This window comes from Scyliorhinus torazame, chromosome 9, assembly GCF_047496885.1.
Source record: "Scyliorhinus torazame isolate Kashiwa2021f chromosome 9, sScyTor2.1, whole genome shotgun sequence".
NCBI lineage: Eukaryota > Metazoa > Chordata > Chondrichthyes > Carcharhiniformes > Scyliorhinidae > Scyliorhinus > Scyliorhinus torazame.
This window is the reverse complement of record NC_092715.1, coordinates 192,903,441-192,975,529: the sequence shown is the minus strand read 5'-3', so window position 1 is coordinate 192,975,529 and position 72,089 is coordinate 192,903,441.

The following is a 72,089-nucleotide window of genomic DNA, read 5'->3' as shown; positions in this document are numbered from 1 at the left end:
CCTGCTCTAATTCAACTTAAGTATTGTGTTGCTCTAGAGAAACCCTGGGCTGGATTCTCTGATTATGAGGCTATGTCAATAGGCCTGCGTGAGAACAGTGGCGTTTTACGACCAGAAATTCAGAGAAAAACGGCCACCGACCCGCCGTTTGCCTGGCGGCTAGCAGCCGAGCAGCGTAGAGCACCTGGCTCTAGCCGCTGATATGGCCGGAGAATTGCCGGGTCCGTGGCCATCATGCGCACGGCGGTGGTCTGCAGCCATGCATCATGTCAGCAGCCATTCGCGGGCCCGTCCTGCTAAATAGTGCCCTCCCTTTGGCCGGCCGGCGAGTCCCGGACCATCCCCAAACAGTGCCCCCAGCCCCTGAAAAAGTCCTTCCTGCCCACGGATCGGCCCTCCCCCGACTGTGGCGGCGCTGGACTCAGTCCGCAGCCGGAATGCCGAGTTCCCAACAGATGATACCACACGCGACCAATGCCGTCGGGAACTCGGACGGTCGGGGGCAGAGCATCGGTGGGTGTACCTCAGGCAAAGTCCTGAGGCCGTCGATACGGCACACGGCGTACTCTCTGAGTACTCTGCTTTGGATGGGGTGGAGCATCGTGAAAGCGGCGCCCTCCCCGATTTGGTTGTAAACGGGTATTCTCAGCCAATCACCGAACGCGTTTTCGGCGCGGTGACCAGAGAATCCCTCCACATGTCCCATGTTTATGTGAGTTTATTGGTCGTCATAGTTCTGTAACACATCTGTACCAGATGACCGTTGTTCCTCATCAATTTTGTCTGCTCTGTCTAAATTTGTAAGTTTGTAATCTGTGCACATTATCCTTGATGAATGTACCCTAACAGTCGGATTGCCATGTTGCAAAAAAATTGTTTTGCCATCTATGCCTATGATCTTCCCTGGGCCTTTCCATTCACTCTATGTCTCCTTGCTGAAAAACGGAATCTGATGGCCGTACAATATGCCTTGAAGCTCTGCGAATTCTTTCACAGACTTCTGCTTTTCTACTGCTATGTAATGCATTTAAATGCTCAGGCAAGACAGAGCTAATTGTAGTCCCTTCCCAAGCTGGAGGCTGGTCTTCCAAAATGGAAGGAATTTTAGGATTTCTCCCAAACACTAATTGGTAGGGACTATAGCCCCCAACCACCTGCAACAAATTCTTTACATGTACCGCCCATGCTAAGGCTGAATTTAACTTGAAATTTGGTGTGTCTGCCAAAAGTTTCCAGAGCATGTCATCGATTACAGCATGATTTCTTTCACACACACCATTACTAAATGGGCTTTCCGCAGCCGTGTTCATAACTGTGATATTCACGTTTACAAAGATATCCCTAAACTCATCATTAGCAAATTTTCCCCCGTTGACTGTGAGGAATTTTGCCGGTGGTCCATTCCTGTCCCTATCCATTTTTCCATGATCTGATCCAGGATTAGTCTCTTTTCTTTACTACGAACGATAGTTGATTGACTAAATCTGGCCGCTAAATCTAAAAATGCAAAATAAATATATTGTTAGCATTATCCCAGATCTTAAGGACAATGGCCACAATGTTGTTAAAATCCCTGGCCAAAGGTAGGGTTACTATCAGTCGTGATGATGTCCTTCTGTACTTCCTATTAAACCTCATAGTGATCACTAACCTGTTCTATTAGCTTAGTATAGTCTTAATCCCTTACCCCTGCATCCTTTAATAACATTTTCAGCCTCCGAGGAGATGGATGCACAAATTGCCTATGCAGTTTCAATACAACAAGCTTTTTATCAGCTAAAGTCCCATTCCCAGCTGCCAATAACACATCCTTGAGAACTGCACCTGAAATATTATTTGCCAGTAATGGAATACAATAGTGTGCCGACTGTGTGAATTGCAAGTCCACTGCCTTTCTAAAAACTGTTGCCTTAACCTGTTCCATATCCAGTTTCATGTGTGCTTTCTTCATCGACAGTCTGCTCAGAAGCACTTGATACAACATCTGTGCTAATGAAATGATTCACTCCGGCAATATTGCAAGGGATCACCACTCTTTTCAGTGACTTCAGAGTATTATCATCCCCAAATCGGAAACTCGTGGAACTATCAAATTACTTAACCTTGTTACGATTTTCAGCATTCAAAGAGTCCAGATAACACTTTAACTAGTCAATTCCACACACAGTAGATGTGCAGCCACTGTCCAATACAGCACAATTGAAGGATTCTGCAACCAACACCCTCATTCCTGTTATAGGTTTTAAATGGACTTCTGTCCTCAGAATTTCCGGGTCCCAATCTCCTTCCATACTCTCGTAACCTGTTTGTAACCATACGATCTCACCATACTGTTAGTGGTGTATCTTCCACAGTCGGCTTTATTGCTGACTGACCTATTTGTGTCATAAGAGCCATAGGAATTGAATGTTTCCCCAGAAACTATTTTAAGGCCTCTATCATCTAATCGAATAAGGTATCATTATCTGCAAACTTAACTCCTGTCTATCCATAGCACATCCATATTGGCCACTCTAGCACAGTCCAATAACTTAAATGCCAACACCGACTGTGGAAATTCCAGGCGGTGTTTGTGCAGCCTTTTGTATAGTCTGCTAAATTCCATTCTGTAGCCCTCAATAGAGATATCCTCTGTTTTCCGAAATCTACCAAATTCTGACCGGGCTTCATATGCACTTAATTTTAATAATAATAATATAATATCTTAATCTTTTATTGACACAAGTAGGCTTCAATGAAGTTACTGTGAAAAGCCCCTATTCGCCACATTCCGGCGCTTGTTCGGGTACACAGAGGGAGAATTCAGAATTCTCAGCCAGTACGGGAATTGAACCCGTGCTACTGGCCTTGTTCTGCATCACAAACCAGCTGTCCAGCCCATTAGTCTGAATATGAATAAGTCATCCTTTTGATAAATCTTATCCATAAAACACAATAGAGTCTCCAGACCTGCTTCTGGGTCTAACTGTTCCAATTCCAGTTCAGAAACCACTTTGTTTCGGATTTTACTCTCGTAAGGTAGAGAAAGAGCCAATGCTATACCTTGTTTCCTCTTTCCCAAGGCAGTTACCTTAGTCCACATAAAATCTTCACTTCTCCATTGGTCGTACAGTCCCCTTTCAGAAAATAATGGTGGATAATCACGGGCGTCATTCTCCGACCCCCCGCCGGGTTGGAGAATCGCCGGGGGCTGCCGTAAATCCCGCCCCCGCCGGTTGCCGAAGTTTCCGGCACCGGATATTCGGCGGGGGCGGGAATCGGGCTGCGCCGGTTGGCGGTCCCCCCCCCCCTTGCTGGATTCTCCGACCCGAATGGGCCGAAGTCCCGCCGATAAATTGCCTGTCACGCCGGCGTGGATTAAACCACCTTTTGAACGGCGGGACAAGGCGGCGTGGGCGGGCTCCGGGGTCCTGGGGGGGGCGCGGGGTGATCTGGCCCCAGGGGGTGCCCCCACGGTGGCCTGGCCCGCGATCGGGGCCCACCGATCCGCGGGCGGGCCTGTGCCGTGGGGGCACTCTTTCCCTTCCGCCTCCGCCACGGTCTCCACCATGGCGGAGGCGGAAGAGACTCCCTCCACTGCGCATGTGTGGGAAACTGTCAGCGGCCGCTGACGCTCCCGCGCATGCGCCGCCCGGGGATGTCATTTCCGCGCCAGCTGGCGGGGCAACAAAGGCCGTTTCCGCCAGCTGGCGGGGCGGAAATCCCTCCGGCGTCGGCCTAGCCCCTCAATGTTAGGGCTTGGCCCCCAAAGATGCGGAGCATTCCGCACCTTTGGGGTGGCGCGATGCCCGTCTGATTGGCGCCGTTTTGGGTGCCAGACGGCGGACATCGCGCCATTTCGGGAGAATTTCGCCCCATATCTTTAGCCTAGGTTCAGCCATATTTTTATTTTTTTTCTTCTCACTTACTCCTTGGTTGAGGCAGAATTTTTTTTTTCTTCTTCTGGAAAAGTTGTATCTTTCAACCCTTTACTTGTGCACAGCAACTATCCTTTGCTACCACTGTTAGCTTCTGGCTGCTAATGAGTAAAGAGTCAAGAGTTCTGCTCCTTTGCCAAAACAACCTCATTTTACTTGAACATACTCTACACAAAACTCTATCAGCACATGCCCCAAGTGCCACCTGCAACCCCTTTACATATCAGTGTCAATTATTGGATACTTAACATCAATTTGACATGTAACTGTAATGTCTCTTAACCCATTCCTAACACCCACAACCTCCCCACACTGCCCCGCCAACACCACCTATCATGCCAACCCGATGTCCAATCATGCTTCACGTTTTGTGTCTTGCAGAATCACCTGCCAAAGACGCGGACCCTTCTGGTGTCCCCGGCCCCGACCCCGACCACAACCCCAGGAGGAGATCAGCGAGGAGGACATGGTCACGGACGAGAGCACCAGTCTGGGGACAACACTAGCTTCCCGTCACAGCTCTCTCCAACACCTTTCATCAACCCAGAGACACTCACCTCAGTTGGGAAATTTAGCAAAGAGGCTCCTGGGGCACTATCTGGTGCGCACCACACACATGTCGCCATAAGCAGGCAGATGTAGGAACCTCCGAAGAGGCAGACGGTTGGAAGGTGGCCCGACCCCAGGTTCGGACAGGTTTCAGACTTCTGGAAAGGGTAGTCCCATCTATTGTGGAGAGGCAGTCACAGAGCCAGGGGCTAGATCAAGGAGTGTCGGCAACCATCCAGCACCTGCAAGTGCAGTTGGAGGAGTCGAACTGCCTGCAGGAGCAGTAGATAGTGCCGACCATGCGTGCCACCCAGACCAACACCGCATGGGTGGAATTTGCTGTGAAGACCCAGGGGCTGAAGGTGTTGGCCATGGGTTAAGATGTCCAAGGCCTGGGGAACACTGTGCTGGCGATGGCCGAGGCCCAGGACAAGGCTGCCCTCTCACAAGCTCCTGAGCTGGCCGACGTGGCACAGACTTCGAGGGTGGTGAAACAGTCGCAGCATAATGTAGTGCCGTTCCAGATGGAGGTGGTCCACTCCCTGTGCTCTATGTCCGGCAGGTCCTCAAATGACAGGGGCTGCCGGTGCATACTAGGCCTCATGCTGCGGCTCCTTTGCGCCTCATCCTCCTCGGCCTGTTCGGCGGCTGGCTTCCCATTCTCAATGGCTCCACTGTTCCTCTGGGCCAGGCTCCGCTGCTGCAGCTTCGTCCTCCTCGAGCAGCTCCAGCTCGTACAGCTTCAGTGCATCCCCCAGAGTTGCGGCTATTAGGATGAAGACCACTTGAATCCTGCTTGAATTCCGAAGTCCAATTTCTGCAGGGGGTGAATGGCAGACACGTTAGGAGGGTGCGTACCCCATGCCCAACCAGGCTACATGGTGGCCCCAGTCTGCACTGCAGACCGTGCCCCTGCATGCCCCCCCCATCCACACCCACACCCCCGGCCATTCCCCAGGCACTCTGCCCACTGCACCCCTGGCTCCGTCAGTGCTCGGCACTGTGGGGCCTCTTGGCCCTGGTGCCTATCACTGCTGCCAAGGTTAACGGTGGCTGGCGTTACCTGTGCCAGCAGTTCGCTTCGTGGCACCCATCCAGCCGCCTCCTTCAGGCACTACTGTGGGTATTTTATGGCCACAGAATGTACGTTAAATACTCACAGTTTTGACCCAAGGGTGCAGGTGGTGCTGGGGTGGGGGCACCAACATGGCCGGTATCATTCTGCACGACTAGGTGTCACGGAGGGTGGTCAGCCAGATGCGCAGCTCGAAGGCTGCCTTGCAGACCCCTGCAATGGTAGCCCGTGCCCCAGTCCCTTTGGGGGTCACCCTGACCCCACGGCCCATCCCCTGGTCACCCACATCACCGCGCACTGCACCCTCGGGCTTGGCGCCACCCCCCCCCCCCCCACCCCCCCCCCCCCCCCCCCCCCCCATAGCCCTTCCAGCGGGAGGACCAGCAGCCTCTAAGTGTCTGACCTCCTCTCTCTCTCTACCTCACCAGCCACGTGTCTGTTTCCCAACTTTTAAAAGCACAAGTGACACTCTGTGTTGGGAAATCCCCTGGCGGTGGCTGGGCATCGTAGAGGCTCTGGAGAATATCGGGTCAGGCTCGCTAATGATATGCAAACGGTTGTTTACTGTACGTGCGGAGTAGATCACATTGACGCTGCTGTTGAGGCACCTTGGTGTTGAAAATGACTTGCTCCCACCCCGATTTCGGCTTCACGACCAATTCTCCGCCAAATCATCTTTCCCAATTTCGGCGTCGGCCCATGGAGAATCCCACCCTTTCCTTTTAAAAACTCAAGAAAACATCTCTGATCCTGTATTTTATGGCCACAGAATGTATATTAAGTACTCACAGAATTGGCAACTCTCCTTTTTTAAAAAAAATTGTCATGGTCAAATACGGAGAGGGAAAAGAGGGAAGCCATTCGACCTCTCCTCTCCTGCTCGTAGCAATGGTGAATCTCCCATTCTTAGCATCAAAGGGCTAAATCTTTGAATTCAAACACCTAAAAGGGTGCTATTGCAAATCACAGATAGACAGCATGGCTTTGACAGGGGGAGGTTTTTCACTCGAAGAGTACTAACCTGTGGAATTCTGTACCACGGGCCAAAGAGGGCAAATCACTGATTTATTTAAGAAGGAAGTAGGGCAGCACGGTGGTGCAGTGGGTTAGCACTGCGGCCTCACGGCGTCGAGGTCCCAGGTTCGATCCCGGCTCTGGGTTACTGTTTGTGTGGAGTTTGCACATTCCCCCCGTGTTTGCGTGGGTCTCGCCCCCACAGCCCAAAAATGTGCAGGGTAGGTGGATTGGCCACGCTAAATTGCCCCTTAATTGGAAAAAATGAATTGGGTACTCTGAATTTTTTTTTAAAAAAGAAGAAAGTAGATAGGTTTCAAGATGCTAAAGTTACTAAGTGGTATGGGGAGAGTGCTGGAGTAAGGACAGTGAGATAGAGGATCTGCCATGATCATGTTGAACGGTGGAGCCGCACAGGCCAAATGGCTGACTCCTCCTATTTCCGACGGTTCTATGTTTCTGAGACCTCTCCTTTGTAAGAGTGCTTTTCTGCTTATTTACATCCTATGAGAAAGGAAGGTTTGGAAAAAAGGCCAATCAAAAACACAACAGTTTAAAAGAAAATTATAGATAGCCATGAAGAGAAAGAGAGGTTGGGGGTCACTGCACTTTATCTCTCAAATGGTGCACAGTGTGCAAAACCAAGATAGTAATGGAAGCAGAAAACAGTTAAGCAAGTTACCCCAGTAGAAAACTCTGGAGTGACATTCCTGTTAGGCAATTTTGCAATAATACTTTACCTGAAATGCTGAGACATCTGGTTGGTACTGTTTGAAACACATTCATGCAAGAGAAATGTCTCTCAAGGGATTTACTAATGGACTGCACTACTTAAGTTGTTGTGATTTCTGTACCTTAAAATTCTCCCCATAAAATGTTTATTTCCAATCTTATACTACTCACTATTTTTCTTGATGAACTTCAAAGAAACCACTAAGCAAATACAAGATTATAAAGCTTTCAGTGTTGCTCCATTATCCAACATGAAGAATCTACAGGTGAACCACCTGATGTTGAAATTTTGACAGGCATAACAGCATTTAATGACATTTATATAGATACTTTGGTGTAGAAAACATATCAAGTCACTTCACAGAGAGAGCAACAAAAAATGATTTCTGTGTCTAAGAATAAAAGATATTAATAAATGGGGGAAGGGGGGAGCAATACCTCGATCAGCAAAGTAAGCTTTAATAAGGTGGATGGGATACTTGCCTTTATTAGCCAAGGCATAGAATACCACAGCAGGGGGTAATGCTGGAACTGCATAAAACCCTTGTTAGGTCGTAACAGGAGTACTGTATGCAGTTCTGGTCACCACATTATAGGAAGGATGTGATTGCACTGGAGAGGGTGCAGAGGAGATTTACCAAGATGCTGCCTGGACTGGAGGGTCTGAGCTCCAGGGAAAGATTGGATAGACTGGAGCTGTTTTCTCTGGAGAAACAAAGGCTGAGAGGGGACCGGATAGAGGTGTATAAGTTTATGAGGAGCATGGATGGGGTGGATAGGAAGGCATTTTTCCATTAGTAGAGGGGTCAATAACCAAGAACATAGATTAAGGTAAAAAAAAAATGACAGTTTCCATAGCCTGCTCTCCCCTTTGAGAGGGAGAGCTGACTGGTAGCGATTTAACCTGAGGGTCACCACACCTCAGGCAAGGGTCAAGGTTGAGAAGGCAGGGCCTTCATGGTAACCTCAGCTGACTGGCCTAATTCTGCTCCCATATCTTTTGGTCTTATGAGAGGGTTAGGCTTGAAGGGGTTATAGTGGTCAGGGGAAACAAAGCCAGGAAGGGTTTTAAACACAAGGATGAGAACTTTAAATATGAGCAATTGGTGAACTGAGAACTAATGTAGGTTAGCAAGAACAGTAGTGAGGATGAATGAATGGAAGTTGATGTGGAATAGGATATGGACAGCAGCATTTTAGATTAGCAGGGCTACACAATTTACATGACTGGAAGTTGACCAGCTGAGTATTGAAATGATAAATTCTGAAGATGTCAAAAGGAAAGATTTCAGCAGTATTTGGCTCAGGGTATGGGTGGAGACAGGTGACATTAAACAGCTAAAAGTAAGCAAACATTGAGTCAGGTGCATTGAAAGAGACAGGTCCTGATGAAAGAAAGCTAGTTCGCTGTCTCAGTTGGCAGGGCTCCTGGACGAATACAGGCATTTGTGTAGTCAGGAGTTAAATGGGAATTAGGTTGATGAAGCGGCGTGTGTATTGACAATGCACGTAACCTGACCAGTAGTGTGACCACCACATACATTACTAGACATTATATTAGTATCTTGAAGACATGCATCAGATGTCTGGTTAGATCAAACAGCTCATCATTTACAGCCTTTCCAAGATATCCATGATCATCACAGAGCATGCTCCAGAATGTTTTCTGCAAATAATTCTAAGAAGGGGTGACAGGAGCACATTATGGAAGGTTTTTCCAAAGCAGGAAGGGCATGGAAAAAATAAGAAAGTAGCTCCGCTGCCACTTTGAAGAATAATTCCTGGGAAACCACCAAAGCACTGTGGAAACACAATTTCCAGCTCATCTGCCAAACACACAACAGACCCATATCTGAATATTCAACCTCTCCAGTTTACAACTTTTGTTTGATAGTCCCTACCGGAAGATAATGGGCTGGCTGGCTGTACAGCTTTGCTAATAGTATGCTGGGACTCTGGTAGCCTTTGATCTCCATGGGTCTTGCATTGTGCAGACACTGCATATAGGTTATCTATGAGCAGCACTGTGATGTTTGCTGTTACTTGCCACTTATTAGCTGAAGGTTAAATGTTGTCCAGGTCTTGCTTCTTATGGACATAATCTGATTCAGTATTTAAGGAGTCGCAAGCGCCACTGAACATTGTGCAATTATCAGTAAACATTCCTGCTTCAGATAGAATGGAGGGAACGTTATTAATGAAGCAACGAAAGAATGTTGGGCATAGGACACTACCCTGAGGAACTCATGCGGAGATGTCCCGGGACTGAAATGATTGACTTACAACAATCACAACCATCCTCCTTTGTGCTAGGTATGACTCCAACCAGCAGAGAGTTTCCCCTCAGATTCCCATTAACTTAGATTTTACAAGTGCTCCTTGATGTCACACTCGACCAAATGCTGCCTTGATGTCAAGGGAAGTCTCTCTCACCTCAACTCTTAAGTTCATCTCTTTTGTCAATGATATAACCAAGGTTGTAATGAAGTCAGGAACGGAGTGGCTTTGACGGAATCCAAACTGAACATCAGTGAGCAGGTTGTTGCTATGTAAGTGCCACTTAAGAGCACTATTAATGACACCTTCCATTACTTTGCTCAGAAATGAGGGCAGACTGATGGTGTGGTAATTGGCTGGGTTAGACATTACTGATTTTGTGGAGAGGATATACCTGAACAATATTCCACATTGCCTGGTAGATGCCAGTGTTGTGCGGTGTTGGAAGAGCTGGCTGGGGGCAAGTTCTGGAGCATAAATTTTCAGTACTATTGCTGGAATATTGTCAGGGCCCATAGCCTGTGCAGACTCCAGTGCCTTCAGCCAGTTCTTGACGTCACGTGGAGTGCATCGAATGAAAACTGAGATCTATGATTCAGGACACCTCAGCAGGAAGTCAAAATGTATCTTCTACATGGCACTTCGGCCTTGGTTTTTCCACAGGTGTGCTGGGCTTCCCCATCATTGAGGATGGGAGTATTTGCGGAGCCTCTTCCTACAGAGAGTTGTTTAATTGTCCACCACCATTCACAACTGGATGTGGCAGGACTGCAGAGCTTAGATCTGATCTGTTGGTTGTGGGATCACTTAGCTCTGTCAATTACTTCCTGCTTATGCTGTTTGACATGCAGGTAGTCCTGTGTTGTTGCTTCACCAGGTTGACACCTCATTTTCAGGTGATGCCTGCTGCTGCCCGGGGTCATGCCTTTTGGCACTCATCATTGAACCAAGGTTGTTCTCAGCCGGATTGATCCCCTGGTTTGGAAATGGTAGAGTGGGGGATATGTCGGGCCATGGGGTTACAGATTGTGGTTGAGTACAGTTTTGCTGCTACTGATGGCCCACAGCACGTCATGAATGCTCAATTTTGAGTTGCAAGACGTGTTCCAAATCTATCTCAATTAGCATGGTGGTAGTGCCACACAACATAAAGGGGGGTATCCTCAATGTGTAGACTGGATTTTGTCTCTACAAGGGACTGTGCGGTGGTCACTCCTTTTTTTTCCAATTAGGGGGCAATTTAGCGTGGCCAATCCACCTACCCTGCACATCTTTGGGTTGTGGGGGTGAGACCACACAGACTTAGGTAAGGCTGAGGAAACAAGGTTCAGACAGGGCGCTGGAGGGATACAAGATAGCCAGGAGGGAACTGAAGGAAGGGATTAGGAGAGCTAAGAGAGGGCATGAAAAACCTTTGGCGGGCAGGATCAAGGAAAACCCCAAGGCCTTTTACACATATGTGAGAAATATGAGAATGACTAGAGCGAGGGTAGGTCCGATCAAGGACAGTAGCGGGAGATTGTGTATTGAGTCTGAAGAGATAGGAGAGGTCTTGAACGAGTACTTTTCTTCAGTATTTACGAATGAGAGGCGCCATATTGTTGGAGAGGACAGTATGAAACAGACTGGTAAGCTCGAGGAGATACTTGTTAGGAAGGAAGATGTGTTGGGCATTTTGAAAAACTTGAGGATAGGCAAGTCCCCCGGGCCTGATGGGACATATCCAAGGATTCTATGGGAAGCAAGAGATGAAATGGTACCAGGGGATTGGAGAGTGGCGAATGTCGTGCCCCTGTTCAAAAAAGGGAATAGGGATAACCCTGGGAATTACAGGCCAGTTAGTCTTACTTCGGTGGTAGGCAAAGTAATGGAAAGGGTACTGAGGGATAGAATTTCTGAGCATCTGGAAAGACACTGCTTGATTAGGGATAATCATCACGGATTTGTGAGGGGTAGGTCTTGCCTCACCAGTCTTATTGAATTCTTTGAGCAGGTGCCCAAGCATGTGGATGAAGGGAAAGCAGTATATGTAGTGTACATGGATTTTAGTAAAGCATTTGATAAGGTTCCCCATGGTAGGCTTATGCAGAAAGTAAGGAGGCATGGGATAGTGGGAAATTTGGCTAGTTGGATAACGAACGCTAACCGATAGAAGCCAGAGAGTGGTGGTGGATGGCAAATATTCAACCTGGAGCCCAGTTACCAGTGGCATACCGCAGGGATCTGTTCTGGGTCCTCTGCTGTTTGTGATTTTTATTAATGACTTGGATGAGGGAGTTGAAGGGTGGGTCAGTACATTTGCAGACGATATGAAGATTGGTGGAGTTGTGGATAGTGAGGAGGGCTGTTGTCAGCTGCAAAGAGACATAGATAGGATGCAGAGCTGGGCTGAGAAGTGGCAGATGGAGTTTAACCCTGCAAAATGTGAGGAAGGACAAATATGAATGCGGAATACTGGGTTAATGGTAGGGTTCTTGGCAATGTGGAGGAGCAAAGAGATCTTGGTGTCTATGTTCATAGATCTTTGAAAGTTGCCACTCAAATGGATAGAGGTGTGAAGAAGGCCTATGGTGTGCTAGCGTTCATTAGCAGAGGGATTGAATTTAAGAGCTGTGAGGTGATGATGCAGCTGTACAAAACCTTGGTAAGGCCACATTTGGAGTACTGTGTGCAGTTCTGGTTGCCTCATTTTAGGAAGGATGTGGAAGCTTTGGAAAAGGTGCAAAGGAGATTTACCAGGATGTTGCCTGGAATGGAGAGTAGGTCTTATGAGGAAAGGTTGAGGGTGCTAGGCCTTTTCTCATTAGAACGGAGAAGGATGAGGGGCGACTTGATAGAGGTTTACAAGATGATCAGGCGAATAGATAGTGTAGACAGTCAGGGACTTTTTCCCCGGGTGGAACAAACCATTACAAGGGGACATAAATTTAAGGTGAATGGTGGAAGATATAGGGGGGATGTCAGAGGTAGGTTCTTTACCCAGAGAGTAGTGGGGGAATGGAATGCACTGCCTGTGGAAGTAGTTGAGTCGGAAACATTAGGGACCTTCAAGCGGCTATTGGATAGGTACATGGATTACGGTAGAATGAAGGGGTGTAGATGAATTTGTTCTTAATCTAGGACAAAAGTTCGGCACAACATCGTGGGCCGAAGTGCTTGTTCTGTGCTGTATTATTCTACGTTCTTTTTCAATGTTCTATGTGGAGAATGTGCAAACTCCACACAGACAGTGACCCAGGGCCTGAATCAACCCTGGGGTCCTCGGCGCTGTAAGGCAGCAGTGCACTGTGACGCCGTGTCGTCCTGCGGTGGTCACTCCTATCGATACTTTCATGGACAGATGCATCTGTGACGGGTAGATTGGAAAGAATGAGATCAAGTAGGTTTTTCCTTCTTCTTGGTTCCCGCAGAATCTGCCACAGACCCAGTCCAGCAGTTATGTCCTTCAGGACTCGGCCAGTTTGGTCAGTAGTGGTGCTACCGAGCCACTCTTGGTGATGGACAGTGAAGACCCACACCCATAGTACATTCTGTGCCCTTGCCATTCTCAATGCTTCGTCCAATTGATGTTCAACATAAAGTACGGATTGATCAGCTGAGGTCAGGGGGAAGAGGGCGTGGCAGGATACTGTCGGTGGTAATCAGCAGGCAGTCTCTTTGTTCATGTTTAATCTGAAGTTATGAGTTTTCATGGGGTCTGGATTCAATGTTGAGGACGCCGAGGGCAACTCCCTCCTGACTGAATGCCGCTGTGCCACTGCCGCTAGATAGTGATGGTGGTGTCTGAAACATTGCCTGTAAGGTATGATTCCATGAGTATGACTATGATGGACGGTTGCTTGACTGATCACTGGGACAGCTCTCCCAATTTTGACACAATGCCCTTAGGTATTTTTAAGGAGGATTGTCCAGGGTCGACCGGACCATTGTCATTTCTAGTGCCAAGTGCAGGGTGACCAATTCAGTTTCATTCCTTTTGTTTTATTAAGGGGCAATTTAGCGTGGTCAAGCCACCCACCCTGCACATCTTTGGGTTGTGGGGATGAGAACCGTGCAGACACAGGGAGAATGTGCAAACTCTACACAGTGATTGACCTGGGACTGAGATCGAACCCTGGTCCCCGGCACCGTGAGGCAGCAGTGCTAACCATATCGCCAGCGGTTTAATTCTTTACCAACGTTTCTGTAGTGGTTTGGTACAATTTCATGAGTCTTAAGAGTCACCACTGTAGTCAAGTCAAATATAGGCCAAACAAGGTAAGGGCATCAGATTTAATTCCTTAAAGGGCATTAGCTAACCAGATTTTTTTTATGACAATCAACAATGGTTTAATTGTCATCATTATTGGGACTAGCTTTTAATTGTACATTTAGTAATGAAATTTAAAACCTGTTCGCTACCGTGGTGGGTTTGTTAGTCCAGAGCCACTCCCATCACACCACCACCCTCCTGGAGGTGGTGAAAAGAAAATGGTTTGAGACTGGGGTTCTGGGAAATTAGTGGAAAGTCACGTAGGGAAGCTTTCAAGCACATTCCTGCCTGCGAGGAACTTTTCCCAGGGGCAGGCCGAGAACCATGTTGGCTCTCCAATCCCTTGAAACAGGCAGCCAACTAGTCCGATTAAGGCCCAACCTGGGAGTCATAATGTTTTACCAAAGTAGGAGTGGACGGCCTGCCATGTGCTGAGGCCACTGGTTAAATCAAATCAGCCTCTGTGGAACATGAGATCCAAAGGCACTATGTCCAAATGACTGGGCTGGAAGGATGAAAGGCTACAGCATCATCAATAAAATCGGCTTACGGAGGGGTTTCTACTCCATCCCAATATCTGTATCACTTCAGGATTCTTCAGTGCATCCCTTCTGTGTTGATCAACAGAGCCACCATCGCAGCCCCCGACCTGTCTCAGTGTTGCTTACCTCTCCCTGGAGGAATTTTGATTGGGACTGCAGCAACGGGACTCTGCATGCCATCCTGAATCGGGTAGCAAATGCTGAGGTGGCCAATTCGGTCAACCCCTGGAATATTGCCCAACTAGTCTCACTACCAACAACTGTAAGTTCAGGACCACCATTTGTGTCTCGATATCGGAATCCTGAGGCAAAATTAGATGCCAAACCAAAATTAGAGGCCAAGTCTATCCGCAGGTAGATACAACCCATGATGAGCAGGAACATAGGGCCGGCTTTACCGCGGGCCCCACCCCAACACGGTGTGTTTGGCAGCACTGGAGGCTGCCTGCCATTGGCCGGTGATGGGATCTTCCCATCCTGTCACTGTCAATGGATTTTCCCATTGTTCACACATCCCGTCGTCGGGCAACCCGTGGTGGGGGTTCGCGGTTGGCGTGTCCGGAAGATCTCACCATGGGAACAGCTGGAAAGTTTCAGCCATTATACTTTAAATCTTTGCATTACAAACATTGGGCAGGACCTTCTGGCTTTCATGTCGGTGGGGTCCAGCTGACTGCGCATGCTGGGTTCCCGGTGGTGTGGGGGATCCATTAGGAAACCAGAAGACCCCGCTGCCTGCCAATGGCAGACCATCTCTCGCTGCCGAGAAACAGGCCGCGAGGAGGCCAGAGAATCTCGCCCATTCCCTATTTTAATAACCAAGGATAATATGAGCCTGTAAGTTCCTGGCTCCCCAGTGTTGGATTTGGAGAGTACTCCAAAGATGTACTGAGGAATTCCTCTCTGATATTCCCAGGAAAGGGCTAATATCCTCTGGACAATTGTACTGCACTGGCAACCATCTGACAAAGCACTGTAAATTGCTAACTTTGGATGTTTCTGCCAGTTTTATGCCAATAGTTACGCTGATAGAATAAAACCACTTCTAACTTCAGTCAGAACTATTTTAAACACCAACGCCGAGCCAAGAATGGACCCCTCTACATTCTGGACCCCTCAAACCCCCCCCCCCCCCCACCCCACTAATCAACCCCCAGGGCATTCCCAACCCCACCCGCAACTGCAGTGGACTCCCGCCTCTCAAGTTCTTCCTGCCGCCATGGTCGCCTCCCCTCACCCCGCCCGCGCACACCCCTGGAGAGGTCTCAACCCACCTCCCTCACTCTACTGGACATCATTCCACCTCCCCGGGCCTCCTTCCACTGACTGAGTGAACTCAACCTGAGAGTGGATCCGGCCCCCATCCCCCCGGGGAGCGGAGGTGACCACCACTAACCCTCAATTTCCATGCACTTACCTGGACACTTGCCTTCTCCTCGTCCTGTCAATTACACTGGGCGCTTTACGGCGGCCAGTGCAAATGAAAAGGATGGGCAGCCTCCTTGAGCTCGCTGGAGTTGCACCACACTGTGGCCTTTGAAGTCTCTCTCTACTGGACCCAGCAGCTACAGCCAGGGAAGGTTTCAACAAAGCTTTTCAGAGTAGGTAACTACTCTTTACGCTGTTGCAATTCCAGTGGGACACTTTATACCGCTAGGTGGAATTCATGTAAATAGTATGTAATTTATTACTTCCTTTTGATGATTATTTTACTGTCACCAACATGCGCTGCATGCTGTAGGAAGAATTGTTGGTCTAGGGTCTTAAGTTGTTTCAGAGTTGCCAGAAATTTAAGAGTTAAGTGTGTAATGTGTGAGTAAATCTAAACTGGTCAGTTTGTAATCCAGTACAAGAGATTAGCCACATTTTCAAATTTCAGTTAAGAAACCCAAAATTGTAGATGGATAAGAGGCCTCCAGAAAAGTTATAACTGGGTCAAGAGGTTAATGTCACTCAACATCAATAGAAAACTACTGTTTTCATGCAATTCTTTCAGTGTTTCCAATTGAGATTTGTTTTACTAGACACATGAATGAGAAGGTTGCAATAAGATATCAAAGCCAGGTCAAGAATCTTTAATAGCATCTACCCACAGATGTAGAAAACCACCTAAAAGGATATTTTGTTAGGAGAGCAATAAGGATATATATTGAAGTGAAGAGGTTACTATCTCTGAGGCATGAGTTGGTAATTAAACTGAAGCAAATGGGAAAATCAGATTGGGTTTTTTTAAAACCAAGCTCTTGATGCCGCAGACAATTGTGACAGGATATTGTGAGTTTTATCATTGAAGATAACGATTTTACATTCACAAACAATTCAAAGCACTCCACCATTGTCACTGCCTAGAATTGTGCTCCATACTCAAAAGCCTCCAACGCAAAGTTATCAATCATTTGCTCAACTACAGCTATTACTGAAAATAATCTATCAGGGTAAATTTCCTGCTCAAAGGCCCAGATCTTGTGATCCCAATAGCAGTGAACACAGATACACATTGCTATTGAGAGCAGACAGTTCCAAGGAACCAACTTCTGCTGGAAACTGGAACTTGCGATTTGCCTGAGATGGTTCCTCCGGAATCCACACTAATGGTTCTATTGGGACCGGCCAGCACCCAAACTTTGGCCATTTGCTGTACATTTACCCAGTTATGTACACTAATTTATTTAGGGCTGCCTATAGCAACCTGCTTCCAGATCACAGCCCTTCAAATCAGGAGGGGTATCAAAGCACTCAGGGACCCCCATCAATGCTTTACTGCTGCCCCCACATCGACACTGCTCATGCCCCTCTCTCTGGCACTCCCCACCTCTCTCCCCAGAAACCGTGGCTCTGCTCATGCCTCCTCCCTCTTCCACATCCCTGTCTGCTCCCAGACTCTGCTCACAACCCCTCACTCCCACACCTGAACTCTGCTCAACACCCCCCCCCCCCACTCTCCTGCACTGCTAAAACCGTCTCCCCCTCGTCCACCAAGGCCTCTGCTCAAAATTTCTCCCCCCACATCTCTCAACACCTCTGACCCCACTCACCGCCCCACAACCCCCCCCCCCCCCCTCCCAATACCTTCTCCATCTCTCCTTCATTTCTTCTCCAACATCAGTAGGACTTGGGAAACAGTGCAAGGAGGATACAAGGGAGAGTGGGGGTGGAGAGGGCAGAATGAGGAGAGCAGTTAGGGAGAAGGGGTGAGGAGAACCTCAATGAATGAAGGAATTTGAGCAGAGCCAGGGAGTTGCTGGGTGAGAGGAGGGGAGCGATGAGCATTGCCAGTGGAGGGAGAGGGTGTGTGGTAGTTGCAGGGGTGAGCAAATCCGGGTAACGGGTGGAGGTATGGTGGGTGAGCAATGCTGTTAGATGAGGAGTAGGGAGGGTGAGCTGTTCCAGGGAAGGGGTGAATGTGGTGAGCAGATTTGGAGGGTGACGAGGAGATTGTCTCAGATTTAGAATGTGAATGAAGGAATCCTTGAACCTAAAACATTGATACACGGTCCCTACCAGAATACTGTTAAGCTACTGGACCTCGAAGTCCGTGTCCTCCTCCAAGGGGGATGCACCACTAACTGCTTCTGCCCAACACAGCCTCCCACTCCTCCCCCCCCCCGCCCTTCCTAGGTTCCTCGACAATTGATCCGTGCTGAAGCCAAGACAGGATGTCCTTGCAGCTTCAATGTGACAACTTAACAGTGCATTTTCAAACACAGTCTCCTGTGTACAATTCCCCTTCATCTCTGACTGAAAAATGTGGGCAATATGTCGAGTCAGTACTCATTCCCAGCGCTGACCTCAGCCATATGTTATTCCCCGTGCACACCTTCTGCCATCCCACCCCCTTACCCTGCCCCATAGTTGTTCATACTGCCGTGGGTTCTCGTTCACTCGAAGCAAATACCCTAGACAGGATTCTCCGTTGGCTGACGCCAAAATTGTGAAAGGCCATTGGGCGGAGACGCAAAAATCGTGACAGGTGCCGATTTGACGCCAAATTGTGATTCTCCATTCCCTTGACAGAGGTGTCAATGCATTCCGGAACGGATGTACAGTAGACACCATTTGCATATCATTAGAGGGCCCGACCCGGTATTCTCCGGGGCCTCCGCAATTCTCAGCCTCCGAAGAGCCGAGTTTCCGTTGGCGCAGTTCACTTGTGCTTTTAGAAATCGTGAAACCGGCGTTGTGGCTGGTGAGGGAAAGAGAGAGGAGATAGAACCCGGAGAGGAGCGACTGCGGGCTGCCGGCCCAGACACTGGACGTGCTGGCTGGGGTTGGGGGAGGCCCCGCCAGGGCCGGGAGTGGGGGTGTGTGTGTGGACAGGCTGAGCGGCCGGCATAACCGCCCCTCCGCCCCTCCCTCCCCCTCCGTCGCGGTGTCCAGGCACGGACTGCCATTATGGCAGCCATATTGCTGTGCACCCACTGACCACCCACCTTGGCCACTGGCTCTGCAGTGTGACACTGGCCGTATGGGTCCCTCCACCCGCCACGTTATGGGTGTGTGGGGCGGGGTTCGTGCCAGCAGCACATTGCTGCCTACTCACCATGAGAAGGTCGTACAGTTTTATCCGGCACTGCTGACCTGTCCGGACAGTGATGCCCACGGCGCCAGGACGTCTGCCACCTGCGCCCAGGCACAACGAATGGCAGCAGCTGGTAGCCTCCTTCCCAGGCCTGGGTACAGGGTCACCAGCCGTTCCTCCATCGCGTCCAACAAAGTCTCTAGCTCGGCGTCTGTTAACCTTGGGGCTGCTCTCTTCCCTGCCATCTTGTTGGCTGGGGTGGGGTTTGTGGGGGGGGGGGGGGGGGGGATTGTTTACATACGGCTGCAGCTTGTCAGCCTTTGGATGTCAATCGCGAAAGCAGCAAATCCGGCCCCATTTCCCATTAGAATCGATTGTGTTCCACGTGACACTATGCTAGCCCCTTAACGATAGTGGAATCGGTCCAGGTGCGGCATGGCTTTCCTGTCGCAAAAGCCCACGGATTTTGCGTTGGTGTCAACACTTAGTCTCAGAAACGGAGAATCCCTCCTCCTGAATCTCAGAAGGACTGCCGATGTAACATGCAGGTGACCCTCTAATGGGTGAAATTCCTTGGGTCTTTTCTTTCTCCACCGCCATACCTTTGGCAAACGTAAGGCTGGAACTCGCTTTCTGTAATAGAGTGGGAAAAGCGCCAAGGAATTTTTGTCGGCCTCAAATGCTAAAAGCACTTTTCAAAAAAGACACAGGGCAATGGGATTCTCCGTCCATTCACGGCAACGGGATTCTCTGGTCCCGCTACAATGGATGGAAGATTTGGCTGAGCACCAAATTCAATGTCCACACTAGTAGCGGTTGCAGGGCAGACTCGCAATGGAGAATCCCGGCCACGGTCTGATTACCACTCACATGGCAAACATTTTTGTGTTGGAATCTGGAGTCAGAATATCTTGAACCTATAAAAATCAGCTTTTGAAGGCGTTTCCATAGTGTGAGGCTTTTCATCAGCTTTTTCATATTTTTTTTGCATATCAGTGTGACTTACCTTCAGGTAAGAAAACTACAAATCTGATTGGAACGCTGAAACACTCTACTTCAGTCAAAACCTCTGGTTCAACAAGAGAGGACAAAAATATCAAAGACGCAACATCAAAGCATTTCCCCTTTAAAGGAGTAAGTCAAACCTGAACTCTGCTTATTCTTAATAAACGTGCAAGAAAGGAGATGGTCTGCTTATCACAGTTCTCATTTAATAGAATGGCATGATCGATTTCCATTGATGTTGCAGATAATTTAAGAGTGCCTTCATTTCCTCTCGTTGCAACCTGCTGCAGCTCCTGTGTGTACTTCATTTCTTAGCTCAGATTAAGATTTTTATTTTGTGTTTCTTTCAATATTATTTATATTGGGTCAATTACTTGGATATCTGTGATTTATTTTCTTCAGTGTATTCCTCACTTTATTATATTGCATTTAGCCTTGAATTTGGAGAGTGGACAAGATTGCCTGCAAAAAGTTGAGCATGAAAATGGAACTGTTCATAGGTTCTAAATCTTCCAGACAGCCAAAATCACCCAGCCATGGGAATGCGCTGTGTATTTAATGACTCCAGTATTTTTGCTTCCATAACTATATTCAAAAAATCATTTCAGGTATGAATTGTATTTTGTGTGAAGAAATGTTTCCTAATATCGGTTTTGAATTTTCGTTATACCCGTTTTGACCTACAGCTGTGATTTTACTTGAAAATAGACCTCAGGCTTGAGTCTTTTCAATTCCATTTAGTGTCTTAACTATTCACATAAGGCTCCTCACATTTGATTGCTTTCAAGGCTGAAGACTTGAAGTTTCTCTAAATAATTTAAACCACTGACAATAGGTTCGGTCTTTTTTTAGTAGCATTTCCAGGGATTGGAAATTTCTCATGTCTTAGTGTGAACACAGTTTACAGCTGTGGCCCAATAAGAATGCTATAGAACGTTATCACTTCTTCATGCCAAAACACTACAAATACAGCAATAAAACTCAGCATTCTGCTTTTGTTAGTATTCATATTCCAATTACTGGCAATAGTCAGCCTTTAATTTACCATCACTTCCATAAGAAGAAAATAAGAACAAAAGGAATATGAGCAAGAGTGTATGACGCCTTGACCCTATTCCACCATTCAATGCGATTATGGCTGATCAACTCTCTTTTCCTGCTCACTCCCATTTGCTGTATTCCCTGAGATCTGTCTCAGCCCTGAATATATTCAACCATAGAACATCCACAACCTTCTGGGATCGAGAATTCAAAAGATTCACAACCCTCTGAGTGAAGAGATTTCTCTGCATCTTAGTCATAAATGATCAATGTCTTAATCTTAGGCTGTACCCTCATGTTCTAGATTCCCCAGACAGAGGAAACAGCCATGCAATGTCACTCTGTCAAGCTGCTTCAAAATCTTAATTCGATCACCCTTCATTCTTCTAAAATCCAGAGAGAGTAGAGGCACAATTTATTCAGCCTCTCATCATGGGACAATCCTCTCTTCTCAGGAACCAATCTAGTGAACCTCTCCTGTACCGTCTCCAAGGCACGTATAACCTTCCATAAATACGGAAGCTAAAGCTGTGCTCAGTACTCCAGGTGTGGTCTCAGCAAAGGCCTGTACAATTTCATCAAGACTTATTCGTTCTTGTACTCCAGTCCCCTGAACAACAAAAATCAACATGCCATTTGCCTTCCTAATTGAGTGTTGTATCTGCGTGTTACCTTTCTGTGTCCTTTGTTCCAGTGTGGTTTCAACTGCTTCCACTGAGCTGGTTCAACACAATCAACAACCATGCACTAATTTTCTTTATTATAGAATGCAAGGCCTTGCACTTATCTATATTGAAATTCATCTGTATAACCCTGACAAATTGCAAGATATTCTGGGTGTCATTTCGAGCCATGTCCGCCCAGAGAATCCCGCCTGAGGTCAATGGCGTTCTCCATTGTACACGGCTTGCCCGTGACATTCTTGCGGCAGGAGAATCCAGCCCAGAGTGCCATTGACACATGTGATCATTGAGTTTCAGAAATAGGTTGTATTGGCTTCGATTTTAACTTACACACGTTGGTTGGGCAAGGGTTGAAAATGTGGTTAAAAGTGCTGCGTGCGTGCTCATTGCTGATTTTATAGTGATGGGTTTCATGCCGTGTTGAGCAGCCTATCCGAGAAAGGAGGGACTCCTTGTCAGCATACTTAAATCTGTACAATTGGGATTCAGGTTTCAAAGTGCCTGGTTGGCTTTGTCTGTCCTTGGGAAACCTGGCTGTATAAAGGTGGCAGGTGCTACCACTCTATGAAGATAAGTGCCTTTTATAATAGTCCTTGCGACAATATCAGGGCAATGGAAATCCAAAAAAGGACGATGAGCTTAGCTGTATTAATCATTGGTTCAGTTTCAGCTGGAACATTGGCCCAGATTTTGACTAGAGTGAGTTGCTCAAGTCAGGTGGGTGGCAGAGTTCCCCCTGTCTCCTGTAGCATTTTAACTCCACAGTGTGCATCTTATTTTATTCCAACAGATTCCCTGGTTGATAGATTTGGCTCTGCATTGAACTGTGAGCATTCTGGTGGAATAAATAGATAGCCTGATATTGCAATAATGGGAGCAGTTGGAGGACCCAACGTGAAGGAGTAGGTGTCTAAGTTGTGGAGTAGAACGTCAAATGCTGGTGAACACCTGATCTTGCGGCGGCTGCAGCGGGGTTAGGCAATGATCTTGAGAGGGAAGCAGGTTTCCCTGGGGGACTGGGAGGAACCACTCCTGCTACTCCTGATACATAAATGCTCTTATTTTTCCATAAATAAATCCCTGCCTCCATTTATCCACTGTGAGAATTGATGCTTTAAAAATATTTTTGGGGAATATTGTGTTATTCCATAAAGATGTTTGGGTGTGTGGAAATGATTTAATTAAGCTGGGGAATTGAGACATTTTGTCTGGGAGAACTGAGAGATGAAAAGGAGTAGATGAGTTAAATGCATGCATTTGTAATGAAGCTGTGGTAAAGTGGGGTCATAAGAAAATAAGTAACATTTCAAAATTTGCATTCGGAGATAGGGAGGGAATGGTTATTTCAGCTTCAATTTCTAAGGGGAGTTAACGACTTTTACAGCTTGCAAGGGTTTCATAAGTAAACAAGGGAGGGTTTTTAATGAATTTTATTTGCCCCAAAAGTGGGGCAATCGGAAAAAATGAAAGGTTTGTATATTTTGGAACAGTTAAGTTCAAAAGGATGCTGAGCGCAATGGATTCGGAGTTGGATGGGAAAAGTAGACTTAAGGAAAGCTGTTATGCTCAGCTGTGTTGGCTGTTTGAAGAAAAAGATCCTGGGAACAGCTCTAGTGCTGACACTCGTGGATGCCCACCAGTGCCTGTGCCATGCAATTGAAGCCCTGCACCATGGAGTTCATGCCCTCAGTCATGGAGGTCATGAGCTGAACCATGGAGCAGACATCCCCTGCTGTTGAATGCATGTTCTGCACCAAGGTCTCCACTGCAAACACCACTCAATGCATTGGACAGAAGATGGTGGGGCTCCTCCAGTCGACCTTGCAGTCTGAGGAGAGATGCTGTCAGCCCTTCCAGATACTTGTGACTGCCTTTGCATCTCTGGGATGATCAGGTCCAGCGGCATGTCATCAGCCTGAGATTCAGCAAAGTCGTAGGCTCCAGCAGTCCGCCAAATGTTGGATTCCTGGAACATTCCTTCCTCTGCCTGCTGTGGATCTTTAGCAGTGCAGTGTTCACCAGTGAGTGACTTAGAAACCTGCCTACTAGTTAATCCCACCAAGGTGTGAGTATCTGTGCTAGTGGAGGGTGCGGGTGACAGGTGACACCTCCGCGATGCTTGTCTCCGAGATGTATCCCTCAGAGCTGCTCAGGTCTGTGGTCTCCAGGGGGCACGAGGATGGTCCAGGCTGGTTGTCCGATTGACTTGCAAGGGCAGAAATGGCATTAGTGCATCAGAGGGGCAGACTGATGGAAGAAAGTTAACTCACGAGAGGCTTGCACCATGGCTGGTTGTATTCAGGGTTCTGACTTTTGTCTGGCGCCCCTTCCTGTATGCAAGTACAGTCCTCCTCCTCGCCAGCCAGCTCAATGGCTCTCTCCTCGGGTGTGAGGATTCTCAGCTCAGGCATAACTCAGGCTGTGCCCACTGATGTCGACTGTGCTCAAGTTTGCCCTGCAGTGAGATAGAAGGGGAGAATATGGATGGGAGTCCTGCCAGGTTAAATGGTGGTGAGGTTTGGCATGGATGGGTGAGTAGAAGCAGGGATGGGAGGAGCAGATTATCTACTGGGGGGACCATGGGGATTTGCGAGGAGGTGTCATGACCAATGTTGGAACCCGCCACCTTTGGGGGAAAAAATGGGAAAATTTAGTCCCATGTCTGAAAAAGAGGCAGCACTTGAACTCTTTTTCCTGCTGTTCCCCAATTCTGTTGTTTATTTAGAATTTATATTTTGTTTCTACTTCAAATGACTTAACACTTATTATAACTCACAAGCACACATCAATGATAATCTAATTAGAAATAATGTACTAAATACATCTTGCTATTAAAAGTAAAGTAACCACACATGGTGACATTATAGGCTGTTTACTCATCTCCCAATCATATAATGGAGCACTGCACTGTTTATAGTGACATTCATAAACCACATGCTGATCGTACCAGAACACTGCGCTGTAACAGTCTTGCAACACCAGTGCTATTAAACTATCTTATGTGCTTCCTCTGTAAGGTAGAATTATATACAAAAGAAGGCACACACAAAAGCAGCAATTTATTCTGTGAAACAAAAGGAAGAGTGACTGCAATATAAAGTATACATGTACGTTGGTAGTGGTGAATTCTGTGGCATGCAGAATGCATTGCCAAAACGTCAGTGGATTGTAATATGGGTCTTCTTATTGGAGGCATGGGAAGCAGATGTGAGATGTATCACTGTTGTCAGATTTGGTATTCCTCACATGAGTTAGAGAATGTGAAGTGAGGTGGAATTAATTTGCAATGGTCACATTCCCGGCAATACTGACAGACCTATTTTCCAGATCCCTCAAAGTTCAACTCATGAATCATGATCAGTCCCCTTGTCTAGATGAAAGTGCACACGTGGCAAACAACTCAGAAGGCCTGGTCCACTATCTCTGGCTGAAAGCCTCTGTAGGGTTATACCTCCAGTGACTTTTCTGACTCAGTAATCTTCTGGAGAATGTCTGCAAAATATTTCTGGAATATCCAGTGAATAGTGGCCATGTTTAGGTGTATATTGGAATTGGTTTCCTTTTAATTTGGTATATTTTGTACTAAGAATCAGAATTCTCTGCCTGTAATTTCCATTTGAAATTGCACACACTGTAATAAGGGATAATCAAGCTGGGGAACCTGTTTTGCACTAATATTACAGAACTCATAGGCAAAGCTGAGAGGGAGCTAACCGACTCAGCTCCAAGGAAGGGATCACGATGCGCGATTATCCTGTGCTTGATCAAAGTGATGCAGGCAGCACAAACTTCACACTGCCTACCAATCATAATGATTGTGGCATGGAGCCCAGCATTGCCCAGATGACCAGAGTTTGAACCAGGCTAGCACCACTTAAATCCAGCCTGGATTAGTTTTGGTTTGCACCTCCCAAAGGTGCGGTGCATTCTGGCTGCAGCAAGGGTTGGAACAGGCTCAAGAAAAATTGAAGGCCAGGAAGGACCTGAAGAAATGGCACAGCAGGCCAAAGTGTATGACTCAAAGTTTGCAGATTCTGCACTGGAGGCCTTCATGTCAGAGGACAAAAGTCCCTTTTCCTCAGAGAATCCTCCAGACAAACACTGAGAGTGAGAACATAGAACATACAGTGCAGAAGGAGGCCATTTGGCCCATCGAGTCCTCACCGACCCACTTAAGCCCTCACTTCCACTCTATCCCCGTAACCCAATAACCCCTCCTAAACTTATTGGACACTAAGGGCAATTTAGCATGACCAATCCACCTAACCTGTACATCTTTGAACTGTGGGAGGAAACCGGTGCACCCGGAGGAAACCCACGCAGACACGGGGAGGACATGCAGACTCCGCACAGACAGTGACCCAGTGGGGAATTGAACCTGAGACCCTGGCGCTGTGAACAGATAGTTACTGCGGTCAATTCCAGCAGTCCAGCTCTGTGGACTTACTTATAGTGTTGCAAGCGGTTTAACAACATTGTAAATGCAGACAAGGTCAGTGAAAGTATCTTCAAATGCCAAATAACTAAAATGAAAATGAAACTGTAGCACTAGCCTCAACACATCTGCCCCGTTCAACATCTCCCCACAACTCCCCCAACCCCTTTTCTTGCTGAGCAATAATCTACATCAACCACAGCTCACTCCTCACATTTGCTCTGGGCTGGAGGGGAAATTGCACTGGGAGGGGAGATCCAGTTGTAATTGTCCACCTAGGTACCAAGAACATAGGTAAGATGGGAAAAGAGGTTCTGCTTAAAAGTGTGAGCAGCTAGGAGCTAAATTAAAAATCAGCACCTCAAAATTAATATTCTCTGGATTATTACCTGAACCCCGAGCAAGTTGATGTAGGATGAATAAGACTAGAGATCTGGCTCAAAGATTGGTGTGGAAGAAATGGGTTTCCATTCCTGGGGCACTGCCATTAGTACTGGGGAAAGCTCTGGCATGTTATCTACCTAGGGTGGAAGAGTGGGCTTTAAACTAAATAGTGGGGGTGGGGGATCAAGCGAGGGAACATGTGATTATTAAAGAGAGAGGCCAACACAAGAGGGAAAGGTAGCAATAAGGGAATTGATGATCTGAGTGTGACATAAACGGACAGAGCAGATAAGACTAGAAGGTGCAAAAGTAATAAAAAGGCATAATTAAAGGCACTCTATCTGAATGCACACAACATTTGCAACAAGGTAGATGAATTTACAGCACAAGTTGAAGGAAAGAGCAATGATCTGATTGCCATTACACAGTCATGGCAGCAGGGTGACCAAGGGATTGGAATTGAATGTCAAGAGTCTTCAACATTGAGGAAGGATAGATGTTAAGTATTGTAACCAATGGCCTTCTGTATAGTTTGTCACTTGGTACATGGTGACATGACCAGAGGCATTTGGGAGACTTCCCTCTCTTTCACCTCGGACTGTGGGCAAACATCTCCTCTGCAATAAAGTGTGACAATTGCGCAACATGGTGTGATAACCTGATTAACCTTTGCCTCTGGTTATTAATTTGAAAACGCAAAACATAACAGTACAAGACAAAACTGGTGACGAGGATGCTTTTCCAGTAAAATAGTCCGAGGAAACAATTCAGACTTGGACCTCGAGTCAAGGGTCGGTTTTCAGGAGGCCACTCCACCATGGACTGAAGTACAGTAAATCTGACCATTGGAAATGGGTCTTTAGCCTTTGCTAAGGGTATACATTAATTTTAAAATGAATAGAAAGTACTCTGTGTAATGTTCTCTGTATGCAAAGAATACAAGGTTTTTGCAATTGAAGTGCTCAGAGAACATACGGCTTTGTAAATGTACAAAACGGCTTATTAATTAACTAAATCACTAAAGCGTTTCTATGACATAAGATTGCAGTTGGATATTACCGCTAAATACAAACAACTATGGTTAACTCTTATAGATAACTGTTGACTCAGGCACTGCTCGATATGCGACTGTACTCTGTGCTTGTTGTCCAGATTCTGTATTGGTGTGCTGTCCAAGAGATTACATCCTATCTCCAAGCGGCCTGTCTTCCAGAGACCTACTCCTGTCACCACGCCACCTATGGTCGGATGCTGGAATCTCAGTCTATGCATACTATCTTTGCTTACAGTTCGGTTATTAAATTATACACAAATGATATTCTACATATAATTACATCCTTCTCTTTTTCAAGACAATTGTTAAATCATTTACATGCACATATGAACTATTTACAAAGACAGTTTTTAAAATGGGTCAAATTGTACACATGCAATTTTTTTTTTTTTAAGTGTCCGGTATTTTTAAAAGGCTGTATCAGTCTCTTGGCTTTTTCTGCTGTTTCACCGTCTTTGATGTGGAGGGTGTTCTTTGTCTTGAGCTTGAGGTGTTTAAATGTCTTCCCGGCTTTTGCTGCCAGCCCAACTTCCCAATTAAGTTTTGAAGGCAGTGGCTCCGTTTTATCTGGCTTCAGGGATTTCCTTGCTGTACCAGGGCTCACCCACAACCTCAGAGGGCGCTTGTGCCTGCATGTGGTTTCACATTGTCTGTGTGTCCTTGGTGCTGTGCTGCATGGCATTCATCTCAGCGGTTTCCTGCTTTATGGTTAGCCAATTGTTTTCTATCATTCTTTTGTTTTGGTTTAGTTGTTCTTGCAGCTGCTGAGATATGTGTCGCATTGTATTTATTATTTCGTTTGACTCACGGTTTTGGTCACTGTGTTGGTGCACGCTCTCGGAAGCAACCCTGACTTCTCGGCCCACCATGCTTTCGGTAGCAGCTTGATCGTGCTTTTTTCTGAGCAGAGCTGTGGCCTGAGTTTTGGATTTGTTCTCTGGCGTCTGTTGTGTCTTTTCATCTGCGGCTGCCATGTGCGCCATCTGTATACAGTTGGTACCTGTTTCTTTAATTTCTGTGCCGGCGATTGCATTGTCGCTGAGCAATTCGTCGAGTTCAAAGAAATCGTCGGCTTGATCGTATCGTCGCTGGACTAATTGTAGGGCCTCACATGCTATTGCGCCTAGCAGTGATCTCTTATCTGCCTCAGCAACCGCAAATTCCACCAAATATGACTGTTCGTTAAACTCTACTTGTAGAGCTCATTTTCCATGGGTCTTAATTCGTGCGTCCTGGTTGTCTGTGAGACTACACTCATTGTCTGGCTGAATGCACATCTTCTTGAGGTCTGCCTCATTTATTAAATTTACTCTGGCACCAGTGTCCATCTTGATGAATGTGCTAGTTTGATTTATCATTAGCTGAGTTATCCAATTATCTACCTGGCCGGTTCCCATTTCTTTTATTTCGTAGAATCGTTCTGTGTCTTCCACGATGGTATCGATGAAGAATGAATCTTCATCGCCACCTGTGGCACTGGTATCCTCATTCTGCCTACTCCGGACGGCATTTTGCAATGTAGAAGCATCGTGGCTCATTTCATTTATGTAGTTGATGCTCCTTGGCACCTGTGTTCGCTCCATGGACTGGCATTGCTGGGCAAAATGGTTGCGTTTGAGCATCTGGCACACGTTTTGCCATATGCAGGGCACTTACGCGGGCTGTGCATTCTGCCGCACCTGGACGCAAAGCGGCGTGTTCCGATGTTCTTCTAAAATGACCGTCCCCTTGCTGATCACATTGTTTTGCTGCAACACCGCAAAGATGGCACCAGTCTCGCTTTCTCATTTCGTGCCACTTCCCTGTGTTTGAATTTCCATGAGTTGTTGCAAAGCAACTTCGCTGGCCTTGCATATCTGTATTGCATCAAATAAAGTCACATCATCGCATAACAATCGTTCGGGCAACATGTGACTTTTAAATCTATAAACAATTTGGTCCTTGATTAGAGAATCCTGCAGGTCTGCAAAATTGCAGGATTGCGCTTTAAGACGCAAGTCTGTTACAAAACAGTCGCATGCTTCACCCAATTTTTATAACCGCATACGAAAGACATATCGGTCTAACGTTACATTTTTCTTCCAATGGCAGTAGCCATTGAAGCGACCAATTATTTTATTGTCGCTGTTTCTGACATCCTCCAAGGCAAACTGGACCATGTTATATAAGTTAATTGTTTGGAGACAAGTAACAGTCATCAGTACGGCTATTAACCCCTGATCTGAGGTCTCCTGGAGACCCCGAACCTCCATGTAAAAAGTAAATTGTTGTTTAAAAGCATGCCAGTTAGCATCTACATTGCCAGTCGTGAGGATTATCATAGAATTTACAGTGCAGAAGGAGGCCATTCGGCCATCGAGTCTGCACCGGCTCTTGGAAAGAGCACCCTACCCAAGGTCAACACCTCCACCCTATCCCCATAACCCAGCAACCCCACCCAACACTAAGGGCAATTTTGGACACTAAGGGCAATTTATCATGGCCAATCCACCTAACCTGCACATCTTTGGACGGTGGGAGGAAACCGGAGCACCCGGAGGAAACCCATGCACACACGGGGAGGATGTGCAGACTCCGCACAGTGACCCAAGCCGGAATCGAAGGAGTGGGTCAGGAGGCTGGAGTGCTTCCATCTCGCTTCACCTGCTCGTCTTAAGTTTTGCAGCCAATCTCTTTCCTGTCGAGCACCGGATTGTCCTTTGAAATTTTTCTTGCCGTATCTAGTTTTTCCTAACTGCACCCATTTGACATTCACTCTGTAGTGCCATGTAATGTTCTCCGTATGCACGGATGACAAGGTCTTTGCAGTTGAAGTGCTCAGAGAACATTTGGCTTTGTAAGTGAACAAAACTGTTTATTAATTAACAAAATCACTAAACGGTTTCTATGATGTAAGATTGCAGTTAGATATGACCGCTAAATACAAACAACTATGGTTAACTCTCATTAATAACTGTTAACTCAGGAGCTGCTCGATATGTTAATGTACTCTGTGCTTGTTGTCCAGATTCTGTGTCTGTGTGCTGTCCAGCTGATTACATCCTATCTCCATGTGGCCTGTATTCCAGTGACCTACTCCTGTCACCACGGCACCTGTGGTCGGATGCTAGAATTTCAGTCAATGCATACAGCATCTGTCTTTACTTGCAGTTCGGTTATTAAATTATACACATGATATTCTACATATCATTACACTCTGGACCATTCCTTGGAGCGTGCGGAGAATTGAAGGCAGGAAATTAAAAAGAAAATTCAGCCAGCGTCGATGGTAATATTAGTCTCAGCGGAATCAAAACCTCTTAGAAATCGAGTAAAGTAAAGAAAGAAAGGGGTAGGCTATATTTAAAAAGAAAGGTCCTTATCAAAGCTGTGGCGTCTTTTTCAGTTGTCCGCCTTCGCATGTGCTGGGCTGCAGCATCAGATACTTGAACACCATGAGAGATAGAGAGAGACCTTTTGGGAAAAGCAACTGCTCAAAAAGGAAACATAACGTGATAGGAACCAAGGTTTAGGTGCTGTATGCATAGCTGAAATCTTCTGATTTTTAAACAGATTGGTGTTTGCAAAATAAGACAAAAATTCTTAAACCAACAGTCCATCTAAGAAAATAATTTTTTTAAGAAACAGCAAAGGAAATTATACAAATAAAATTCGAAGGGTGTGGTGAACCACTGTTATTGTAGTTCCACTGTAGTTCCATTGTTACTTACAGTGCTGTATATATTCTCTGTTACTGTTTGTTCCATTGTTACTCACTGTGTTATATATTGTTGTTCATCCGTGGCTCCGCCCCACTGGGTGTTGTATATAGTTGACTGATCTGTAGCCCTGTCTCCAGTCTGGGTTCAGCAGCAGACAGGCTACATCTTAGAGTATTAAAACCATTACTTTGTTTCCTACAACTTGCCTTGTGTGTAATTGATGGTGCATCAATTTAATACTCTAAGAAGGTACGATGGATAAGTCACGCAAGCCTGAGCAATTGGACCTGGACCCAGAGGCAGCCGACGCCACCGCGATCTTACAGCATTGGCTAAGCTGTTTCGAGGCCTACCTCGACTCTTCCACTGGCGCCGTCTCAGGGGAGCACAAGCTTCGGGTCCTCAACGCCCGGGTGAGCCACCGATTATTTACCCTCATCAGAGACGCGGCCACGTACGACGAGGTGATTACACTCATCAAAGGGCAGTACGTGAGGGCGGTAAACGAGGTGTACGCCCGTCACCTCCTCGCCATGAGGTGTCATCGCCCAGGAGAATCTTTGGCCGAGATCCTGCGTGACTTGCGGGTACTCGCCCGGAATTGTAGCTGCCAGGCAGTAACGGCAGTTCAACATACCGAGCTCCTGATCCGGGACGCCTATGTGGCCGGCGTTCGGTCTGACTACATCCGTCAGCGCCTGCTCGAAGGGGATACTCTCGACCTAAATGACACGGTGTGGCTCACGAACTCCCTGGAAGTGGCCTTCCGGAATATGGATGCCTTCATGCCCGACCACGCGGCATCCTCGTGGGCGTCCTGGCCGCAGCCATCACCCGATCCGGGGGTGTCACAAGACTGTGCCGTGTGGCATCCCGCCAACTCCGTGGGATCGTCCTGCTACTTCTGCGGCCAGGGTAAGCACTCCAGACAATGCTACCCAGCTTGGAACGCGACCTGCAGAGAGTGCGGTAAGAAGGGCCACTTTGCAAAGGTCTGCCAAGCCCGGCCTAAAACGTCCAAATCCCGCCGCATGGTATCTTGCCTGTCGGGACCGGCTGCTTCTAACGCATCATCCACCTCGTGCGACCCATGGAGTCCACCATCTTGTTCGCCATCTCCGACGTGACCCGCCACGTGCGACTCGTGGGGGCCGCCATCTTGGCCACCATCTTCTACGCGGCCCACCACGTGCGACTCGTGAGGGCTGCCATCTTGGCCGACATCTTCGACGCCACCCGCTACCACCGACCAGACCAGCCACCTTCCGCAGCTCGCATCCGTCACCCTCGACCAGTCCCGGCCCCGTCATCTCAAGAACTCTATGGTGACCGTCTGGATCAACAGGCATGAGACGACCTGCTTATTCGACTCTGGGAGCACGGACAGCTTTGTTCATCCGGATACAGTAAGGCACTGCTCCCTCCGAATTTTCCTTGCATCCCAGACAATCTCCCTGATTTCCAGATCACACTCTGTTGAGATCCGGGGCTCTTGCGATACATGACATAGAGTACGTTAACTTTAAACTCTACGTCCTCCTCTATCTCTGCGCGACCCTTTTGTTAGGCCTAGACTTCCAATGCCTGACCTTAACGTTCGGTGGACCCCTTCCCCCTCTCACCGTCTGTAGCCTCGCGACCCTTAAGGTCGCCCCATCCTCGCTCTTCGCTAACCTCACCCGGACTGTAAGCCCGTCGCCACTAGGAGCAGACGATACAGTGCTCGGGACAAGGCCTTTATCTGGTCAGAGGTCCAGCAACTCCTGCGGGAAGGGATCATAGAGGCCAGTACGAGCCCCTGGAGAGCCCAAGTGGTGGTCGTCAAGACTGGGGAGAAGCTCCGGATGGTCGTCGACTACAGTCAGACGATCAACTGGTACACGCAGCTCGATGCGTACCCCATTCCCCGCATATCTGACATGGTCAACCAGATTGCGCAGTACCGAGTCTTCTCCACAATAGACTTGAAGTCCGCGTACCACCAGCTCCCTGTCCACCCGGAGCACTGCCAATACACTGCCTTCGAGGCAGATGGGCACCTCTACCACTTCCTCAGGGTCCCCTTCGGCGTCACCAATGGGGTCTCGGTCTTCCAACAGGAGATGGACCGAATGGCTGCGGGCCACGTTCCCGTATCTGGATAATGTCACCATCTGCGGCCATGACCAGCAGGACCATGACGCTAACCTCCTGCATTTCCTTCACACCGCCAAGCTCCTTAATCTTACGTATAATAAGGAGAAATGCGTCTTCCGCAAGACCTGCCTAGCCATCCTCGGCTACTTTGTGGAAAACGGTGTCCTCGGGCCCGATCCCGACCGCATGCGCCCGCTCCTGCAACTTCCACATCCCCACTACCCCAAGGCCCTGAAGAGATGCCTGGGGTTCTTCTCGTACTCTGCCCAGTGGGTCCCCAACTATGCGGACAAGGCCCTCCCACTCATCAAATCCACCCTTTTTCCCCTGTCGGCTGAGGCCGCATCAAGGCAGAAATTGCCAAGGTCACGATGCACGCTGTGGATGAGTCCATCCCGTTCCAGGTGGAGAGCGATGCGTTTGACTTTGCTCTGGCCGCTACCCTCAACCAGGCGGGCAGGCCCATGGCTTTCTTCTCCCGTACCCTCCAGGGCTCCGAAATTTGGCAGTCCTCCGTCGAAAAGGAAGCCCAGGCCATTGTAGAAGCTGTGCGACATTGGAGGCATTACCTGGCCGGAAGGCGATTCACTCTTCTCACTGACCAACGGTCGGTTGCCTTCATGTTCAATAATACACAGCGGGGCAAGATCAAGAATGACAAGATTCTGAGGTGGAGGATCGGACTCTCCACCTATAATTACGACATCTTGTATCATCCTGGGAAGCTCAATGAGCCCCCAGATGCCCTGTCCCACGGTACATGTGCCAGTGCACAAGTAGACCGACTTCGGGCCCTCCACAATGACCTCTGTCACCCGGGGGTCACCCGTTGTTTTCATTTTGTCAAGGCTCGCAACCTGCCTTACTCCAGCGAGGAGGTCAGGACCATGACCAGGGTCTGCCAGGTCTGCGCTGAGTGCAAACCGCACTTCTATTGGCCAGACAGCGCGCACCTGGTGAAGGCCTCTCGCCCCTTTGAGCGCCTTAGCATCGACTTCAAAGGGCCCTCCCCTCTGTCATAATATACACCAGTATATCATGGTGCAGACACACACTAATGGACACACAGTGGGACCAATCAACACACACAACACCGCAGCCAATCACCAGTTAGAGCACACGCACTATAAAGACAGGGGGCATCAGAGTTCCCGCTCATTCGAGCTGCAGCTAGCTAGAAGGACAGAGCTCACAGCCTGCAACACAGACATTCACCATGTGCTGAGTGCATCGACTGGTTAGGACAAGGAAAATGTCTTTAGTTAAAGCTAGTATCGTGTTAACCCACAGTCAGAGTATGTTAAAAAGTAAATGATTCAATAAAATAGTGTTGCACTATTTCAAGTGTTGGTGACCTGTATGTGTTCCACGGATCCAGAACACCCAACACATCACCCTCCACCGACCGTAATGTGTACTTCCTCAACATCGTTGATGAGTACTCACGTTTTCCCTTCGCCATCCCATGCCCTGACATGACCTCGGCCACTGTTATCAAGGCCTTGCACAGCCTCTTCACCATGTTTGGTTTCCCCACCTACATCCTCAGTGATCGGGGCTCCTCGTTCATGAGTGATGAGCTGCTTCAGTTCCTGCTCAGCAAGGGCATCACCTCAAGCAGAACTACCAGCTACATCCCCCGGGGAAACGGACAGGTGGAGAGGGAGAACGCGACGGTCTGGAAGGCCGTCCTCCTGGCCCTATGGTCTAGAAGTCACCCAGTCTCCCGCTGGCAGGAGGTCCTTCCCGATGCGCTCCACTCTATCCGGTCGCTTCTGTGTACTGCCACCAACGAGACCACTCGCGGTCGTATGGTTGTCTTCCTTAGGAAGTCCACCTCAGGGGGCTCGCTCCCATCCTGGCTGACAGCCACAGGGCCTGTCCTCCTTCAGAAGCATGTGAGGAACCACAAAACCGATCCCCTGGTCGAGCGGTTATGCTTCTCCACGCTCACCCACACTATGCCTACATGGCACATCAGGACGGGCGGCAGGACACAGTCTCCCTCCGGGACCTGGCACCCGCTGGTTCCCCACCTGACCCTCCACTGTCTACCTCCATTACCATTGACCCTGTGCATACACCGTCTCCCTCTCTGTCGATGCTTCCGGAAGAAGAAGAGGACGACACGCTCCCGGAGTCGCAGGTCTCGACACCAGTGCCCATACCACAGCCGGGACTGAAGAGATCATAGTGGACGGTTAAAGCTCCTGATAGACTTAATCTATAAGTTTGCTTCACCCCCGCTGGACCTTTTTTTTTAAACAGGGGGTGAATGTGGTGAACCACTGTTATTGTAGTTCCACTGTTGGTCCACTGTTACTTACAGCACTGTATATATTCTCTGTTACTGTTTGTCCCATTGTTACTCACTGTGTTATATATTGTTGTACTTCCGTGGCTCCACCCCACTAGGTGTTGCATATAACTGACTGATCTATAGCCCTGTCTCCAGTCTGGGTTCAGCAGCAGACAGGCTACATCTTAGAATATTAAAACCATTACTTCGTTTCCTACAACTTGCCTCCTGTGTAATTGATGGTGCATCAAAGGGAAAGACATTCGAGGAGAGGAAAAGTTAAAGAAATTACTAGAACTTAAACACTGGTAACTGCGATGGCGCAAAAGGTGCCGCTGTGGAATGATTTGATGAGAACGCGGAATCATGGATTTCCTCTGAAGAGTGATTCTAGTACTTGCAGCAAACAGGATGCTGGATGAAATTAAAGTATCAACTTTCTTGAATATGATAGGACAGAAAACGTATAGCGTATTACAAAGCCTTGTCCATCCTAAAAAGCCTGGTACAATAATTTATGAGGAATTAATGAAAACCCTTGAAGACCCCTTTAACCATAGCAGAGAGATTCAGATTTCATCGAAGTAGTCAAGATGAGGATGAAATATTCCACAATTTGTAGCTGTGCTGCAGAGACCAGCTAAGAATGGTGAGTTTTGCAGGGGGCGAGCAGGGCCCCGGAGTGCTCCTTGCTGCTCCGGCTGCCGATACGGGACCCTGTGCCCCTGGTGGCAACATGGCGCACCCATGCCCACGGGTTTCCTGATGGTGTGGGGGTGGCCACAATGCAAAACTCCATTGGTCGACTGCAGGAACGAAGAATCCTGCTGTGCCGAATAACGGGTTGGCGGGACGGAAAATCCCCCCCCCCCCACACAATTTTTGCGGAAAGAAAGAAAAATGCAAATTTTTCCAATCAGCAATAAATTATCTTGGCCATGTAATTGGTAAGGAGGGACTTCACAAGGAACCTAAGAAGGTGACTGCGTTTTAGATGCGCCAAGACTTCAGAATATATCGCAACTGAGATTTTGTTTTAGGACTCATCAAGTACTATGGAAAATTTATTCCAAATCTCACTACCATATTAAAACCATTTCATACGTTATGTGTGAACCAACAATGGGCATGGACAAAAGTCTGCAAAGAGGTATATACTGAACTCAAGAATGTTCTCAAGAAATCGGAAGTGGCTTAGTTCATTTCTACCAAAGCTGAAAATACAACTCGCAAGTGGCACATTCTCTCTATGGGGTGGGTGCATTTGTCTCTCAGTTAATGCCAAATGGAGATGAAAGACCAATAGATTTCACTTCAAGAACATTGACAATGTTAAACAGAATTATGCTCAATTGGAAAATGAAGCCTGAAATGTAATCTTTGGAATCAAACTATTTCATCATTACTTGTATGGAAGATGTTTTAGCTTATTAACAGACGACAGACCTTTTGCAACCATTTTTGGTCATATAGAGGAATACTCCCCCTAGCTGCGAGTCATTTACAGAGATGGCCCCTCATCGTATCAACGCATAACCTTGAGATTACATACAGAAAATTGGAGCAATATGTGAATGCCCTATCACATCTGCCAATGCGGGATAAAGCCGAATCACAGGAGAACTATGTAAACTATCTGTACCTTTACCAGGTGGCTAGTGTACCTATTTCAGTATCTCAGGTGCAAGACACACAAGGTTAGATCCAGTGTTAGGGAAGGTCATGGACATGATCTAGAAAGTTATTCCGCTGGATAAACAGAGAAGAAATCCAGAACAAGGGAACTTGAGCAGTACAAAACGGAGTGCTTATATGGAGGAATCAGGGTTAGCATTCCTCCATGCTTGTTGAGCCATATATGGATCAACTCCATGCAGGACATCCAGGAGTTGCACATATGAACAAACTCACACGGAGCTATTTCTGGTGGCTAGGACTAGACTCACAGATTGACGGAAGAGTAGGTCAAAGTCAGTCTTGTGCCAGGGTACGAAATGCTCCACCTCGACAACCACTTCACCCTTGGAATTGACCGAAGCAACCATGGCAAAGAGTACATATCGACTTTGTGAGACCAATTGAAAGATATATATTTCTTTTCCTATTTCGAAATGGCTGGAAAGCATGATAATGAAGTCAACGACTACAGAAAAGACAATGGAACGTCTGGACAAAGTATTTGCATGGTTTGGCAAACAAGAACAACGAGTCATAGATAACGGGTATCAGTTCATGTCAAAATAATTCATGCAGTACCTTGAAACAATGGCATACAGCATATAAAAACCACACCTTGTCATCCGTCCACAAGTGGATTGGCAGAGAGGTTGGCACAGTCATTGAAAAATGCTTTCAAAGCCTTCAAGGACGAAGGACCATTGTTTAAGAGCATGAACTAGTTCCTCATTTCCTATAGAAATACTGTCCATGCAGCAATCCAAAACCCGATGGCAATATTGCTTCAAAATTGAAGCTGAGAACCAAGTTTGATTTGCTCTTACCACCTGACACTTCTACCATAGTAGAGCGACAACAGCAAAACCAACTGACTCACCATTAACAGATATCAAAACCAAGAATTTTTGAGCAAAGAGAAAAAGTTTTAATCAGAAATTGCTCTTCAAGTGAGAAGACCTGCCACAGTGCTTGCAGAGTATCACTTCTATGGTGCAAACCAATGATGAGAGAGTTTGGAGGAGAAACAGCGAACAAATCCGTGCTTCAGTAAAAGAATTTGTAGAGTCAGTATCTGATAGGCGAACATCGGACTCTCAAAGTTGGGAGATCCCTGGACGTAGAATTATGACTTGAGTCAAATTCAAACTGTACAACAGTGGAACTAATCACCTTGTAGAAGAAAAAACAACTTCATTGGATGATGTGCCTGTGGTAGTCACCACTGATGTATATATTGTATATATAGGATGTTGATATAGGTGCTTTATGGTAAGGCCCCTGTACTACAGGTATGGGGGTAGATCCCTGCCTGCTGGTTCCGCCCAGTAGGCGGAGTATAAATATGTGTGCTCCCAGTACAGCAGCCATTTCGTCAGCTGCTGTAGGAGGCCACTCATCTCAGTGTAATAAAACCTCGATTACATCCTACTCTCATCTTTGTGTAATTGATCGTGCATCAATTTATTACACTGAGATTTTCAGAAGATAGACCTCCACATCAAGCCGGATCGCCTGCAGCTGTATCCGCAAGCAGACAACGCCAAAAAGGACTTTGACCATTGGCTAGCCTGTTTTGAAGCGCACATCGTGTCTGCGCCAGCCCCAATCCCAGAAGCACAGAAGCTCCAGATTCTGTACACGCGGCTGAGCTCCAACGTCTTTCCACTTGTCCAGGACGCGCGACCTACGCAGAGGTCATGGCGCTACTGAAGGAAAACTATGCTCAGCGGACTAACACGCTCTATGCCAGGCACCTCCTCTCCACGCGGCGTCAACTTCCCGGTGAGTCGGTGGAAGATTTCTGGCGCGCCCTGCTCCCCCTAGGTAGCGACTGTGACTGTCAGGCCGTTTCGGCCACGGACACTCGAATTTCCAAATGAGAGACGCATTTGTTATGGGCATAGGGTCTGACTACATCTGCCAGCGCCTCTTAGAGGGGACCACGCTCGACCTCGCGGCGACCAAAAAACTAGCACTTTCAATTACGGTCGCATCACGCAACATTCAGGCCTATGCCCCTGACCGCGCGGCCCACTCCCCCTGTGCATCATGGACTCCGCAGACGGATCCCTTATTGTGGACCCCATCAGCGACCGCCCTCAGCCAGTCCCACGTCTGTGCCGCGCGGCAGCCAACAAAAACCCCCGGGGGGCCCAAATGCTCCTTCTGCGGGCAGTCAAAACACCCCCGACAGCGCTGCCCGGCGCGGAGCGCCCTCTGCAAGGCCTGTGGCAAGAAGGGACATTTTGCTGCAGTGTGCCAGGCCCGCTCAATCGCCGCTATTGTCCCGGCACCCCCCCACGAGCAGCTAGTGGGTGCCGCCATCTTCCCCTCCTAGGACCACGTGCGGCCAGTGGACACCGCCATCTTGCTCGACTCGCAACACGTGCGGCCCGTGGGCACCGCCATCTTGTTCCTCCCAGGACCAACGGGCGGCGCCATCTTGTTTTCCCCACGACACGTGCGGCCCCGTGGGCACCGCCATCTTACCCGACTCAGGACCCATGCACGTCGGGCACCTCATCCGGCCGCTCATCGCCTGCAACCGCCAATGACCAGCCGCGTCTCGCCTCGGTCACGATTGACCAGTCTCGACCACACAACCTCGCGACTGCTTCAACTAAAGTGAAGGTCAACAGGCACGAGATCTCCTGCCTGCTGGACTCTGGGAGCACTGAGAGCTTCATTCACCCCGATAAGGTAAGGTGCTGCTCCCTCGCGGTACACCCCGCTAACCAGAGAATCTCTCTGGCCTCCGGGTCCCACTCCATGGCGATCCGGGGGTACTGCATCGCCACTCTCACTGTCCAGGGCGTGGAGTTCAGCGGCTTCCACCTCTACGTCCTCCCCAACCTCTGCGCTGCCTTGCTACTCGGCCTGGACTTCCAGTGCAACCTCCAGAGCCTAACCCTGAAATTCGGTGGGCCTCTACCACCCCTTACTGTGTGCAGCCTCGCGACCCTTAAGGTCGACCCAGCTTCCCTTTTTGCAAACCTAACCCCGGATTGCAAACCCATCGCCACCAGGAGCAGACAGTACAGCGCCCAGGACAGGACCTTCATCAGGTCTGAAGTCCAGCGGCTGCTTCGGGAAGGCATCATCGAGCCCAGCAACAGCCCCTGGAGTGCCCAAGTGGTAGTGGTCAAAACTGGGGAGACAAACAGGATGGTCGTTGACTACAGTCGGTACAGTCATCAGTCGGTACACGCAGCTCGACGCGTACCCCCTCCCACGCATATCTGATATGGTCAATCAGATTGCACAGTACCGGGTCTTCTCAACAGTCAACCTATAGAAGCTGAAGGAAAAGACAACTTCAATAGATGATGTGCCTGAGCCCAGTGTGAAACAGACTACCGAGAATGTGAAAACAAAGAATCCTGATCGACAGATTCTGCCTAAGTGGAACCAACATCCACCTAAAAGACTCTTGTACTAAATTGTCTAATAATAATAATACTTGATCACTGTGCGCCATGAGTAAGTTTAAGTTAATGTTTGTTAATATTTGTTGTTGCAATAAAGGGGGAGGGATGTTATGTATTCCAGAGGCATTGGGAGATTTCACCTCCGTAATAAAATTTGACAACTGGTAAAGTATTATGAGGGGCATGGACAGGGTGGATCGGGTCAATCATGATGGGACACACATTCAAGGTGAGAGGCAAGAGGTTTAGGGGGATATGAGGAAAATCTTTTTTACCCAGAGGGTTGTGACGGTCTGGAACTCACTGCCTGAGAGGGTTGGAGAGGCGGGTTGCCTCACATCTTTTAAAAGTACCGGGATGAGCACTCGGCTCACCATAACATTCAAGGCTATTGTCCAAGTGCTGGTAAATGGAATTCGGTAAGTAAATCAGGTGTTTTTCATGTGTCAGTGCGGATCCGATGGCCGAAGTTCTCTTCTGCACTGTGTTATTCTGTGATTCTGTGAAGTCACCTACGGTGTGGCAACCTGGTTATCCTTTGTCTCCACTGTGCAGTATAAGCAAAGCCCTTTAAAACATAACAATCGGCAAACAGGAAAAGGAACTGGTGTATTGCTGGTAATGAAGGATGAGATCAGTACAGCAGTGAGAAATAATTTGGGGTTGAAAGATCATGGGCTGGATTCTCCGATCCCCAACGCCAAAATCGTGTTCGGCGACGGGGCGGAGAATCTGTTTTAACACCGAAATCGGGCCGGCACCGGTTTTCGGATGCTCTGACCCCTGAAAAGTGGCGTACTCTAAGAGTACGCCGCACGCCGTATCCAAGGCCTCAGTCCATTGCCTGAGGCCTGCCCCGTGATGCTCCGACCCCGACCGGCCAAATTCCTGACGGCATGGGACTAGTCTCGTCTCACCCATCGTGAATTCAGCGTGCTGGCTGCGGACTCAGTCCGGCGCCACCAAAGTCGGGGCTGTAGCCATCTAAAATGCCCACCTGCAAAGGACCATGGGAATTGTGGTCAACTTGGGGCACAGACAAGTACACAGCCTCTGTGTATTGTGCAAAGAAGCCAGACCTGACAGAAACTTGCAGCTATTAAAGGTCAATCACCATTTTCCCCAGGACAATAGAACTTGAATCAAGGAACAGCAACAGTAGCAGACTAACCGGCACCACTTCCCCTTATTTAGAAAGGCCTACGTGCCTGGGACAATGACAGCTAGGACCCACCCAGCCATCGAGGTATCCGCCCCCTAATTGGCCAGGATCAATGAGGGTGATCGAAACCTTAACGATCCATTGGATCTGGAGTTAGGACTGCCCTAAAGGGCGCGAAAACCCTGGGGAATAAGAAGAACTACAAACCGAGTGATTGGCCTATTTGGACCGACCTGTGTGCGGCCAACTGCCGCATATCAACCAGCCAAGTTCAAGGACCCACAATCGCTACCTGAAGGACGAGCCCAGCCGAGACAAACCTGACGACTTCCAACCGACCCACGTGGACACAGATAAAGGCCTGGGGCGCGATTCTCCGACCCCCCACGATTCTCCGGCCCATGATGGGCCGAAGTCCTGCCGCTGTCAACCCTCGCCCTCCGGCGTGGATTAAACCTCCTTCAGAACGGCGGGACAAGGCGGCGCGGGCAGGCTCCGGGATCCTGGGGGGGGGGGCATGGGGCGATCTGGCCCTGGGGGATGCCCCCACCGTGGCCTGGCCCGCAATCGGGGCCTACCGATCAGCGGGCGGGCCTGTGCCATGGGGGCACTCTTTTTCTTCTGCCTTCGCCATGGTCTTCACTATGGCGGAGGTGGAAGAGACCCCCTCCCCTGCGCATGCACGGGGTTGCCGTGAGCGGCCGCTGACGCTCCCGCGTATGCGTCGCCCGGTGAAGACCTTTCAGCGCCGGCTGGTGTGGCGCCAAAGGCCTTTCCCGCCAGCCGGCGGAGCGGAAACCACTCCGGCGCGGGCCTAGCCCCTCAAGGTGAGGGCTTGGCCCCTAAAGGTGCGGATCTCCGCACCTTTGGGGCGGCCCGACGCCGGAGTGATCCGCACCGTTATTGCCGCCGGGTAGCGGACATCGCGCCAGTTTGCGGAGAATCCCGCCCCTGATCTCTCGTACAGAGCCAGTCACCCCCAAATTAAGTAAAGGTCATCTTAGTTATTAGGTCCAGTTTAGTGCGTAGCCACGTGTATCATTGCACATAGAAATAAGTCTTGTGTGTATTAATAAACTGCCTTTTGAACTAATATACTGGTTGTGTGGTCATTCGGTCAATGTAAGCAACAGCTTGTGGTTCACACAGAAATAAAGAAGTCAACAGGGGACAGCAGATCCGTGGGCAGAGGGTCTTCAATCGGGCCTGGGGACACTGAAGGGGGGGTGGTCCGGTGCACGCATGTGACCAAAGAGGGGGGCACTATATTTGCGGTCCGGGTCCGCGGACTGAGTCCACCATGAAGCACAGCGCGGCCGCTGCAGGCCGCCGCCGTACGCATGCGTGGCCACGGACCCGGCAATGCTCCGGGCCACATCGGCAGCTAGAGCTGGAAGCTCTATGCTGCCCCCCTGCTAGCTTCCCCCCCCTCCCCCCGGAGCAGGGAATCGGTGGCCGTTTTGCGCCAGTTTTCTGGCGTAAAACACCACTGTTTTCAAGCTGGTGTGGGGACTTAGTCTCCGAAATGGAGAATCCAGCCCCATGATGCAGAATCAGTTTGAGGTGAAGTCCTGGAAAGCGCTAGTGGTTCAATGGAACATGGACCTGCTGTCCTCCCTCAGGATGATGGCATTTGTGCGTCTGCCATTGCCGCTCCACCAGCCAGCCAGCCCAGATAGCTGCCACATAAACTGATGTGGTGGAGTCCGAAACTGGGCCCTCAAGACCCAGAGCTGCTCAGCATCATCCAGCAAGGTCATCTGCAGTCTCAACCCATTTATAGTCAGCAGCCTCTCATCAGCCACGCTTGCAGTCATTGGGGTAACATTTCGTAGAAACACTAAACCAAGCAAAGGAATCCACAATACAAGCACTAAGGGAATGCAGAAGGATGATTCTTTGAGCATTGTATGAAATGTTGGCTGTTTCATGGATAAAGGGTATGGAGCGATTTTTGTGTGGTGGCTTTTGTTATCGGATTGTGATTCAGGAAATTCCAATGGTCCATCACAGAGGGATGATAAGGTCAGGGACTGTAAAACCCAGATCTTCATTGTTCTATTCAAATAGTACATTCACGGATAACCCAGCTGGAATGTGGATGTGGTGGCTCCCTCCTCCCTCAAAGGTATTTGCTGAATCCAGGATGAAAAGTGCTGTGCTTTCACAGTGGCCAGGTTGGAGAAATGCAACTGACCACCAAGAATCAGGACACCTGATCTGGCGAGTAGTGGAGGGGAGTCATCCGAGGCAGCAAAACAGTTATATTAACACCCCAATGATGTAGAGTGAGTAACACTTTGTTTTTTAAAATAAATTTAGAGTACCCAATTCATTTTTTCCAATTAAGGGGCAATTTAGTGTGGCCAATCCACCTAGCCTGCACATCCTTGGGTTGTGGGGGCGAAACCCACGCAAGCACGGGGAGAATGTGCAAACTCCACACGGACAGTGACCCAGAGCAGGGCTCGAACCTGAGACCTCGACGCCATGAGGCAGCAGTGCTAACCACTGTGCCACCATGCTGCCCTGCTAACACTTTATTTAATGCTGATAGATTGTTGGACCTGTGGTCCAGCACACAGTTAATATATTACGGATTCTGCCAGGATAAAGAGCATTCATGAGAATGATGTACTCAGTGTGGTCACACACAATCTGCAAATTGAGTGAAAAGTAACCTTTGCAGTTTTAGTATATCTTAGCAATGAGATGCAGTGCCTGAAATGGCACCATGAGGAAGCCCACTAACCTGAAAAAGCCATTTATAGGGTATGCTTTTTCTCTCTGCTTTAATAGAACAAAATGCAGTGGAATGCACAGCCTCTGTGCCTCTGATCCAGCGATCGACAACAAACTGGCAGATGTTAGTCACGACACCTGCTGCACCCTGAGAGATAGGTCAGGGAGAAATTGAGAGCCATGATTACCGTTATGGCCAAAAGCTATCTCATTCCCACCTGTGGTGTGGCTGCAAAGTTGGCAGAGTTCAGTGACCTCCTCATTGGTGAATTGCACGTGACACATATACTGCTTGGCTGAGGTGGAGGGACGACAAATACTCCTTGACACGTCAGACGTGGTAGGACCTCTTGCCGAGAGGCTTTCCCAAGCACCAACACAGCCCCCACCCTCCCCTCCAAACACCTCCACCACCACTCCCTCTCTCTGAAAGAAGCCTGTCTTTTTTGTTGCTATCTCTGCACCATCTCTTTCGCATGCTGCAGCCAAAGGGCAACTGTTTCTATAACCTTCACAGCTCAGAGCAAATGGAGTGCTCAGAGCCCATACAGTCGTAAGCAATGCCTTCCTCATGGGGACTTCATTGACTGTATCCAGTTCCTCAATCCTCCCAGTCCTTCCATTAACTTAAACAGAATCAATAGAAAGTAATTAGCTATGACCTGTTGATGATTCTTTTAATTAGTGTTTGTGCAGCTGAATGCATCTTCAACAGTGTAGGTTTAAGACAGGGCAGTAACTAGAGTGGTAAATCCAAAATGGCAGGTCTGGCATTAAATTAGTTTTAGAAACTAATAGGCACCACAATCGGCTGCTGTGTGTATTTCTGGCATTTGACATTGGTGGGGTCAGTGCATGATTTTTTTGTTTCACTGTGGTTAAATACTTGCTATCAGACATGTTTATCTGTTTTACTACTTCAAGGCAATCAACACTATCGACATGCAAGTAGAAAACCAAGGACTGACACGTCACACAATACATTCCAGAACTCAATACCAACCTGCATTGCTAACAGCTCGATAGAAGAACATTATATACTTCAACATTAATAGACACGAAAAGCAGTGAAAAAAGCCTGTCCCCTTACAGGTCAATTGAAGAAGCATGAGACAAGTAAATTTATTTAATAAACAATGTGAGAAATTTTCCACCTCACGCCATCGGTAATGGTGTTATCTATGAGGCCGGTGCCATTTCCAATGCTCCGGCACTTGTCCCCTGCCACTGCACCCCCCCCCCCCCCCGTTTCCGGTGTCAGGATTAAGGTTCATACCCCACGCCAGCAGGATGTAAATTGCATCCATTTAGTTGGCCGGGCACCATATTCTCCAGCCCGCGTTATTCTCTGTCCTCTGGGCCGGGAATCACTTGGGTGAGAATCACTATTGGTTATGCCAAACATGATCCTGATGGGGTGGGCCAAAGGGGTAACTCTTTAAGGGAGTTGCCCCCAAAGCCCATACAAAGACCACCATCCCTCCCCCCCCCCCACAATGCAAGACCTGCCTACCCTACCCCCACCCCCACCAGAGAGCCCCTAAATAAAGCTTTGTTGGCAAAATAGAGCTTGTTGGCAAAGCTAACATTTTTTGCTTACCCCTTGAACAGTTGGCAGTGAACCACTTTCTTGTTCTGCTGCAGTCCATGAGGCAAACAACTTTGAGCCAGTAGTTCTGAAGGAACAGCGGCATAGCTCCAAGTCAGAATGATATCAGGCTTGAAGAGGAATTTGCTCATGGTGGTATTCCAAGCTTCTGCTTCCCTTGATGTTCTAGGCAGTAGAGGTTGTGGGCTTGGTAGATGCTGTCAAGGGAGGTTTGGTGGGTTTCCGCAGTGCATCTTGTATATGGTACACACCTCTGCTACTGTTTGCCAGGTGCACAAGCTTTGTGGAGTCAGCAAGTGAGTTACTCATCACAGAATTTCTTGCGTCCGACTTGCTCTTGTAACCACAGAATGTATGCGGCTGGTTCAGTTAACTTTCTGGTCAACATTAAGCCCCCCCAGAATCTTGATTGAAGAGGGTTCAGAGATGGTAATGCTTTTGAACGTCAAGGGGAGATAGTCAGATTTTCTCTTGTTGGTATGGTCATTGCCTGGCACTTACCTGGCAGAAATGTTACTTGTCATTTATCAGCCCAAGTCGGAATGTTGTCCAAGTCTTGCTGCATATGGGCACAGACAGCTTCAGTATTTGAGGAGTCGTGAATGACACTGAATACCCTGCAATCATCATTGACATCCCCACTTCTGACCTTATGGCGGAGAGAAGGTCATTGATGAAGCAGCTGAAGATGCTTGTGCTTAGAGCACTGCCCTGAGGAACTGCTGCATAATGTTTGGGTTGAGATGACTGGCCTCCAATGGCCACAACCTTATAAAAGAAGAGTCTGAAAAGCTTTAGTTTTGTGTTGTATCATGTAGCATCTAACGTGTTACACTTGCTGATCTGAACGATTCCCAGGAATGAACTGTAAGTTATTTCTCAATTAGCTTGCAATGATCATATCATAATCATTAATCTATAAATATCATTGGCAGCGATAACCTCTGCTGGCAGCATTATAGAACAAGCCAAGTAAAGCTACTCATAAAGTTCACTATATATACTATGAAAAACAATAACTAACCAAGAGTAATTTCAAGGCTGCAATCTAACCTCGGGGAATTCAAGAACCATTATCTAAATTCCTTCAGTAGATTGCTGACGTATAATTGGGTAGCCACAATTTTATATTTAATATATATGCTCAATGGATAACAATGAATACATTATTACTTCATTTAGAATACAGACAAATGTCCAAGGGAAAGCCATGATATATGGAAATAAATGATTAAAATCACTTTATTCAACCTACCTAGATGCACTTGTGACAGGATGCGGCTCATTCACTCGAACAGATATCTGGTGTCTTATGCTCAGTTTAATTGTCTGTCCTTCAAATTGCTCATAATGTTAATCTATTTGCTGATAGATATTGAAGCGAAGATTTTGTAGGAGCATACACTGATCACTTGAACATGATCACTTGTGTGGCTTTCTAAATTGGTAATGACATTCTAACTGACAGATTTTCTGCACTTTATTTGAGCCCATCTTCTCTAACTCTTTGGCACCATGAGATGAATTTTCACGTCCTGCCAGGAGCAAATTAAAAGGAGAGTGAGGGACAAAAATACTGGTCAACATGTCGATTCCCTGCCACCATTCTCGGCACTGGACAGTTTCATCAGGCAGGGAGGGTGGTGACCCCAGGATTACGCTTGATCCATTACCCATGACAATTGAGATTATTAAAAAGCTCATTGACACATCACTGAGGGGCATGTTCAGATTTTGATGCATGTGCACAGGTTGCACAAGCTGCCTGGGACATACCAGTTGCATGTAACTGAACACGCAACAGGGAGCCAGTCATGCCCAGCCAAGGGATTTAGATGGGCACCAGGAAAAGGTGAATGGCACAGAGGAAGCCTTGACAGTTGACGGATCTGCGCCATCGGGTCAGCCCAGGTTGCGGGGTGAATAGTCAGTCAACAAATAAACGGTGCAGGCATTCGTCAGCACCTGCGGGAATCACATGGCCGTAAAAGGAGGCTGCCAAACATCATTGGAGGGCCACCTAAACGCAAGGAAGGTAGCAGCTGGCAATGGCAGCATGACTCTTGTGTCTGCTGCGCACTCCATAACATGGCCCCCGAGAGAAGAAGGGACCTTGAAGATAGTGAAGTGCTGGATGGTCACAGAACATCAAAGGATAAGGATGTGACCTTGTCAAAATTGGAGCAAGAGACTGTTTCTCTACCCACTACCCCCCACTCCATCCCACCCCAGGAGCAGGTTCAAGACTCAGATATGGTCTCACCCCTCGGATGAAGGTCCTGTGCCATATTTCATATATACTGCAGCTGAATGATATATGCATGCAATTCATTTGCAAGCACTGTCATTGCTCTGAAAAAAAATTAGCAGCTACAATTCTGAATTTATCCTCCATGTGATCTTCTCAATCTGCGATTAAGAAAAAACACCATTATCACTCTTTGATGTGTTTCACAGCCAGGAATATAGCTGAATCCCTCTAAGTAATTCTAATGCAAGTCAGGATTCAGTTAGAACAAATATGCTGCGGCAAATCAAATTTACTGGAGCAGCATTAGCACTGTAAGCCTGCATCAGCTATTGGAATAACAGGAGGTCTGTTAAAGAATGCAGGACATTACTTGGATCCCTTTGGCATAGACATAAAAGTTATGAGTGTGATAATTATTAGTGTAAAATAGTGCATTAGTAACAAAATATCATTTTCCTAATACACTGGCTTATTTGTAAGCACTGGATGCGGTCTGTAAGTAAGTCACTTCAGCATAAACCGTCCAGATGAAAGGATAAAAGAATAGGGAAGCCTGAATTTAAACCTAACTTGTTCATCCAGGACAGGGTAAGTTAAGATGTCCATATTATGCCCCAAGTAATTTTATGGCAGTGTAAATAGATAGTGTAGCATGTGTGTAAGAATCCTTCCTGTTTATTTCCTTTGTTTCCATTTTCTTTTCTTCTATTATTTTTGGTCCGTGGACCCTTATTTGAGCAGAGTACTCAAACTGAAGCAGCCTGCTCGTCAGGACATTGTGTTCCTAGATTTTGTATTTTGGAAAGGAGAAACAGACTCGACAGTGCAGAGCAAACTTAGGAACCGGTTGTGGAGGTAGTCATCTGATTCGCTGGCTAGCAAACTATGGGTTCGCCAGGGACAGTGTTCTGCCTGATAACAGTCGGTGATTGGTTCCTGCGTGATGCTTTCTGAGAGAGATTGGCAGCAGTATTTAGACCTTGGAAGTGAAAGAGACAGTCCCTTTCTCTCTTGATGCTGAAGTATATAGAATCATAGAAGAATCACTACAGAGCAGAAGGAGGGTATTCGGCACATTGAGTCTGCACTGACCTTCCCAAAGAGCACCCTACCTAGGCCCACAACCCACTCTTTCCTCATAACCCAATAACCCCACCTAACCTTTTGGACACTAAGGGGCAATTTAGCATGGACAATCCACATAACCTGCACATCTTTGTTCTGTGGGAGGAAACCAGAGCACTTGGAGGAAACCCACGCAGACACAGGGAGAACACACAAACTCCACACAGACGGTGACCCAAGCTGGGAATCGAACCTGGGACTCTGGCGCTGTGAAGCAACAATGCTAACCACTGAGCTACCGTGCCACCCCTAAAAGCCTAGAAGGGTGAAGTACTGAAACCAAAGCTAACTCGGAGTCACTCCAGTCAAAGATCCTTTATCCTTTTAATTTTATTAATAATTTCTTTACCACCAAGCCATCCTTTTCTGTGCGTATGTCTGTGTATGTTTAGCGAATGGGGTAGATAGGAAGGGGGTTTGAGAAAGGGGTATCAGATAGTTAGTTACTTTTTTTGTCAGTTTAATTATAATGCTGTACATAATAAAAAGTTACCTGTGTTAAAGTTACAAACTCTGGTGACTGCAATTTATTGGGCTCAGCCAAGGTCTTTGGGTATTTTGAAGTAACAAAGAACAAGAACAAAGAAATGTACAGCACAGGAACAGGCCCTTCGGCCCTCCAAGCCCATGCCGACCATGCTGCCCGACTAAACTATAATCTTCTACACTTCCTGGGACCGTATCCCTCTATTCCCATCCTATTCATGTATTTGTCAAGATGCCCCTTAAATGTCACGATCATCCCTGCTTCCACCACCTCCTCCGGTAGCGAGTTCCAGGCACCCACTACCCTCTGTGTAAAAAACTTGCCTCGTACATCGACTCTAAACCTTGCCCTTCTCACCTTAAAGCTATGCCCCCTACTAATTGACCCCTCAACCCTGGGGAAAAGCCTCTGACTATCCACTCTGTCTATGCCCCTCATAATTTTGTAGATCTCTATCAGGTCACCCCTCAACCTCCGTCATTCCAGTGAGAACAAACCGAGTTTATTCAACCGCTCCTCATAGCTAATGCTAATACCAGGCAACATTCTGGTAAATCTCTTCTGCACCATCTCTCAAGCCTCTACATCCTTCTGGTAGTGTGGCGACCAGAATTGACCACTATACTCCAAGTGTGGCCTAACTAAGGTTCTATACAGCTACAACATGACTTGCCAATTCTTATACTCAATGCCCCGGCCAATGAAGGCAAGCATGCCGTATGCCTTCTTGACTACCTTCTCCACCTGTGTTGCCCCTTTCAGTGACCTGTGAACCTGTACACCTAGATCTCTCTGACTTTCAATACTCTTGAGGGTTCTACCATTCACTGTGTATTCCCTACCTGCATTAGACCTTCCAAAATGCATTACCTCACATTTGTCCGGATTAAACTCCATCTGCCATCTCTCCGCCCAAGTCTCCAAACAATCTAAATCCTGCTGTATCCACTGACAGTCCTCATCGCTATCCGCAATTCCACTAACCTTTGTGTCGTCTGCAAATTTACTAATCAGACCAGTTACATTTTCCTCCAAATCATTTATATATACTACAAACAGCAAAGGTCCCAGCACTGATCCCTGCGGAACACCACTGGTCACAGCCCTCCAATTAGAATAGCATCCTTCCATTGCTACTCTCTGCCTTCTATGACCTAGCCAGTTCTGTATCCACCTTGCCAGCTCACCCCTGATCCCGCGTGACTTTTGTACTAGTCTACCATGAGGGACCTTGTCAAAGGCCTTACTGAAGTCCATATAGACAACATCCACTGCCCTACCTGCATCAATCATCTTTGTGATCTCCTCGAAAAACTCTATCAAGTTAGTGAGACACGACCTCCCCTTCACAAAACCATGCTGCCTCTCACTAATACGGCCATTTGCTTCCAAATGGGAGTAGATCCTGTCTCGACGAATTCTCTCCAGTAATTTCCCCACCACTGAAGTAAGGCTCACCGACCTGTAGTTCCCGGGATTATCCTTGCTACCCTTCTTAAACAGAGGAACAACATTGGCTATTCTCCAGTCCTCCGGGACATCACCTGAAGACAGTGAGGATCCAAAGATTTCTGTCAAGGCCTCAGCAATTTCCTTTCCAGCCTCCTTCAGTATTCTGGGGTAGATCCCATCAGGCCCTGGGGACTTATCTACCTTAATATTTTTTAAGACGCCCAACACCTCGGGCGTCATTCTCCGCCGGCGGGAGTCTCCGTTCTGCCGGCGCCCGGGGGTTTCCCGACGGCGTGGGGCTGCCCCACAATGGGAAACCCCATTGACCGGCCGGTGTTACGGAGACTCCCGCCGGCCGGTCGACGCAGAAATGTGGCGGGGCGGGTAGGAGAATTTCGCCCCTGGTCTTTTTGGATCTCAATGTGACCCAGGCTATCTACACACCCTTCTCCAGACTCAATATCTACCAATTCCTTCTCTTTGGTGAATACTGATGCAAAGTATTCATTTAGTACCTCGCCCATTTCCTCTGGCTCCACACATAGATTCCCTTGCCTATCCTTCAGTGGGCCAACCCTTTCCTTGGCTACCCTCTTGCTTTTTATGTACGTGTAAAAAGCCTTGGGATCATCCAAGTATAAGTAATGGGCAGGATTCTCCGGCCTTCAGTTGGAACCTGGAATAGGAAAAGTGAATGGGGTTGCAGGACTCTCAGCGGCGGGAGAGAGTCCGCTCTTCCCTGGCGGCAGGATTCTCTGCTCCCGCCGCTGTCAATGGATTTTCTTCTTGAAGCCACGCTACTTCTTCAGGAAATCCGCGGGCAGGGGTGCACTGCCAGCGGGACCAGAGAATCCCGCCGATAACGTTGCATTTTGGGTTATGATCAAGGATTTTTCGATCACAAGGGAAAGACTTGCAGCCAATTAGGCTACAATGGTGAGCAAAGGGGTTTTTGCATGGCTTTTAATTTCTTTAGCAGAAATTAAGAAACTTAAAAGAGACGAAGTTCATTGTATTTTGCCTATTCATAGAAATATAGAAAATAGGAGCAGGAGGAGACCATTCGGCCCTTCGAGCCTGCTCCGCCATGCATTATGATCATGGCTGATCATCCATTAGTTGCTCGATATTTTTGTCTTGCATGTATCACATTTATGGGGAATGTTTCAATTGTTAGCCACCGCGTTCTTGCCTGAAAAATGGCCGGCCAGCAATTGAACGTTGGGGCTATGTGTGTGTAGAGGTGCACCTCGGCCACATCACTGATGGCCAGTGGACCATCCAAGTATAAGGCAGAATTGCAAATAGGTGAGGAGCCCATCTGCTTGAAGCAGGCGAGAATTTGTTTAAATCTTCAAATCAGGGTCCAGTGCAATTTGAAGAACACCAACCGCGATTTTTTGGTTCAAATGAAAGGGTCCTGTGCTGTGCGTGCTCTGTTCATTTATACTATACGGTGAGCAGCTCAACCACAGTTCAAACAAAGCCCAGAAAATGTTCAATATTTTGAGGGGACTGGGGGACCAGGAGCTAGGTTTCCTCTTCTGGGCTTTAACCCCCTCCCTCCCCAGGCCACTGCCAGACAGTTCCTGCAACCCCATTCACTTTTCCTATTCCAGGTTCCAACTGTCAGCATGGGAGGTGTCTGATTCTGCCCGCTCCCACAATCCACAGCATGTTAATGAGACTCTGGCCTCAAGAAGACTCCAGTGACACGTGGGCACCAATAGAAGGAAATGGAATGTGGCAAATTCTGGACTGTTCTGGACAGAAGCCCAAGTTCATCTTTCGAATATATATTTAAAAATCTCATATTCTTTTTAATTAAAAACCAAGTGAATGCTGACAAATTGACTCCATGGTGTAGGTCACAGCTCAAGAATATTCTTGAGGGCAGAATTCAATGTTCCACCTCCACTCCTTGAGGCAAGTTTGGAGGCGGGGACATTGTTTGATGAGGAGGGAGAATGCGGTTTGAAGATTTCACTACCTACCTGACGCCCCCCCCCCCCCCCCCCTCTCCAACCCACAGATTAAGCTCAGGTCGGTAAAGGTGGAGGGCAGCCTTTCCACTTGGAGGCTAGGTAAAGGCCATGTAAGGGCCTTATTCAGCCAGTTCAACCACCGGCAGGCAGGAGACTTGCCATGCAGGGAAACTGCTCATCAAATCCTGTTGGGTTTGCCAGCAATCTACCAGGAGGAGCCTCTTGATTATGAGCACACAGCCTGACCCAGAGGCCTTGCATTGGAAAGAGGAGGTGGGGGAAGGGGGCGGGGGGGGGGGGGGGGGGGGGAGTGCCCATAGGAAGCCACCACCCGGCCCTTACTGTTAATCCTCCTATCCTCTGCCTCCGACTGGTGACCCCTCTCTCCGTCCTGTCCAACAACTTGCTCCCCAAAACCCCCGACCTGCCCATAATCTTTAGGGGCTGGTTTAGCTCACTGGGCTAAATCGCTGGCTTTTAAAGCAGACCAAGGCAGGCCAGCAGCACAGTTCAATTCCCGTACCAGCCTCCCCGAACAGGGGCCGGAATGTGGCGACTAGGGGATTATCACAGTAACTTCATTGAAGCCTACTTGTGACAATAAGCGATTTTCATTTCATTTCATGTCTGAGGATGAATGGCTGATCCCTGCTGCAGGCTCGAGTGTGATTCCAAGATTGGCCACCATTCCCGGTGGCTTTAATGGTACTGGAGAGCTGCTGGCCTCTGAGTGGCTGTCAGCTCTCTGAGACAGGATTTCATCCCGACTGGAGGCTTCATCAAGTGGGCGGTCTGATGCTGTCCAGGTAAGTGCCTTATTACCTGGTAATTGCATCAGCCTCTCCGAAAGAAGTGATGCAGGTTCAAACCTGTTCTGAAACAGTGGACAACTTCCCTGTCATACTCATTAAATTCCTCCAATAGTGTCTTCTGAAGTACCTTTGTGTGAATATCAAATTTAATTGATTCTGCAACAGGATATTTTGACAAAAGTGCCAAGGCTAATCATCACGTTTATTAAACAATATTTGAGTGTTCATTTTACTAATGAAAGTGAGAGATGGGCAGCACGGTGGCACAGTGATTAGCACTGCTACCTCATGGCATTGAGAACCCGGGTGTAGTGATAGCACGGTTGTGTTGTAATTCACCCACTGACCACTAGGAGCCTCATTAGTATACAATTGAATGTTAGAGTCAGGTGACCTCAGACTGACGAAGGAGCTGGAAGAGAAAAGTTGCATGTGCATGTTAATACTGTTATTCATCTGTTGTTTTAGAATCATAGAATCATAGAATTTACAGTGCAGAGGGAGGCCATTTGGCCCATCGAGTCTGCACCGGCCCTTACAAAGAGCACCCCACTGAAGCCCACATATCTATCCTATCCCCGTAACCCAGTAACCCCCACTTAACATTTTTTGGATACAAAGGGCAATTTAGCGTGGCCAATCCACCTAACCTGCACATCCTTGGACTATTGTATATATTTGACCCACAGTTAATGTTAATAAATCGTTTATAGCTGTAACTACAAGTGTTCTTGTCATATAAATCAGGCCATCCGAGAAGAACATTTCACCGGGTTCGATCCCGGCTCCGGGTCACTGTCTGTGTGGAATTTGCACATTGTCCCCATGTCTGCGTGGGTCTCACCCCCACAGCTCAAAATGATGTGCAGGGTCGGCGAACTGGCCACACTAAATTGCTCCTTAATTGGGAAAAAGAATTGGGTGCTCTGAATTTATTTTAAAAATTAAAAAATAAAATAAGGGAGGGGGTTTGTGGAGGGGGGGGGGCTGTGGGGGGGGGGGGTTGTGGGTGAGTGCCGGGGAGCGGGGGGGGGGGGGGGTGAGTGCGAGTGCCGGGGAGAGGGGAGAGTGCCGGGGAGGGGGGGGGTGAGAGTGAGTGCCGGGGAGGGGGGGGGGTGAGTGCGAGTGCCGGGGAGGGGGGGTGAGAGTGAGTGCCGGGGAGGGGGATGAGTGCCGGGGAGGGGGGGGGGGTGAGTGCGAGTGCCGGGGAGAGGAGAGAGTGCCGGGGAGGGGGGGGTGAGAGTGAGTGCCGGGGAGGGGGGGTGAGTGCGAGTGCCGGGGAGGGTGGTGCGAGTGCCGGGGAGGGGGGGTGAGTGCGAGTGCCGGGGAGGGGGGGTGAGTGCGAGTGCCGGGGAGGGGGTGCAAGTGCCGGGGAGGGGGGGTGAGAGTGAGTGCCAGGGAGGGGGATGAGTGCCGGGGAGGGGGGGGTGAGTGCCGGGGAGGGGGGGGTGAGTGCCGGGGAGGGGGTGCGAGTGCCGGGGAGGGGGGGTGAGAGTGAGTGCCAGGGAGGGGGATGAGTGCCAGGGAGGGGGGGTTGAGTGCCAGGGAGGGGGGGTGAGTGCCGGGGAGGGGTGTTGAGTGCCGGGGAGGGGGGAAGAGTGTGAGCGCCGGGGAGGGGGAGGTGAGAATGAGTGCCGGGGAGGGGGAGGCGGAGAGTGCCGGAGAGGGGGGGGGAGAGTGCCTGGGAGGGGGAGGGGGGAGTGCCGGGGAGGGGGGGCAGGGAGAGTGCCGGGGAGGGGGGGGGGGAGAGTGCCGGGGGGGGGGGGTGAGAGTGAATGCCGGGGAGGGGGGGAGAGTGCCGGGGAGGGGGGGTGAGTGTGAGTGTCCGGGAGGGGGGGAGAGTGCTGGGGAGGGGGGAGAGTGCCGGGGAGGGGGGGAGGTGAGTGAGTGCCGGGGAGGGGGAGAGTGCCGGGGGGGGGGGGGTGAGTGCGAGTGCCGGGGAGGGGGGGAGAGTGCCGGGGAGGGGGGGAAGAGAGCCGGGGAGGGGGGGGTAAGAGTGAGTGCCGGGGAGGGGGGGAGAGTGCCGGGGAGGGTGTGTGTGTGCGAGTGTCGGGGAGGGGGGGGAGTGCTGGGGAGGGGGGAGAGTGCCGGGGAGGGGGGCGTTGACAGTGGGTGCCGGGGAGGGGGGAGAGAGCCGGGGAGGGGGGGTAAGAGTGAGTGCCGGGGAGGGGGGGGGAGAGTGCCGGGGGTGGGGGAGAGTGCCGGGGAGGGGGGGGGGGGAGAGTGGGGATGAGTGCGAGTGCCGGGGAGGGGAGGAGAGTGCCGGGGAGGGCGGGGTGAGAGTGTGTGCCGGGAGGAGGGGTGAGCGCCGGGGAGGGGGGGAGAATGCCGGGGCGGGGGGGTGAGTACCGGGAAAGGGGGAATGAGAGTGAGTGCCAGGGAGGGGGGGGGGAGAGAGCCGGGGAGGGGGGTGAGTGCCGGGGAGGAGTGTGAGAGTGAGTGCCGGGGAGGCGGAGGAGAGTGCCGGGGAGGGGGGGTGACTGCGAGTGCCGGGGAGAGTTCCGGGGAGGGGGGAGAGTGCTGGGGGGGGGGGTGGGGGTGAGTGCCGGGGAGGGGTGGGTGAGAGTGAGTGCCGGGGAGGGGGTTGAGAGTGCCGGGGAGTGGGGTGAGTGCCAGGGAGGGGGGGAGAGTGCCGGGGAGGGTGGGTGAGTGCTGGGGAGTGGGAGAGAGTGCCGGGGAGGGTGGGTGAGTGCCGGGAAAGGGTGGTGATTGCCGGGGAGGGAGGCTAGTGCAAGGGAGGTCGTCCTCATGGCCAGGTCCCATCCTCCAACAGTCGCGCCCATGCAGTCCATGGCACCTGGCTGCGGAGGGGGGTGGGGGGGTGGGGGGGGGGGCGGGGGTACGTGCAGAATGATATGTGGTCGTTCACCCCCCCCCCCCCACTTCAGGCCGTCATGTTTTCTGATCAGCCAGCAATGTTGTCCACCGTGGTGGTAGCCGCTATTCTCCATGTTGCCCTGGAGGAGGAGCGTGCCAGAGAGGCGGCGCAGGCTGCCACAGAGGAGCATGCCGCAGAGGGGCAGGCGGCAGCCACCCAGGTTGTAGGGCTGCCCGCCCGGCAGGACGAGGAGGAGGGGCAGGGGGAGCACGAAGAGGACGTGGAGCACGAGGGGCTGGTTGCTGGGCGACAGGGGTTACCCGTTGCGGTCGTGGCTGATGACGCCTATACGGAGGCCACAGAATGACGCGGGGAACCGCTACAATGATGCCCATGCAGCGACAAGGGGTGTGATAGAGAGGTGCTTTGGCGTGCTCAAAATGCGTTTCAGGTGCCTGGACCTCTCTGGGGGCCCCTCCAGTATCCGTCAGATCGGGTCGGCCGCACCATTGTGGTGTGCTGCGTCCTGCACAATATAGCCCAGCAGAGGGGCGATGTGCCGCAGGCAGAGGACGGCGGAGTGGAGGAGCAGCAGGAAGAGGCGCAGTCCTCCCCAGATGAGGGGGATGGGGGCAATGGTCAGGGCAGACGGACTGGACATGGGCAGGTGGCTGCCCACCGTTACCGGCTGGGCCAGCGGGCACAGGACAGGCTGATAGCCGCCCGCTTCACTGACTAGGGGGCTTGGGAATCGGCGAGTATGGCCACATACCGCACACCATGGCAACATCCGACCCCCCTCACCCACCCAGCACCAACACCCTCACCCCCTCACCCACCCAGCACCAACACCCTCACCCCCTCACCCAGCACCAATACCCTCACCCCCCTCACCCACCCAGCACCAACACCCTTACCCCCTCACCCACCCAGCACCAACACCCTCAACCCCTCACCCACCCAGCACCAACACCCTCAGCCCCCCCTCGCCCACCCAGAACCAACACCCTCACCCCCCCTCATCCACCCAGCACCAACGCCCTCACCCCCCTCACCCACCCAGCACCAACACCCTCACCCCCCCTCATCCACCCAGCACCAACGCCCTCACCCCCTCACCCACCCAGCACCAACGCCCTCACCCCCCTCACCCACACAGCACCAACACCCTCACCCTCCATACCCACCCAGCACCAACACCCTCAACCCCTCACCCACCCAGCACCAACACCCTCAGCCCCCCCTCGCCCACCCAGAACCAACACCCTCATCACCCCTTACCCACCCAGCACCAACGCCCTCACCCCCTTACCCACCCAGCATCAACACCCTCACCCCCCTCACCCACCCAGCACCAAAACCCTCACCCCCCTCACCCACCCAGCACCAACACCCTCCCCCTCACCCACCCAGCACCAACACCCTCACCCATCCAGCACCAACACCCTCACCCCCCCTTCGCCCACCCAGCACCAACACCCTCACCCTCCTCACCCACCCAAGCACCCTCATCCCCCCCCCACCCACCTACCCACCAACCACACCCACCAACTACACCCACCCACCCGCATGCACACCACCCCTCCATTGCAGATCCACCTGCGGCACGACGGGCCGGGCTCACGTGGTCGCCGGTGGAAGCGTGTCTATTGCAGGCCATGGAGGATGATGACAACCCGCTCTGCGATAAACTCCTGGCTCCATATCGTTGGACAATGTCTGACCCATAGCCACAGTACCACCATCCACCCGGACCATCCCTGCATGCAGCAGTGACACTGCAGCGCACGGTCCCGTCCTCTGCCCGGGGGGATGAGGAGGGCGGCTCACGGGGAGGGGGAGCACACTCACCTGGGGCCGACGTAAGACCACCCCTCACACACACACTGGTGCTCAATGTACATGACACCCCCACACGCATCGGACAGAGAACAAAGGCAGATTCTGTAGGTGTGAAAGTCCATACACGTGCCCTAGCCCCTAAAACACGTCTGTGCCCTGCACCCGTGCCAACTTACTCAGTGTCTAATTGTTTGGCCTTACGGGCCCTTTGACTATGCTGAGGTGGTTCCCCAGACGGTATAGCAGAACTGGAGGTGGACTCCGGCGATTCCTGCCCTCTGACTCGGGATCCCTTTGGCGGACATTTTCTGGGGCAGCCGGGCCTAGATGGGCCAGGCTGCGGCTCGGGCGACTGGGATGGCAAGCTGCCAGCCTGTCCTGCCCGTTGCCCACCAAATACACCTGGGACGGAAGGGGGAGGAGGTGAGGTGCTGCAGTGTTCCGGGACCTCACCTATTGGGGGACTCGGGACGGGCCCCAGCACCTCCTCCTCCCTCGGGGTGCCCGATGGCCCCAGGGCCTCTACATGGGCCGGGGGTGTGAACGGACCGGCCATCCAACGCCCCCCCCCCCGACACCTGGCACTGCAGTCCTGGAGGCCCGTGCTGGTATCGACAAGGGTCTGCAGATTTGCAGCCATGGAGCTCAGGGAGTTGCCCATCCCTGTCTGTGACCGTGCGACGCCGGCTAGCAATATGGGCAATGGCGCCGTTGCCCTCAGTGATGGTCTGCTGAGACTGGGCCATGGCCGACAGAGACTGGGCCATTGCCTGCTGGGACTGTGCCATGGCCTGCTGAGACTGGGGGAGGGGGGATATGTGGGAATGGGGACAGGTCGTGGGTGGCTCACTTGCTGGTGGGAACCTCCCGGTCCTCAGGTCCGCCTGCCAGTTCCAGGGCCCTTTCCTCATGAACGGTGTGGTCTCTCATCAGCTGGGCCCCCCCCAGTCCTCTCATGCACCCTGCTGTTGTGTGAGCGCTTCGCCTGTGGGGGGCGGGCGGGTGGGTGGCAGGGGTAAAGAGCAACAGTGTTAGACAGGTATATGAATGCACGCCAGCAGTTGCGCGTATATTGGCAGAGGTGCGCAGCACATTAGGGTTAGGGTTGGGTTAGCGTTAGGGTTGGTTGCACCTGGGGGTGTGCCGCACCTCGTGCAGGGAGGGAGGGGACTCACCCTGGCTGCCCTGACGAGGTCGTTCACCTTCTTGTGACACTGGGCGCCTGTCCTTGGTGTCACAGCCACAGCGCTGACGTCCTCTGCCACCTCAATCCACAGGCGCTGGCTGAGGCGTGGGGCGACCCTGCGGCCATGTCCGGGGTACAGGATATAGCCATCTGGGATGGCCACTTCCAGAATACAAAATGGACATTCGCAAAGATTGCAGGGAAATATGGACAATGCTAAGAAAGCAGGCAGGCACAAAGCCTGTCTGCATATTGCAGCTGCAGCTCCCAGACGAGACTGAAACTGTAGGCCCATTAGCATATGGATGGCCCATCTCTGGGAACAAAGGAAGATACTTAAGTAACTGATCTGGCCCCAGACCTCGCGGCGCCAGTTCCCCAAATGAAAGCAGAAAACAAAGCAGGCCAATGGCCACCTAGGACACGCCCAGCCATCAGGGCACCCGTCCCTTTATTGGTCAGGATCAATGCGAATGATCAAGAAATGGCCCAATTAATTGTGGCCAAGTTCAAGGCCCGCCCAAAAGCACGCGAAGCCCCTTCAGGTATAAGAAGAATGCCCCAAGAGAGGATCGCTCTCTTGGACTCGGCTCTCACAGCAGAGAGGCCCGTCTACCAGCTGCACCAGAAGCAAGTAAGTCCAAGGTCAACACTCGCTACCAGACGGATGACCTTAGCTATTTCCCCTTCACCACTTCGACCCCAGCAGCCTCAGAACCGAACAACGGCCATTGTTCCTCTGACTGAGTGGGCGCCCGAAGCTAAGTATAGGCCTTAGCAGTATTGATAGTTTAGTCTGTAGTATTTTGTGCATGAGTAGATATTACTGTGTGTGTAAATAAATAGTATTGACTTTGAACTAACTAACTGGTGTGCCGACTCAGTATTCGGGTTTGAACCTTGTGGCGGTATCGAAAGATACCTGGCGACTCTCGAACAAACATAATTAGGATTAAGGAAGGCGACCATATTGACCGCCATATTCAGAGCCAACCAAAGAGAGCAACATTTACTGCCGACTCCGCTGGGAGTCGACCTAGAAGTGGCCGAGTGACTCCGAGAGAACCCAAATTTGAATTTTCAATCCAATTGGAAACAGAAAAACGACAAGTGTAAGAACAATACTGATCAAACCTCCAAGATTCAGAAGTGTGTTAATGCATGCGTTATAACAGGGATATAAGATAAACCTGAGAGATTTTGTTGCATAAAACTGTCGGGCGTTTTGTAGGCCGGAAATTAGCGTAAGTCGTACCCGTGTTTACATCACCACTTTATCACCCCCTGTTCCAAATTCAGTATAGAACCCAGAGATAGAGAGAAAAATGGCAATGAAGGCAATGGGACGCCTTATGAACCCCCAAGAATTCGAGGTTGCAGCGACCAGTAGAGTAGGACAGTGTCCCGTATGGGAAGAAGAGATCAGAAAATATCTCAAAGGGAAAGGATGGCCCCTTTGGAGTGAATTCTGCACCAATGATGAAACAGGTCCCATGAGTATAGGGTATACTTGGTGGGAGAACCTGACAGAGATCCATAAGAAGAGCTTAGGGAAAGCTCGTAAGCTGATGGCAATCGTGTCCTGCTTGGCACAATTGCGAGGCACAGAGGAGGTCGTTAGGACGCTCCGTAGAGAGATTGAGGAGGGAGACAGGAATAGTGAAGGAGATGTGAGCGAAGTTGAGAAGGAGAACAGGGAATTGAGAGAGCAGTTAGCGGCGAATGACAAGGAGACAGCTGATGTCAAACGGGCACACCAATCTTGTCTCGCCCATTTGAGTAGTTTTCAGACCCAATATGATGAGGCCTACCAAGACACGCAACGCGCAGTCTTGGTAAGGCAGGAAACCGAACAAGTTGAGCAGTTACAGAAACAGTGCAGCGATTTAAAAGCAGACTTTTGAGTACTCCACACTTCCATGACGGAACAAAGGCAGAGCTCGGTAGACCACGCAAAGTGCCGGAAGCAAATTGCAGAATTGCAATCTCTTCTTTCTGTTCAGAAAGGGTTTCAGAGCACGCTTGGACCCCAGTTAGACCAGGAAAATGGCCCCGATTGGCAGGAGTTAAATGAGACTGCCACAGATATGGACATGCGACATGTACACAGGAAAAATCCCAGAAACGAAAAGCACCCCAAACCCCGACTGCACAGGCAGAACACACCCCTATGAACCCTGTAACCACACAGCGCAAGGCCACAACCGAAGGAGACCCAGATTTCCTATACACCACCCCATTAACAGTCAATCAATTACGGGACTCCTGCGATAAGATTACATCGTTCCTACCCACATCGGACCCTCACCATTACTTTACAGGAGTAAAACAGCAGGCGACCATGTACGGCCTGGATGAAAAGGAGCAAGTGAAGCTCACAGTTTTAAGCCTCGACCCTTCAGTCGTAGCAGCCCTTCCCGGCCCACAGAATGTAGGAGGAGGCACACTCCAAGAAATGCACACAGCGATCCTAGATGCGATCGGCTATAACAAAGGAGACCCCGTAGAAGGCCAAAACAAATGTAGGCAGAAAAAACCAGAACACCCCACAGCGTTTGCTGGACGCTTGTGGATTCATTTTACAGCGGTATTTGGAGAGTTAGCCCACGCCCACTTGTCCCCAGATAATATGGCCAAATGGACTCGCATCCTAGTCTCTCATGCGACAGAGGCAGGACAGAGAGCTTGCGCAAATTACGACCCCTCAGATGAGGCCCACAACGAGAAATGGGTTTTGAAGAGATTGTCCCGCACTTGGGAACAGTCCATCCAAGGCAAAACTGCATTTGTTAAAACAGAAGAAGAACAGGCAAACATGCATCCAGTTAGGACGCACCAGAACCCTGCATGGGTAAATAAGGGCAGGAACAGCCCATAGCAACCCAAATCCCAGGGGTGTTACAATTGTGGACAATTAGGACTCTACGCACGAGAATGTCAAGCCCCCCAGAAGCAGCAGAGAAACCAACAGACAGGCACCCTAAACAAGAATAGGGCAAAGTCAATCCACAGAGTTAGCGCCCGTTCTGAGAACGCAGATATGAACGGCACCGACTGACGGTATTCGGGCTCCCCAACTTGGGTCTGCGACACACTTTGGGACAAGTCCGGTAGACTGGTAGTTGCAGGCACAGTCCGGGGACACCCCGTAGAATTTCCTTAGGACACAGGAGGGTCCCGCACCACGCTCAATTCCTCCATGATGTTTCAGCGAGACACTTGGCCCACCACCGACCCCATTACACTCAGCGGCTTTACAGGTCATTTACAGCAGGGACTCATCACAGCCCCTGTAGCAATCGAGATAGGGAACATTAAAGCAAAACACCCCGTAGTTATGGTCGATCTACCCCAGACAGCCAAACACATCTTAGGAATTGACTTCATGAGCCCCCACAATCTAAATGTGTATGGAGAATGGCAAAGGCAGCACAAGCCCCCGCCATACTAACAGTTGGAGACTATGAAAACAGAATTAGCGCAGTAGGAGACTTCTGTTTCGACCCCCGAGCCATTAGTCAGGACAAACAAGTTAGGGAAGTTCTGCAGCAACACAAAGCAGCATTTGCACAGCACAAGCATGACTGTGGCAAGATCGCTGGCTGAGTGAATATTACAGGTCCCGACCCCAGACCCCAAAAGCAGTACGGTTTTCCCCAAGAAGCAGAGGGAGACATCTCAAAAGTAATACAGAGTTTGCTTGATCAAGGCGTACTCCGATCAGTAGCCTCCACGAATAATGCACCAATTTGGCCCATCAGGAAACCCGATGGATCATGGCGACTGACCATTGATTACCGGGAACTGAACAAAGTAACCCCAGTAGCAGCTCCCACCATAGCCACGAGTCCCGAGACCATGCTCAAACAGGGACTACAGTCAAAAAAAAATTCGGTTTTGGACATTAGCAACGACGTTTGGTCCATTCCATTGAATAAAGCGTGCCAATATAAATTCGCATTCACATTCCAGGGACAACAATACACGTGGACATGCCTTCTACAAGGCTTCCACAACTCCCCCTCCATTTTCCACCGACAGCTGGCAAATGGATTAGCAAAATTTTCCCGACCCGATTGTTTGGTCCAATATGTAGGTGATCTGCTACTACAGACGGACACAAAGGGAGAGCACATTTCGCTTCTCGCCGAACTTTTAGGACTCCTACAACAGATTGGATGTAAAGTGAACCCCAAGAAGGCCCAGATTTTGCAGGAAAAAGTGATTTACTTGGGTACAGTAATCACACATGGTAAACGCGAGATCGAGCAAAAGAGAATTGACTTGATCGTCAAATTGCCCCTTCCCCATAACGTAACATCCCTCCGGTCATTTCTAGGACTGGTTGGCTACTGCCGAAACCACATTGACGGTTTTGCCACAAAAGCAGCGCCCCTATCCGAACTGCTCAAGAAACAAGCACCTTGGGAATGGCTTCCACAGCACACGGATGCCGTGGATGCTTTAAAAAGAGCCCTCAGCACAGGGCGCATTACAGGTCCCAGATCCACTTTCCCCGTAAGCAATCGATGTTGCAAGCACCGACCGAATCCTTTCGGCCGTGCTCCTCCAAGAACGCCATGACCGATTAGGCCCCGTGGCATACGCCTCACGCGTGTTAGACCCTGTCGAGCAAGGATTTTCTGCCTGAGAAAGGCACCAGCTCGGAGTTTTTTGGGCAGTACAATACTTCGCCTACGTTACAGGACTCAACCCCATCACCATTCTCACTGAACACACCCCAACACAGCTACTACTAGATGGTTGACTTAAGGATGGCACAGTCAGCCAAATCCGTGCAGCCCGTTGGACCCTTCTTTTAAAGGGACGGGACATAACAGTTAAGAGAACCAAGACCCACACTTTCCAAGCTGATAATTTGCAATATGCAGGCACCCCACATGAGTGTGAGATCATCACCACTAAACATAATACAGGACCCTTTATACCAAAGTCAGCTCCCAGGAGAGTAGGTACTACACCCCAGGGACCTCAGCCCACAGACACGTGCGCACCCCATAGAATCTGTGTGGATGGCTCCTCCACAGTTTTAAATGGGAAAATAATTACCGGTTGCGGTATTTATGTAGAGGACGTGCAGGGACGCGCCCTAGAAGAGATTTTGTTGAAATTGCCAGGACACTTAGGCTCACAGGCAGAAGAACTGGCAGCCATTGTATACATTGTAGATCACCCCGGCTCGTTTCCGACCCCAGCCGACATATATTCGGACAGTTTATATGACTGCAACAGTTTAACCAAATTCCTACCCCTGTGAGAAACTAGAGGATTCGTTTCCGCAGACGGAAAGCCTCTACCCTTAGCCCCATTACTCTGGCATTTCCTAGAGACAACTACAGATAGGAAATATGGCATTATTAAAGTTCGTAGCCATCATGTAACGTTAAAGCAGACGCCCTAGCGAAGGCAAATTCCAGACATGGTCACTTTTGAAACCTCCTGAAAGCGCCCCAGTACACGCGGTTCAGGTCTCACAGACCAACATTCAAGATTTGGCAAAGACTCAAAAGGAAGATGAGAAGCTCAGGGAAGTTTTAAAAGGCAACTTCCCAGCCCCTTATGATAAGTTTAAAAACGCGATAACCACACATGACAGTGTGATTCTAAAAGACGGCATTTATGTAGTCCCCAGCCAGGACAGGAATCAAATTATTTGTCAGTTCCACGACAATCATGGACACCAGGGCATTGAACACACCCTAGCCCACCTCAGACCTTTCTGCTGGCGGCCTGATTTAAAAAATAATGTAACTCACTACATTGAGAATCGCTTAATCTGTGCTCAGAACAATCTGGACAGATATGCAAGAAAAGCCCAGCTAAGTCACACCCGTCCCGTTAATGGCCCCTGGGCGAATTTGCAAATAGATTATATAGGACCCCTACCCCCCTGCAGAAATGGTTTTAAGTATGTGTTGGTGGTCATCGACACCTTCATAAAATGGGTGGAAGCTTTTCCATCCAGAACAAACACGGCCAAAACGACAGCTAAAATCCTAACACAGCACATCTTTACAAGATGGGGATTCCCACGCAGTATAGAGTCTGATCAAGGCTCCCATTTTACAGGACGAGTGATGAAAAACGTCCTCACAATTTTCGGAATAAAGCAAAAGTTTCATATAGCATACCACCCCCAATCAAGCGGCTTTGTAGAGAGGATGAACAGAACTCTAAAAGCCACCCTCAGGGAAATGGTGCAACAGCACAATAGCACCTGGGACTCAGTTCTCCCCTTTGCACTGATGTTCATAAGAAACACGGTATCCACGTCCCCAGGATACACCCCCCACACCGTCATGACTGGACGCCCCATGAAAGGGACAGAATATTTATTAGGACTGGATTTTGCCAGCCCCACAGTCACCGCCCTCACGCATGAAAAAGCAGTACAGCAAATTATTGATAATGTAAAGGCAGCCCAGCTCGCAGCAGCTGTTAGACTTGGGACACGGAAGTACAAGGCTTGCTTTGATAAAACGGTACACGCCACCAAGTTCGCAGTAGGGCAGTAAGTGATGCTATCCCTATACAACCCCAGTTCATTCCTTTCCCCAAAATTTTCTGGACCGTACTCCATTTCGGACAAAGTCAGCCCCTCGGTATACAAGATCACATATCCCAATGGCAAGTCTGCGTGGTTTCACATAAACCAGCTTAAGGCTTATGGCTCGCAGAACAACCATGCACACCACATCTCGCTTGCAGCAGCAGATGAGCACACCCCGCCCACGAATGACGTATTCCTACCCTCCCCCAACCAGTCCAGCCCGTCCTCAGATGCAACTTCGACTCCACCCCCAGAGGAACGGCTCCGCCTCTCCCTTCCTTCAACCAGCAGCGACAGCGACAGCGATAGCGATAGCAACAGCCCCAGCACACCACGCTACGATTACAGCCCTGCACCAGGCCCCTCTCCATGCGATTCCGAACATGATTCCAGCGACCCCTTCGAGATAACATACATTAAAGCGCCTGACCCAGACCCACCACCCGACGATTATGGATCAAAACCTTGCAGCTCCAACCTCGACACAAGATTCTGGCACCGAGACAATTCGTTCAGGTTCATCCGGAATGATGAGCTGGACCCCAGTTCGCCCCACGCAGCTTTAGCAAACCTACTCCAGTCAAGAGTATGGCAGCCGGGAGAAGATGCTGACATAGAGTCTGACTCCCACCAAACAAATCCCTTTGTGACTCTGTTCACTGCTGAGCAATGAGGTGTCCAGATGATGGTAAAAAGGAACCGATGGAGAGTTACGGTGTCCTTTCTGATGGAACCTCCACCATGTTTGTAATTAATGTTTGTTCGTTATTGTGAACGTTAAATGTTGTTTGTTAATTTAAAGTTTTTCATGGCCCCACGCCACCACTCTTTTAATGCCCACTGGCAGTTAATGGAACAAGTTTTTCGACAGACAACCGTTCAGAGGAATTAGTTTGTCGGCAGACAACCAATCATAGCTATTCTACTGATTTGAAGGTAATCACGAGAGGCAGCCCCCACGACAACCACATATTCATTCCGTTCTTGCCGGTCGCTCAGGCAGTGGAGAAACGGCACTGGTCCCCGCCCTGCCCGAGGAGCCCCCTCTGGTCATCTATGCTCGGGTAGAGCACACACGGCACTGGTCACCGTCCTACCCGGGGATTCCACCCATTCTTACCCGCCGCGGCCCACACGCACCCCATTTTGGCTTTTTAAGTTCAAAACTCTTTTGTTTTTTATGGCAACTCTTAGGTTACTTCCAAATGTTATTTACATCCTCGAACACTGGGATGGTAGATAGCACAGGCTGTGAGATGGCTCGCACTGTGTCAGTTTTTTCTCGGATGTCTTGTCCAAAATATTTGGTTTTAAAAAAATGAGGGAGTCACAGATGGTGACCAATTATAATGGGTAATTGGCAATGAGGACAGACAGACAGACATCCAAGATCTTAAGCAAGATAATAACAGATATTATGCTTGTCTCCATAGAACTCGGGAACCACAGGAACCTCAGAAGAAGACAGAAAGAAGGAAAGATGAAGACAACCATCATGTTCTACAGTTGGATCTTAGCGGGATCCCTCCAGTTGCGCGCAGACGCTACTCCCCATCCCCTACCACGCAGGCCGTGAATGTTTCCAACCCCTGCCATACACTAAACCTCGAGATAGTCACCGATACACTGACCTGGTGTGACAAGTTCATCACCTGGTATTCCCTGTCCTACATTGTGGAAGCACTGTTAGTACTGGTGATACTCTGCAGTGTCACTCAGACCCTTAGATTCAGGAAATGGTGGAGGAAAGCCTCCCGCACCCCGGTATACACCTTCAGATCCCTTATTTTCGTACTTCAACAAACCCCCTAACCACTTTTAGTGAATTAAAGGGCACCTGTTTTTTGTGTGTGTTTTGTTTGTTCCAATAAAAAGAATTGTAAAACTCTGTGCTTGACTGCCAAGCCAGAGAGACCTGTATGGCTGCTATTTGTACAGTTTAAAATGTGGTAAATTATTTTGATTATTTGAGTAAGGATAGTTTAGTTAAGGATAGTTAGAGGTTCCAGTTTCTTTATTTTGTACTGCATGCCTGAATGTCATAGCGCCCCGTAGAATTTTATAATGATGTATGTACATAAATACTTTAGGTAAAGTTGCAATTCATAGGACAGAGCAGTGTAGAGCCTATGAAGTGCTTACGGGTGCCCAACTTGGGAGGAGAACGAATATGATGCGGTTAATTGGTCCTTCACGCTTCGCGTTGAGGATCACAAGGAGGGTTTGTAGCCATCTGGGATGGCCACTTACAGAATACAAAATGGACATTCGCAAAGATTGCAGGGAAAAATGGACAATATTAAGAAAGCAAGCAGGCACAAAGCCTGTCTGTATATTGGAGCCGCAGCTCCCAGACGAGACTGAAACTGTAGGCTCATTAGCATATGGATGGGCCATCTCTGGGAACAAAGGAAGATACTTAAGTAACCGATCTGGCCTCAGATCTCGCGGCGCCAGTTCCCCAAACCGAAAGCAGAAAACAAAGCAGGCCAATGGCCACCTAGGGCACGCCCAGCCATCAGGGCACCCATCCCTTTATTGGTCAAGATCAATACGAGTGATCAAGATACGGTCCAATTAATTGGGGCCAAGTTCAAGGCCCGCCCAAAAGCGCGCGAAGCCCCTTCAGGTATAAGATGAAGGCCCCAAGAGAGAATCGCTCTCTTGGACTCGGCTCTCACAGCAGAGAGGCCCGTCCACCAGCTGCACCAGAAGCAAGTAAGTCCAAGGTCAACACTCGCTACCAGATGGACGACTTTAGCTGTTTCCCCTTCACCACTTCGACCCCAGCAGCCTCAGAACTGAACAACGGCCATTGTTCCTCTGACTGAGTGGGCGCCCGAAGCTTTAGCAGTAGTGATAGTTTAGTCTGTAGTATTTTGTGCATGAGTAGATATTACTGTGTGTGTAAATAAATAGTATTGACTTTGAACTAACTAACTGGTGTACCGACTCTTTGATCAGTATTTAGGTTTGAACCTTGTGGCGGTATCGAAAGATACCTGGCAACTCTCGAGCAAACATAATTAGGATTAAGGAAGGCGACCATATTGACCGCCATATTCAGAGTCAACCAAAGAGAGCTTCTCTACTGCGTCCAGAAGCGCCTCTATGTCACGCTCCTGGAACTTCGGGGCTGCGTGGCGGGCAGCCATCTTAGCGGGTCTTTTGGGGGGGGGGCGGGGGCGTGTCTTTCGTGCTGTGATGCCACGCGGCATCAGTGACGCGGCGCGTCCACGGTGGGTGACGCCATTTCGAATGGCGTCACACCGGTGCTAGCCCATTCGGGCCCGGAGACTTTGCGCCATTTGGGAGGCCCGATGCCGGAGAGATCCACGCCGTTTTTGGCGCCGGGTCCTGGCCGTCGCGCCGGTTTTCGGAGAATCCCGCCCCAGAATTTGAAGGATGCAAAGATCTGAGATGATTGTAGAATTGGAAGAAGTTACAGGGGTAGGGAGGAATTTTAAAGCAATGCAAGGATTTTAAAATCGGGGCATTGCTGGACCAGGAACCAATGTAAGTCAGGTAGAACAGGATTCATAGATAAATGGGACATAGTATAAATGAGCAGACAAGCAGCAGAGTTCAATCTTTACGGCGATATCAGGATCAGTTGCTTTTGACTAATTTACAGCACAAGTTCTTTGTAACCTTTCCATTAAAGGGATGAGAGGCAACACGGGATCGGAAATAATTATTCTTTCTGAAAAAGCTGTTCTACTTGCAATCTCAGATGGGCAACAGATTGCATCAGTGCTTCATTTCTTAGACAACTCTCCTTTTCTGCCAATTTGTACCAAATGATGGCCATTTTATGCTGTTTGCTCATGCCCATGATATCAGGTTATAACTGCCCAAGATTATTTCACACAGCACTCTAATGCCCATCTGTCCTGACGGGATTCATGATCAGATCGCAGAAAAGGGTTAACCCATTCACCAAGTGTAGCACAATCAATCACTCACGAGATGAGATGAGAAGGAGTCAATCGATGGCTTTATTACGCAGACTTGTTCCCCAGCAGCACAGTTACAGAATGCGGCTGCTGGGAGATCCCGGGCTCTTATACTCCGCCTTACTGGGTGGAGCCAGTAGGCAGTTGATCCAATCGGGACCCAGTGTCTTTCCACCAATAGCCTCTTGGCATCACATGGTACTGTAATACCCCTAATACATACCACCACATTCACCCCTTGTTAAAAAGGAACCCGGCGGGGGTAGTGGGCCGTATGGTGGTAGGGGTTTAGTCGGTACTTAGGATGCCGCTAACACGGCGGCTATGCTTCGATATCAACTACCAGTACTATTTACAATGCCACTTTTACTGGGCAACTGAATTATTTACAGAGGCATTTCTTGCTTTGTTATACGGATTCGATGAGTCGAATGGGTGTCCTGGTCGTCGTCGCCGATCGTCTCAGCCCCGATGGTGATGCAGGTGCTGGTTCGGGCACCGTCGTCTCTGGGAGCGTAGCAATGCCTCTTCCTGCTCCACTACCCTTAGGTGGGGCTGGGGGAAGGACCGATCCACCCGGGAATGGGGCGGCTGTGGGGTGCACTGGTGGGAGGGAGGGAGTGATTGGTGTTGGGGGGGGGGGGGGGAGTGTGGAGCTCCGGAGGGGGTGATTGGTGTTGGGGGGGGGTGGAGCTCCGGCGGGCGCCAGGTCCCGCAGGGAGACCGTGTCCTGTCGGCCGTCGGGGTACGCCACGTAGGCGTATTGTGGGTTCGCGAGGAGGAGATGAACCCTCTCGACCAACGGGTCCGATTTGTGCGTCCGCACATGCTTTCAGAGCAGGATGGGTCCCGGGGCTGCCAGCCAGGTCGGAAGTGCCGTTCCAGAGGAGGACTTCCTAGGGAAGACAAGGAGGCGTTCGTGAGGTGTTTGATTCGTTGTTGTACAGAGCAGCGACCGGATGGAGTGGAGGGAGTCCGGGAGGACTTCCTGCCAGCGGGAAACTGGGACGAGTGCAAGTCGCATTTCTACAGGCCAGCAGACGGTATGGCCAGCAGGACGGTCTTCCAGACCGTACCGTTCTCCCTCTCTACCTGACCGTTCCCCCGGGGGTTGTAACTGGTCGTCCTGCTTGAGGCAATGCCTTTGCTGAGCAGGAATTGACGCAGTTCGTCACTCATGAAGGAGGACCCCCTATCACTATGTATGTAGACGGGGAAACCGAACAGTGTAAAGATGGTGCCGAGGGCTCTAATGACCATGGCCGCGGTCATGTCGGGGCAGGGGATGGCGAAAGGGAACCGGGAGTATTCGTCAATCACGTTCAGGAAGTACGTGTTGCGATCGGTGGAGGGGAGGGGGCCTTTGAAGTC